The 52732-nt window shown below is 42.1% G+C and overlaps 9 protein-coding genes, 1 non-coding gene and 1 pseudogene across 15 annotated transcripts; 5 read left to right on the top strand and 6 right to left on the bottom strand.

Moving 5' to 3' along the window:
• Positions 1 to 3686: 3686 nt before the first annotated feature.
• LOC103972452 (diacylglycerol kinase 1) lies at positions 3687 to 12719 on the bottom strand. Of its 4 annotated transcripts, none has more exons than XM_065091279.1 (14): positions 12564 to 12706; positions 12014 to 12126; positions 11471 to 11673; positions 11240 to 11362; positions 10970 to 11098; positions 10421 to 10506; positions 8011 to 8134; positions 7761 to 7809; positions 7122 to 7204; positions 6489 to 6556; positions 5534 to 5608; positions 4746 to 4833; positions 4515 to 4631; positions 3687 to 4320 (listed from the first exon to the last, which is right to left on the bottom strand). In XM_065091279.1, the coding sequence occupies exons 3-14, from the start codon at positions 11648 to 11650 to the stop codon at positions 3994 to 3996; spliced, it is 1449 nt and encodes a 482-aa protein (XP_064947351.1). In that variant the 5' UTR covers positions 11651 to 11673; positions 12014 to 12126; positions 12564 to 12706; the 3' UTR covers positions 3687 to 3993. The 4 variants fall into 4 exon arrangements, with proteins under 4 accessions (XP_064947351.1, XP_064947350.1, XP_009385070.2 ...); XM_065091278.1 differs by having other exon boundaries at positions 12014 to 12132; positions 12564 to 12701; XM_009386795.3 differs by lacking the exon at positions 12014 to 12126 and having other exon boundaries at positions 11471 to 11685; positions 12564 to 12719.
• Positions 12675 to 17719, top strand: LOC135596508 (universal stress protein PHOS32-like; annotated as a pseudogene).
• TRNAS-AGA (transfer RNA serine (anticodon AGA)) lies at positions 13313 to 13394 on the bottom strand. The gene has a single exon. It is a non-coding gene; the product is annotated as a tRNA-Ser (tRNA).
• A 692-nt stretch (positions 17720 to 18411) lies between the features above and the next one.
• Positions 18412 to 20096, bottom strand: LOC103972451 (zinc finger protein CONSTANS). Its single transcript, XM_009386794.3, has 3 exons — positions 19296 to 20096; positions 18712 to 18970; positions 18412 to 18585 (listed from the first exon to the last, which is right to left on the bottom strand). Exons 1-3 carry the CDS (start codon positions 19830 to 19832, stop codon positions 18560 to 18562), a joined length of 822 nt encoding a protein of 273 aa, XP_009385069.2. The 5' UTR covers positions 19833 to 20096; the 3' UTR covers positions 18412 to 18559.
• Positions 20097 to 26340: 6244 nt separating this feature from the next.
• On the top strand, positions 26341 to 29657 carry LOC135597798 (G-type lectin S-receptor-like serine/threonine-protein kinase B120). Of its 2 annotated transcripts, none has more exons than XM_065091275.1 (7): positions 26341 to 27916; positions 27992 to 28111; positions 28187 to 28407; positions 28497 to 28707; positions 28798 to 29035; positions 29135 to 29285; positions 29352 to 29657. In XM_065091275.1, exons 1-7 carry the CDS (start codon positions 26635 to 26637, stop codon positions 29655 to 29657), a joined length of 2529 nt encoding a protein of 842 aa, XP_064947347.1. In that variant the 5' UTR covers positions 26341 to 26634. The 2 variants fall into 2 exon arrangements, with proteins under 2 accessions (XP_064947347.1, XP_064947348.1); XM_065091276.1 differs by having other exon boundaries at positions 26342 to 27916; positions 27992 to 28096.
• Positions 29658 to 29940: 283 nt separating this feature from the next.
• On the bottom strand, positions 29941 to 30601 carry LOC135597799 (calcium-binding protein PBP1-like). The gene has a single exon (XM_065091277.1). The coding sequence runs from the start codon at positions 30475 to 30477 to the stop codon at positions 30127 to 30129; it is 351 nt and encodes a 116-aa protein (XP_064947349.1). The 5' UTR covers positions 30478 to 30601; the 3' UTR covers positions 29941 to 30126.
• An 882-nt stretch (positions 30602 to 31483) lies between these two features.
• LOC135597797 (cyclin-U1-1-like) lies at positions 31484 to 35770 on the top strand. 2 transcript variants are annotated; one of them, XM_065091274.1, is made up of 6 exons: positions 31484 to 31655; positions 31850 to 31931; positions 33536 to 33609; positions 33832 to 34150; positions 34370 to 34848; positions 35354 to 35770. In XM_065091274.1, the coding sequence occupies exons 5-6, from the start codon at positions 34421 to 34423 to the stop codon at positions 35637 to 35639; spliced, it is 714 nt and encodes a 237-aa protein (XP_064947346.1). In that variant the 5' UTR covers positions 31484 to 31655; positions 31850 to 31931; positions 33536 to 33609; positions 33832 to 34150; positions 34370 to 34420; the 3' UTR covers positions 35640 to 35770. The 2 variants fall into 2 exon arrangements, with proteins under 2 accessions (XP_064947346.1, XP_064947345.1); XM_065091273.1 differs by having other exon boundaries at positions 33531 to 33609.
• A 701-nt stretch (positions 35771 to 36471) lies between these two features.
• On the top strand, positions 36472 to 37583 carry LOC103972447 (protein VASCULATURE COMPLEXITY AND CONNECTIVITY). The gene is made up of 3 exons (XM_009386789.3): positions 36472 to 36827; positions 36912 to 37117; positions 37203 to 37583. Exons 1-3 carry the CDS (start codon positions 36606 to 36608, stop codon positions 37453 to 37455), a joined length of 681 nt encoding a protein of 226 aa, XP_009385064.3. The 5' UTR covers positions 36472 to 36605; the 3' UTR covers positions 37456 to 37583.
• Positions 37584 to 38650: 1067 nt separating this feature from the next.
• Positions 38651 to 41033, top strand: LOC103972445 (organic cation/carnitine transporter 4). The gene is made up of 2 exons (XM_009386788.3): positions 38651 to 39092; positions 39636 to 41033. Exons 1-2 carry the CDS (start codon positions 38723 to 38725, stop codon positions 40832 to 40834), a joined length of 1569 nt encoding a protein of 522 aa, XP_009385063.2. The 5' UTR covers positions 38651 to 38722; the 3' UTR covers positions 40835 to 41033.
• Positions 41034 to 41198: 165 nt separating this feature from the next.
• Positions 41199 to 42033, bottom strand: LOC135596507 (laccase-4-like). The gene is made up of 2 exons (XM_065088555.1): positions 41878 to 42033; positions 41199 to 41621 (listed from the first exon to the last, which is right to left on the bottom strand). Exons 1-2 carry the CDS (start codon positions 42031 to 42033, stop codon positions 41199 to 41201), a joined length of 579 nt encoding a protein of 192 aa, XP_064944627.1.
• A 944-nt stretch (positions 42034 to 42977) lies between these two features.
• LOC103972444 (uncharacterized) lies at positions 42978 to 46183 on the bottom strand. The gene is made up of 4 exons (XM_009386787.3): positions 45754 to 46183; positions 44288 to 44432; positions 43484 to 43577; positions 42978 to 43400 (listed from the first exon to the last, which is right to left on the bottom strand). The coding sequence occupies exons 1-4, from the start codon at positions 46119 to 46121 to the stop codon at positions 43114 to 43116; spliced, it is 894 nt and encodes a 297-aa protein (XP_009385062.2). The 5' UTR covers positions 46122 to 46183; the 3' UTR covers positions 42978 to 43113.
• Between the last annotated feature and the right edge of the window lie 6549 nt (positions 46184 to 52732).

Genomic DNA, 52732 nt, shown 5'->3' with positions numbered 1-52732 from the left:
ACCTATGGTTGCTTGGGACAAAAACTTCAGCTGGAGCTTCATTCAACCCCCTTGCATTCTTTTTTTTTTCTTTGAAGTGGAATTTCTGTTTTCCCAATGACATGGTCAAAGAAGGATACAAAACACCCACTCAAAAAAAAAATAAAAAAGGGTAAGGATTTCACAGGGTGTAGATGTCCAAATCTGATTCCTTGAAGTGATGCGAGATATATACCTCCAAATAGAAATGAAATGATCAATGCTATCTTTTATGTGTGTGTCTCATGTATGAATGAATGTCTTGAAAGAATAGTCGGGTCTTGTTTCTCTATACACAAGTAACTCTTGTGTGGAATGAATGAACTCTGGTTACTGTCATGCATATGCTACAAGAGGTCCTACGATTACATGTATTGGGTAGGGAATAAAGAGGTGAACTCTTTGTTGAGAATCTATCTGCTATATATATATTTTTTATTTGGTGGCATGACTTTGTTGACATTAGTTAACCTTTTTATATGTGTTAGTTACGTTTCCAACACTCAATCTTCGGATATATTTTATTTCAGTTCTCGTAGTTCAGCATTTCGTGAGCTTTCAACTCTGCTGCGGCACCGATGGAGTCGCACTCGGGGAACTGACGCAAGTAACGATGATATCTGCTTCGTAGTTCCGCATTTCGTGAGCTTTCAACTCTGCTGCGACACCGAAGGAGTCGCACTCGGGCAACTGACGCGAGCAACGATGATATCTGCTTCGAGGCTCAGCTCTATCATATATTATCGTGCTTCGTGTTCCCAAAACATCATCCGACGTGATGTCTTGGTTGCGACTTCATCTACAGACGCTGACGCTGTGTTCCCTGCACCTTACTTCATCACTCCGATGCCATTTTTCGGTAAAAATCCCTTGAATTGATGAATGAGTCGAGCGGTTCTGAAATTCGTGGTGGGAGTTCAAACTTCTCAGCCAATTTCAAGTATGCATCTAGGGATTTTTTTTTTTTTTTTTTTTATCATCATGTTGGAGCGATTGTTGAGTTGAGATAGTAGTTAATGTTAAAAACGATTATGTGAGCATGAAATAAGTGATAGGATTCTGACGTCGATCGAAGTTGATGCGAGGGACAAAGACCAAGTCATTGACGATGGATAGTCGCTAGGCGCAATGGTCCCTAGGCGATCGATCGAACAAACCAACACCCCTCTTTGGTCTGACTCTTGTGGACAACAGGCCGTAAGGAGCTACTCGGACCGATTACGTCAACTGCTAGGGTTGATAAGCGACTCCCCTTTTTGTCAGCCTTTACGGACAACAAGCCACAATGGGTCGTATAGACCAATCATTCGAATAAATGAACAATAGAAGAAGGACGTTCGGATGGGGATGGGCGGACCCCCGGTTGCTTAGGTATAAGAATCGATTCCTGATACTTGCATAGGGACTGAACCCCCCACACTCTGAACCCTCTTGTTTCCATTACTTCATGACTAGTTAATTTAACTATCGGAGAGATTGGGTCAAGAAATCCCCCCCTCCCCCGATGTCAACCTTTGTACAAGATCTCTAAGGAGATTGGAATCCACACTAGACGCATGAATATCACCTCGTTCCCTATAACAATCCCCTCACTTGATCGCCACAAGAATCACCTGGACAACTTTAAGCCTTCGGGATAAGATCAAATCGTCTCGATGATCTCTGATGGATAACATCGAGGTAATAATAATAAGATCACATGTTTATTAATTTTGATTGAATAGATAGTCATATCAACGTCGATCAAATAATTATGACGTGTCGAATGTCAATTTATAAAAATATTTTGGATCTCAAGAGGGTGCACAAAATGTACCAATACATGCTCAGGGCACATTTCTTGAAGATAAATAGGTAGATAGACACATTGTACAAATATGTAAGTACGTAAAGATGTGTGCATTCAAGTTTTGCATCGTCTGCTTGGTCCCTTCCCGAAGGCTTAAGCTCATCTTGGAAGTCCATATGGTGCTCTTGGATGTTGGTTGTAGTGGAAAAAATTAGTCGGCACGATCTCGATATACTACTTATTCGCTCGAGGTGGATTCCATGCTTGGTCAAGGTGGTTGGACTTCCTTGAGATTATGGAGTTGAATCGAGGAGCACCTTGGCTTCACTGAGATTCCTGCACATATGGTCAGCATTGGGGGAGTTCTCGACTCGACTCCTCCGATAGTAAAATCAATGGTGGAATAGGAATAATAGAAATTTCTGGGTGATCGATACCGGGAGGCTAATAGCTTCTCTCCTCAATTCGTCATCATTTAAGGGCTCATTTATATCAACGATTGATTGATACGTTTTACCGTGTCAGGACATTAGTGAAGGATGATCACAAGGGCATCGTTCGTTTGGGCCGGAGCCTACCGGATAAATAGACAATGGTTGCTTGTGCTGAGCGATCGGGAAAATGAGAAATGGGCCTCGAAGCTCCCTACGGGCATGCAATCGGAAAAGTGGGATATGGGCTCCGTCGTCAAGGGTTAATGCTCACCATGATCTTCCGTGCGACCTTTCTCGAAATCGCAGTTGGCAGGGGATGAAAAGTTACTTCCCTACCGCTTGCCAAAGGGAGGGGGAGGCACATGAACTCCTCAGTCCTCGTCACTACTTACGTGGTAGCGGGTAGCTGAGTGGGTCGGCAAGTCAAAGCGAACATCACCTTATTCCCTATCACAATCAATTCTGACTACATACAAACAAAACAAAAGTTGATCATCTTATTCCCTATCACCTTATTTCCTGAAATTGAGATCGGCAGGTGGGTGACAAGTCGCTTCGCTACTGCTTATTGTGGTGAGGGTGAGGGGGGAGGCACATGGGCTCCTACGTCCTCGTCACTACTTAGGTGGCAGCGGGTTATTGGGTGGGTCAGCAAGTCAAAGTTGATGTCACCTTATTCCCTATCACAATCAATTCCAACTATGTACGGACAAAAGTTGATCATAATATTGTGATAATTCATGAAATAGATATGTACGCATGATGCAGTTCACTATCAAACAATATTTCAAATTATAAAGAATGAGTGTGGAAAAAATAATATTATCGATACCTCATTCTCATGTGATAAACATATCGACGTGATCAATAGTTCGATACCATTAACCCGAATCAATACAATACGATTACATCAACGAAGACAACATTAAGGCACGTCTTCGAGACACATAAAAGCTTGGTATTCTATCGATACCTTACGATCAAGACTAACTTAAACAAGGACAGACTTTGTCAGATACAATATCACGGGATACCTTATGATCAAGACTAACTTAAACAAGGACAGGCTTTGTCGGATACAATATCGCGGATGAACATGACAGTTCCCAATACCAAGCTGAGACAAGTGTAAAACAGGAGCTCGATTTGTATTCTAATCGGACGATCAAAATATATTATAATAAAAATAAAATTATTAAGCAAGCAATTTTTAATCCAAATAAAAGCGGATGAAGAAATGTATCATGAGGAGTTGAGATGATGAAGAAAGGCCAACGATGCGTAGGATCTCAGAAAAAAAATTAGGAACTCCCAAAGGTACAACCGCAATCAATATTTGGATTTATGAGCCAATAGATGAGATCTCAAGCAACTCATGCATATCACTCGTAAGATCAAGTACCATCATTTCAGTGATTTATAAAGGTCAAACCTATCAGCTCCCATCGACAACCTTTTCCATGTATAAGCTCATTAAAATAAATCAACCAATTCACCAACAAAGATTGGTCCAATTTACACATATGGCTCAAATATTACGAACAAGGTTTTAAGTATCGGTAGGGCTGATACCGAAACATATAATTCAGTACCGGTACACATTATTTATTATTATTATTTATTTATTTATTTAGTGACACCAAATAATATAGCTGCGGAATATCACCAAATACTACGCTTGACAGGATACTGAAACTAATATGGCACCGGTGTTGGAGACCTTGGTTGCAAAGCAGCAGGCACAGATAAATCTTAACTAAGATGAGCAATATCTATGTCCTCCGGAAGCTTGAATGTCTCTGCTGCACCAAACTTTTTCCTCCCTCCTTCCCACTCATCCTCAGAATCCCCACTATCCTCATCCCCATGATGGCTCGCTGCTGAAGGTGTCGAAGGGTCATTGATACTTTTGGAAATGCAGTCTCTGGTTGCTAGCATGTTGACCTGCCCGAGATGAGAGATTTCAACCACAACTGTGTCATCATCCACAGGTAAAGGCTGCTTCCATGGCTCCCCATCAATTCTCATGAATGTATGATCCGCTGCACCCTTGTGGAACTCAAAGCGAATTCTGTGTGCCTGGAACATGAAAATATTAGCATTTGGGTTATCTATGACCAGATTAATCTAGGCAAGATTGGAGCTTAGCAACATGACTTTGGGTAATTATCCCAACATATAATGATGGTGAAGTTGCCCAGATGTCCATGAAATATTAAATGAGAGGAAATCAACTGGCAACTTGAAGATGTAAGATAGATAGGCTAGTCTACCTGTGCAAGACGGGTACCATGCCCGTTCGGAGCAAGCAAGACGAGGCCATGCCATGCATCCCGGAAACCCACAACCTCAAGAAGCCCATCATCAACATATGGTCGAGTAAGATCCCTCTACAAGACATCAGAATCTTGGTTAGTTTTTCCCATGAATAGAAGGAATCTTATGCATATTTTATAATGGTTTAACTGTGAAAGAGAGACATAAAATATCACAGAGCAGCTTACTTCTGTCGCTTTCTTCTGATTTGGAGTCCCCCATGGATTAAGTCCCCCAGAAAAGCTAGGTAAGTTGAGACAAACAATTGATCTAATACTGTAAACGACAAGCGGTTGATGAGATGACGGCCTCTATATTTTGATATCACTGGTAGACAATCTAAATCTAAAAATAATAATTGAAATAAGATGTACAGGTATACATTCAAAAGGATAAATTAAAAATTATGGTCTTCTATTTGATCTTAATTTGTAAATTATCTTATGCGAAAACAACAGAACTTCAATCAAGAAAAAGCTAAAGATGTTCAGTCAATTTCCAAAGCTTAAAAAAATCAGCAATATTCACCAAAGAGATCTTTTTTTCTCTCCCAAAATCTCATGAACCACAACATATGGTAATAAAACCATTCTTTAAACAATCAACTATAGTTATAAATTGAACTTGATTAAAAGGACAACCATATGAATATTACAAAAAAATCCTCCCATAAATTTTAATACAAAGATATATAAAATTGATACAAGCAAGCAAAACTGATAAAAGAAATTATGAAACTTTGATTTGATCAGCACAAACTTAGTACTTGATTGTTCACTTTTCCAGTCAAAATATCACAGACGACAAAAAATCAACTGTCAGTAGTTGTCCTTCTAAATTCCAATGAATGAATAAGGATGTAATGATCAAGTAGGTTATTCTATCATTCCACATATTTGGTTGGCATATAATATATGCGAGGAAGGGAGTAATTTCATCTGCCAATTGGAACCGGAGATACTTAAACCATATTTACCTGTGAGGAATATGGAGATTTTCCCAGTGGCCTGGTCTTTTCATGATCTTCACATTTGCAAGCTGTGCTATATTCCTGCGTTATAGCACTATAGAATTATCACAGGGAATTGTTTTAAAAATAATAAATTATTTTAGGAAGGTTTAAATTGATGTCAAACATGTGGATCAACACAAGAATCATCATTTCTCAAACATCATGGTGGGTGATTTGTTTGTCCTATTTGACTCTATCACCACAGATGCTTATTGAAGATTTTCATGGCAAGTTCACGTACTACCCATCACAAATTTAATTTCTTCCATTGAAATTCCACAGTATTAGTTAACTGAGAAATTTTGGCAAGCAGTTCTCATGAAGAGCACCCAGGATTTCTCATGGGACAATGGAATGAATTATCATCAGCCCTCTAAATATTCTCACTATCTTGCTTGACCGATCTTTTAAGAATCACTACGGCTTCTTGTCGTTAAGGCACATCATCTACCATGGAACAGAATCCATTTTCATCTTATGTATCTGACGTTACATGTTATGTGACTGAAATTTGATATATCCTCATCAACAACATAACACTTACACAAGCCTTTCACTCTCTATTTGAGATCAGTTAAGTTCTAGTAGGATCTTCTTAAAAGAAGCTATACCAGAGTGTTAAGAATTTAATTTTACATTGAACTTCATTACCAGGTTAATGGGATGAAAAAATATTATCTGTGATATACTAATTATTAGTTCGTTAATCTCCTTTTCCTGATTGATGCGATAACATTGGCCACGATTGCCCTTTCCCTTTCATGCTGGTCAAATCCTTAAGATAATTGATTAACAAAATTTAAATTACTGATTTGCAACCGTGAGTGTTGCTAACTTGCATAAACTAAGGTAACAGAACATTGAATGAAGATTATATTTCAGTTATCCAAACTGTATAGACCATTGACTCAGACATTACCTTGAAGAAGGATGAAAAAGAGAAGCAAGAAACCACCCTTGCGTAGCCCCAAGTCTAGCATAGGTAGTCTGCGAGCAAATATAAGCGCAAAAAACATTAGTTATAGTGGAAGAGATTTACATGGGATAAGGTACATAAGCAACTAAAACATCAAAGCTATAGAAGATTAAATTAAGAAGTCATAAAACGCATAAGATTATTATACTGTGGTGCATCCCGATGGAGACATAACCATCATGTTGTAGCATTGACCTGTTTCTTTCCCAATAATCTATATTTAGGGATTGAGTTTGGCTCACCATTAAGGCCATGTAGCAGATTTGTCAAATGGTACTTTAAGTCTAATGGTAGAACCATATCTTCTCTTGTTTTTTCCCCTCTAGATCTATGAATCTCAAAGAGATAATGAATGAAGAATGCATGAAATGGGGATATATGCACATGGATCATAAATGGCTATGTTCTTGTAATGAGCATTCATATAGTTTGGATGGAAACTATGATTTGCACACATGATAATACTAATGAAGAAAAACTGCAAGTATTATCTATGATCTCTTGATATTTACAATTTGGAACAAGCATGTAATAAGGATAGAAGACTGTAATGTTAATGTAACAGGAAAATGAAACCTGATTGATTATCTGGTTCTTGAACTTTTCTGGATGCAGCTTCCGCTCGGAATGAAACGCATATGATATTTGGGCATCCATTCCTAAAAATTAATATGATATAACTTTTGTCAGTATGTGCATCAATGTAATCTTTATGTTCAGATAAGATCAAATATCAACTTATAGATTATCAAGAAAATAATAAATTGCAATAAAATAATACAGCATACCTTTTGTCACATGGTGTACTAGAAAATTCTCAATGGTCAATAAGACTATTTCTACTTAAAAGGTCGTGTGAGAAAAAAAACTCAAAAATAAATTAGTCTTCTTTTTGTGAATAAAAAGAATCATGATTTCAGTTGGACAGCAGTCTTCTGATTTGAATTATAAGGTATGTATATAGGTGAACAGAACAACAAAGACAGAGTGATCAGAAAGAAATCAAATAGCAATACAGTCCTGACCCAAGTGAGAATCATAACAACATATAGAAGGTAGAACAATTGCATTCACATCTAGAACACTATCTGAGACAAACAACAGTTGGACAATTGTAACTCCATTACTTGAATGGATCAACCAATTTCTCAACTACCATGTCCATGAAGTTTCTAAAACTTATAAGTAGCTGAATTTGCATAGGTAAGTTCTTACCCATACTGAAGTAGTTCCAGAAACCACCACGAAATGTGTGATAACCTTCCTGAGATAAAATAATCAACAACCCATTATCTAAATTTACATTATAATAAGAAATGTGGTCAATTCTTTGGTAAAAGATAAAACTTATTTATGTGATAAACAATGTAAAAAATACAGAAAGTTCGAATGAGTAAAGGGAAACAAACTACACTCGGTGTCTGAACACTTTAAAGTACTTTTCAACCAAAAATTATTGCCTTACCACATTAAGTGAGTCTAAACTTGATACACGTTGAAATGCATGTAGAGAATGAGGTAACTCGAGTGGAGCAATTGGATCACAGGTACCTTCCTTGGGAGTCCTCATCCTCATGACAATATGCCAGCTAAAGTAGAACATAGAAGCAATAATTCAAAAAACAATATCCACTCCAAAGTCCAAATGTTTACAAGCATGAAGAAATACACCTCCAGAATTTGCAAAGATCATCACTAGGTTTCCAAATCATAACTGATAAAATGAAGGGATGGAAATTGCAACAAAATAATGGGATTTAACATCTATAACAAGAACAACTATCCTATAACTCTAGCTTTCCATGAACCATGCATTTGCATGCCTAACGCACTAGAATGTCATTGCAAATATGTATAAGAACATGGATTGCACATGGTATTGATGCTGTCACCCATTAACCATGATGGAGTTATCAATTATCTGCACTAGATGCCATGCCATGTTAAGCTCATGCCACTGTCCATGATACAAGTTAGATCGATGTCAAAAGAATACGTATGATAAGCATGCTCACATACCATCACTAAGGGAACGAGGAAAGAAAAGGATAACTACATTTATTTTATTCACCAACTGGAGGTCAATGACATTCAAGTAAACCAGTTCAATTAGTGATAAAACTGAGGAAAGAGATCTACATCCTTAAGTTCTACATACTAGTTGAAAGGAAATACTGTAGTAAGAAAAGATCTATGCTTGACATTTCTTGAAATACATATTTTAAGTTGTGGACTGGATATCAAAGTCGAATTTGCAATTTTCTCATAGCAGGCTAGGATGAAACTATTCTGCTGAAAATTGATGTAAAACAAAAGGCTATAATTTGTAAGTTGGAAATCTACTGGGGCGTATGCTTCATCCTAGACTGAGACACTTCAGTTTTCAACTTTTAGTAAACGGGCACAGGTAAATATGTGCAACAACTGTCATGCTGATTGGCACATGTCAGCAACTCAAAACTAACCCAATGCTTAAATTATTAAATCATAGCTAAAACCATATATGCAGTCCTTAAGTTTCCTTAGAGCATAATCACTATAAAATAAGTCCAACACAAAATGAGTGCACCAAGCAAGCAAAACATCAATATAACAATGACACTAGAATAGATCAATGCTTAATTTAAGGTCATGAGCCATAACCATATAGGTGGCCACAAGTCTTTACCAAGAATAATCACTATCACATATCTCTAATACGAATGATCAAACATTAGTATGTTCAGCATCACACAGGTTAAATACTAAATATCACATGCTACCAATAGTAGCATTAAATGCTAGCTAAAGAAACATTTCCATTTGTATAATTCAAAACCCATGTTGGACGCATATACACACAAGAATTGGTGAGAATCAAGTCTAGGATTCACAACAATGAAAGTAAGAGGTCGGAAATATTTGTGTCCAAAGATTTCTAAAGGACATCAAATGATAATGGCTTAAAGTTTGGGCTATGACTAAGGATACTATTGTTACTATATCAATGGGAAAGTGCTCAACCTTTGAGTGTGACTTGAACTACTGATCTTGATGATTGCAAGTAACCAATTAGGTTTATTGTGTAACTTAGAAACCAATCATTAATTGAGTCTGAGATCCTTGACAGGCAATCATCGGCTCTCTTGATAGACTCTGATTGCCTTAAGTAAACATGTTAATGATGGAGCACATTTTATTCCAAATCTCAACACCCTGCTGATCATGTTATTTCACTGATAGCTATGATATATATTTATTTGTAATCAGACCAATGCATGAATGATAAACTAATTGACATGCATCTGATTCTCAGTTTCATTGGCTATGGAAGTTCAGATGACCACACCGGTATCTTCCATGCCAAGTAATCCAATAGTCATCATTATTGTTTGAAAAATGAGCTACATTTGTAAGTGTATTCAAGAGTCCAGTGTTGAAAGAGATACATAAATACATGCACGTGAAAAAGGACAAAGATAACTTAAAACATTATGCATGATACTTATGTTTCAATTTCATGAGAATGCAAAACATTAAAAGACGGATCTGCCACATGTATCCTAGGCCAAATAATCCACTTCTGTTACTTGAAGCTATATATACTGTAATGATAAATGATCAACTCAAATTTGTCAAATAGACCATAGACATATCCTATTGGTTGGCACATTGTATGCACAGTTATGTGGTTGAAGGTTTGAGGTAGTAGTGCTGCAAGTATCTAGTGCTATGGTTAAATAATACTTATATATGGAAGGAGAAACTTAGAAAATATATATGTACAAAATAGGGGAAAATATCAGAGGCAACTCTTAGGTAGAACTTAAGGATTCAGGTCTCAGTAGACGTAAAAACAATGCCTTACTAAACTAAAACTATTGACACTACAATACCTATCAATTTTCATCTCTTTTGCTTTCTTCACTTCATCAAGGAAAAACTTCACTGACTGATGATCAGTACCAGGATTCTTCTTCCCCTGCAATGCAGTTAAATTAATGGAATTATGACACTATTATCATCTAAATCAATTAAAATCCATTGGATGCAATATCTCAAATGAGGTATACCAGATGATTTTGCAGTCGATTAGAAATACTGAAACAAAATGACATAAATAAATGCTTGCAGTGTAGATCTTCACAAAATTAAATATGTATTTGTAGTCTGAAACATGGTGTCATGTCGCAACTATTTTTCTGGCAATATCTTTGGCAACAATCTAACAATGTAGAAATGATGTGTACAATCATGTTACTGAAAGATGCGCCATCCAGATAGAAGCATGGACAGAAATTTAAATGCTAGTCACTCGCATTCAAGGGGCAAGAAGACAAGAAGGACAAAACCTGTTATAAAATCCCATAGCTGCCAATCTCCATGTGCATGGGGATTTTGTTAAATGGATTAGAAATGGGAAATAGTCTTAGCACTTGACGTACCCAACCAAATGAAAAGGGAAGGTTGTTTCCTGTTCCCAAAGGCACAGTAGCAATTGGAGGTGGCTGAGCAAGTTTAAGATCACAAACCACACCAAGAAGCCAACCAGCTGTACCATCACCACCTGCAACCTAACATACAACTTGTATGTCAAAAAATGGACAAAAACAGGGGGGTTTGAATAACGAGTTGAAAAATCTAAAGAAAAAAAAGTAAAAACCATGTAAATGGAGGTATTTGATATCAGTGTTCTTTTGAAGTGTTTCACTCACTATTACTCTCAATGTCCTCTCAATATGCTCAGCAAGTTTATCACCCTCAGCCTTGAGCTTTTCAAAGTTAGCATAAAGTCTTTGAAGCACCTTTTCAGGAACCTCCTCTCCCAGATCAAAAACCTGAAGAAGAATTAATTGCCCAAATCGATATCCAAAACTTGTAATGATTATAGTTCTTTAAATAGATGACTTTTTATTGCAACTAACTACTCTAAGCAATTGAAGTACCTGAACTCTATTGAGAAGCTCACGGTATGTTTTAATTAGATCACCTCCAAGCTGGCCACCACTTCTCGAATTGACAAAAACAATCACAGGGCAAGTGGGCTCTTCTGAGACATCCTCTTTTTTTGAGTCCGGTACCAGTATGTAATCTGGGATATAGAAATCTCTCAATGGAAGAGACATTCTGGAACTACTGACCTCCGTTCCTGAAAGAAATACTGCAATTATGTTGAACCGTTAACAAGATATCATACTTGCTACATTATTTTAGAGCCAATGTTGACAAGTCTACAAGCAACACAAATATAGATATGATTAGAAAATTTATTCGAGAATAAATAGAAAAGGCATATTTCAGCAATTTTATATGGTATGCCACAAAATCTTGGGTATAATGAACAGATAATATAAGGTTAATAACTTGTGGTTTCACCAATCTAACCAAATTAAAAGCAGTGATCTTATCAAAATGCATTATTTTCCTTACAAAATATTATACTGAATTCTGAAGAACCAGTGAACTCCTCAACAAAGAAATTATTTTACCATATTAACTGATAACAGGTGAAGGGCATTCAGAACTAGTTTCCTTCGTCCTTCTCTTCTCAAAATCATTATAACACAAAGGGATTAACATCAAGATCTTGCTCTCCTGAAACCTAAATCTTCAGAAAAATAAATAAATAAGCAAAAATATAGATGCAAGGCAGAGTTCTTGATAATCCAAGAAAGGTTCAACATCAATCGTGTGCGATTAATACATCCAGCGGACCCCTGCGATGCCATTTTCAAATGACCAAATAGCGAAGCACCAGATACAGCTTGACTCTTATTCCAGATGCAGAATCACAGCTTCCAAGTTATCTAACAGATACATGACGATCTAAGGCCACATAATGATTTCACAAGATTCCAATATGTGTCTCGGTTACGACGAACAGATCCGAGTTCTCTAAGAATATACGCTCAACAGTAGCCAAATATGCCTCCACCTAAAACCACGAAGAGCTGGAATGGAGACAAAAGATCCATCCCGACGAACAGATCGGGAGCCATACAGCATCGAGTCCCATAAAATTGGATCGAGGAAGCTCACCAGGGAAAGGATCTCGTGGGAGGGATCACAGAGATCTCGAGATGAGACGGAGCGCCTCTGCGCGATTCTTCCTGCACTCCGGTTTGAATCCGAGGGGAGGCTTTGAGGGCGATGCAAGCAGAGATACGATCCACAACCTTTGACCGATCCGGGATTCAAGCCATCGTCCGTGAGGTGGCACGAGATGGTTGGGCCCACGGTGGGACACTGGCGGGTCACTGGACGTGTCCAGTTATCGATGCAACCGTCGTTTCCCAGGATTGCTCGAATCGAGTAGCAACATTTTACTCGGGCGTTGCACTCGTTTTACACATGCGCGAGCAAGCCATTGGATAACTGACAGCGGGACCGCTGCTGGGTCCCACTAGAAAACAGCACCCAGCAGGACGAGAGGATTCTCCGGTGGGGCGACAGCACACGTGGGGTCCACGTATTTGGTGGTGGACGTCAGGATACAGCATCGCGCGATCGTTCGTGTCAAAGTTTTTTCTAGCTACACATTCGAGTTTTCAATTCAGGATTCAGGCATATGTACTCCACACCGAGGGCGTAGCTGAGCCTAGCTAGGCCCCACTGCGCCTTGGTCACTATGGGTTCGAGAGGCGGGTACAGGAAAATCCAGTACAAAAAAAAGTAACCTAGAGAGAGAGAGAGAGATATATATATATATATATATATATATATATATACAACATAAATAAATAATTAGGATAATAAAAATTAAAATAATTAAAAAAAAACAACATTAGCGTGGACGGCAGGATTCGAACCTGCGCGGGCAGAGCCCACATGATTTCTAGTCATGCCCGATAACCACTCCGGCACGTCCACGAGATGTGGATTGTAGTCTTTTAACATTTTATTTAATAATTATATAATATATTCTCATATTTTGTGTCCGAGTGTGACGTCTTCTCGTGACCTGCTTCCACAACGTCGCGTTCCACCTTTATTCCAGTCGACGCCGATCGCGTCGCGAACCCAGTCGCAGACGAGCTGCTTCCAACCCTAGCTTTGATCCTCCTCGCCATGGACACGCAATAGGCTCTGCCGGATACCGATCGCCAGGCGGCTCCGCCTCTGAGGACCCAGCCCTCTCCCCCCCGCTTCATCACCTCCGCTTCCGCGGGCTCCCACCGCCGGATCGCTATCGCCGTCGACCTCAGCGACGAGAGCGCCTACGCCGTGAGGTGGGCTGTCCAGAACTACCTCCGCCCCGGCGACGCCGTCATCCTCCTCCACGTCCGCCCCACCAGCGTCCTCTACGGCGCTGACTGGGGAGCCGTCGATCTCACCGTCTCCGTCGCCGCCGACGATGACGACGATGACGACGCCGCGAAAGGGCGTCCCGACTCGCACGAGTCGCAGCGGAAGATGGAGGAGGACTTCGACGCCTTCACCACGACCAAGGCGCAGGACCTGGCGCAGCCCCTCGTGGAGGCGCAGATCCCCTTCAAGATACACATCGTCAAGGACCACGACATGAAGGAGCGACTGTGTCTGGAGGTGGAGAGGCTCGGCCCTAGCGCGGTTATCATGGGTAGCAGGGGATTTGGAGCCGCCAGGAGCATCAGCAAGAGCCGGCTCGGGAGCGTCAGCGATTATTGCGTGCATCACTGCGTTTGCCCTTTGTGGTGGTTCGTTACCCCGATGATGGGGTGGCTGCAGGACCTGCAACTGATAATGGAGAGGGCCCAAAGTCAGAGGAGGTGGTGGAGAAACACGTGGTGCCGGAGGACGAACAAGAGTTCCACGATGCTGCTGAGGAACATAAAGGTGAGAATTTATCTTAATACCTACGTTATTTGATAAACCATGTATAAGAAATTAATCCTAGATCTTTTGTTCGGGGAATTCTTGTAAAGGTTGTAGAGCAGACTGGTCTTCCCGATTTGTAGAAGTCAAATTCTTTCATCTCTCATGCAGAAACTAGATTTTAATCACTCACAATTACCTAGATACTGGGGCTTCTACTCCATAAAATGGTAGGTCTGATCTGCAGACTTAGTATAGAAATCCTATAAGATATTTTGGTTGCATCACCTGCTTACAGTTGATTCTTGTACTCTATCGTGCCAAGCCACCAATCTGGGAAGACTTACAATATTAGAAAAAGGAGATATATGTTTTTGCTGTCTCCATATGGTCTAATACTCCTTTTCGTGAAATTGTTTGCTACTGGTAACAGTTTGAAGAATTAAATGGAGATCATGTGGGTGGCAGCCTATTGGTTCACTTGCAGAAAACTCAAATTGGAGCAAACTAATGAGACCTAAGATACTTATAGTTGGTTTTCAAACTCAGTATCTTCTGGTTTAGCATGATGACTACATTGGCTGCTGTAGGTTATTAACTAATATCAGTGGAAAACTTAAAAGGATTTGGATAATAGGAGAGACACATCGTTTTAGAGATGTGGCAGCCAAAGTTTTGAAATAGTTGCCAAGTTATAGTAAGAGAATCTTCAGTTGCACCTTGGCATGGTTTGTGAGTATTTGGAAGGAAATTGTGGTTATACTATACTCTGTTTGCCACATTATGCTTGATGCACCATGGGTGTTGCAACAGTGCATCAGGACACCAAGATACATATAGTTAGCTTGTGCTTGCACTGTGAATCTTTTGTCGAATATTCCAAAGCCAGTAAGAATATTTTGCAATATATGCACATTAGGCTGGCATGATGGTTTAATAAATTTTTTTGTTTGGAAACTTCAAGAAATAATTTAGTCCTCAGTCGGTGATCTATAGTACTTATTTTTCAATTTGGTCAAGGTAGGGGTTATGTTAATCGATATTTTGTTAGGTTTCTACTTATGCAAATTTGGAGACATATAGTGGGCAAGAGAGGCCATGGCCCCCATAAAGGCAAAGATAACTATGTTTGGCAGCTTTTTCTGTGTACCTTTATATAAATCATAATAGACAACCAACATATAATTTAGATGCAGATGATTTTGGCAAATTGATGGCAGTAGCAACACTAATATGTCCCATATATTTGGGATCGGCTACATGCATTTTTTCCCTACTATTTAGCTCTATGTAGGAGAATATCCATAATGCAAGAGCAGCCATTTTTATTGCTTCTAGTAAACTTTGTGTCTCCTTTTTCTCCTCGTACTATTAATCCTGGTCAACTCACTTTATCAAACATGAGCAAGACATTGTTTCTTAAGATGGTAGCTATGTCTGCCCTTGTAGTTAATTTTTATGGTTCTTAATTATGTGTCTGGGCATTTCATGATTGTGTTCTAATATATTATTTGGACTTGATTGATCTTCGTCTCTTTGCATTGAGCCCCTGGAGTAATATGTTGCCTTCTATATGGTTGTTTAAGAAGCATGCTATGGCTGAATTGAAAACCCTCAATGTGCAACATGATCTGAAGGGGCATAACAATTTTTTGATTGCCTACCCATCACAATAAAAAGCTGGCTTTAGTTATATTTGCCACTACGTTTTGTATAAATTTCTGTTAATTGATGGTGATTCTTTTGCAGATGTCTGAGAAATGCATAGTAATGGCATATCCATCCTGTGATTTAGGTAATCTATTATGACCTTTTGTTGAAATATCCTTGTGCAATTATTTTGTGGGTTTTACTTGTTATAAGATGGACCTGTGATTTCATCCTTGGCATGTTTTAAAATGCAATCAATCATCCTGCTGATGTTTTGTTCTGGTGATGATTATCTAGCATATTATAGGAGAGTAGACTGTATTATGCTTCTGTTTCTGTACTCCTCTCTCATTAGCACCTTTGTTGAGCCAACAACAAACTTAAAAGATTGTTGTTAACTTGATGATACCTTGCATTCTGTGACAGATGTATGAAAAAAGGCTATATAAGAGGGTGAGTCTCACTTGTGAAAAACTTCAAGGTTGATGTCCCCATTTATGTGAAATGTGGCTTAATCCATAAAAGTTTTCATTGTGATTCACCACTTCTAACAGCATGGTTCTTTTTTATTTGAATAGGAATGTGTTGCTTAAAGATTTGACTAGCCTTATTGATTCTGCTACTGTTTGCCTTATTGATTCTGCCTCAGCTTGACACTATAAGTTTGTCATGATCAAATTATTAAATACTGATCAAATTTATATGAGATATAATTTTAGTAATACTAGGAATAGATATGAGAATATAGTTAAGTTAGCTAGATACCAGGTTTCTTTACGTAAAACCTTTAGGTATCCTGGATCAATTATTCAATAAGATAGATAGATCGATGAAGATATTATTCATAGAGTAAAAACGGGATGGTTAAAATAATGAGAGGCATCAAGAGTCGTGTGTGATCATTGGATACTTTTGAGATTTAAAAAAAAATATATAAGATAGTTGTGAGACTAACAATGTTTTTGAATTTGAGTATGGGATAATTAAGAAGCATCATATACAAAAATATAATAATATTAAAATTAATGTGTGAAGTTATTAGAAAAGATAGAAAAAAAATATTTTTATTTGTGAATAATTAAGTATCGTTTCAATAGCGTATAAGATAGGAGAGAATTGTCTAAGATGATATGGACATATGCTTAGGAGATCTACTGATACGGTAGTTTAATAGAAACCATAAATAAATATTTAATTATTCTAAACTTAACTAAATATAAGATTTTTTACAGAAACCATAAATAAATATTTAATTATTCTAAACTTAACTAAATATAAGATTTTTTACGTGTCTCGTGGCAAAAGATCCATGTAGTCGACCCAAAATAGTTGGAACTTTTACAGTTTTATTATTGTTGTTATTATTGTTGATTAAATTTGTTCTAGAGATCAATGCAGTATGATAACAGCCTCTCTTTTTATAGGGATAAGATTGCATAAGTTGGGCTTAGTGTCAGCGTACAATCCTCCTCCCCATATCCCGTGTTGGCGGCATGGGCTATAATTATACATTAGTGATTTCTCTTTTTGGTTAATGGTTTAATTTGTTTTAGGCTAAATGAGAGATATTAGATGTGTGTGCTTACATAATAATACTTTAGAGATGCAGCTCGATCTTATAAGTGTTTGTCTAGTTCCTCAATTTGGCGATTGTAATTATTTGTTAAGACTGATCACATCGCTACTTTTTCATTTTTAACACATTACAGTGAGCATCCTCATTTTGAATTATATCTCACAATTCTGTATCATATCATCTTGTATATTCTCAAATGATGATATTTTTATTTGTGTCGTAACAGTGGGCTTTCCAACCTCAACTAGAGAGAATCCTTGCCTATATTTTCTCAAGATAAATCATCATCCTATTTTAGCTGATATTTTGTAGTTTTGGCTTGAGAAGTCACTTCTGGACACAGACCTTATGCTAACCTTTGTTTCATGGATTCCTGTCTGTTTATGGATGGACACGAGTATGGACTTTGTTATTCTCTGTAAAAGATTGTAACTCGCCGTATGGCTTTTAATGCTCATATTATATGTTTGGTTTTATTTTCAGGGAGTGATAAGGAACACAAGCCATGGCGGAAAGCCAACTCATGTGTTTCTTCTGTTGCAGTGGTTGCTTCTGTTATATAGGTAAATGGCCATTTCTTTGCTCTCTCGTCTGCCTCCTCAAAAACTGGTTGATTAGATTATGTACATGCTCTATATAGTATCATCCTTCTTGTGCTTGTATGATTCAGAATTCCAGCGCGGTGGATGGACTCGTGATTGCCGGCAAATCAAATCCTACATATGCTGCCACGCTCGGCGGCCAGAAGTCAAGTATGGCTATCGTTTATCTCATGAATAATAATAATAATAATAATAATAATAGTTTGATGTCCCCAATCCATAGGAGCACGGACCCTTCAATTACCACATCATTATCTCAGAAACATGAACATGAAAGAGGCAGAAACGTTGAAGCAATCGAAGAGAATTCAGCAATGCATACACAATGGCAAACTAAATAGAAGAGATCACAGCCGTAAGGATGTCTTTCGAGTTAGCTCGTGAAATCGCTCTCTATAGTTAGCAGCAGCCCTTCAACCTTCGAGATTCTTGTATCGATCTGCATCCACCCCCAAATCCAAAAAACACAAAATGCAATTTGGGAACAGTAAGTGATTTACTGAATGCAGTACATGCGGGGCACATGATGTTAAGCTTGATCGCTACAACAGGGAAAAGAACTCACTTGGGTCGGAGGAAGACAGCAGCCGAGTCATGAGATCGACGCGGCCGTGGACGCGGACATCGAGCATGGCGCTGGCGGTGTCGGTGGCCGGCTCCGGGCGAAGGGCGGGCCTCTTGCGATCCTTGGAGGAACGGAAGGCCGAGGCGCAGGAGCTGGCCTCGTCCTTCGCCGCTGCCGCCATCGTGGCGCTCGCCGCTGGAGATGGTGCCGGAGACGGCGGGAGGTAGCTCGGGAGAGACGACGAGCAGGCCAGGTCGTCCTGTGATCGTTTCTTGGCCGTCAGATACAAAAAGGGTACTTTATTCTTCTTCTTCTCATTTGGCGAAATTTTCTTCTTTTTTTTTCTTTTTCAATTCAACTATACACAAGGAAGAAGAAAACCACTCGATTCCACATTGTTTTCGGTTCATGACATCATATGATTATATCCTTATATATATCTGATGCGATCACACGATGCAGATCGGAGGTTGTGAAGTTTGGGGACAAGACAGCAATGAAGCGGTTCAGAATCATTTGTCCAAATCGTCGACGACGAGGTGATATAAAGGACAGAGTGGAAAGAAGAACAGCAACGGATTTACCTGCGAGACGGAGAGGTCGGCATTTCCCCGCATCCGTTTCAGGAAGCCGCCGCCATTCGCTATCCGGCCTGGCTCCTCCTCGCCCTCGCTGCTGCTCGACGAGCTCGCAGCCGGAGGCGGTGTCAGAGACCATGGCACCACCTGGTTCTCCCCTTCGTCGTCGTCCTCCTCCTCTTCCTCTTCGTCCTCCTCACGATCCCTTCTTCCGCCTTCTCCCTCTCCCTCCTCCTCGTCGCCGGCGCCACACCCCTCGCCACCGCCGCTGCCCTCGGCCGAGGACGAGGTGGTGGCGGCGCACCGCTCGCAGACTGAGAAGGTGGGGCGCAGCCTGGCGCCCTCCGCGCGCCACGGCGTGGGCGACTGGCAGCTCCGGCAGAGCAGGCACCTGGAGTGGCGCGCCACCAGGAAGTTGGCGCCGTGCACCTTGGCGTCGCACTCCCAGCATAGGCTCGCCTCATCCGACTCACAGTGGATCCTCGCCGGCCGAACGCACAGCTCGCATTGCTTCACCCTTATTCCTCCTCCTCTCGGTCGCATCTTTCGCCCTTCCGAGTTCCTCCTCTCTTCTTCCCCTTCTCCTCTTTCTTGTCTTTTTCTCCTCTCTTCGCGTCGTAGCAATAACAGTGTCAAACGGTACGGTTTTTTTACTTTTTCTAAAGATGGATTGTCGCTTTACCCTTCACTTTCTGTGATCCGCCCACTCCGGTACGCTTACCTTCTTCCTTGTGGGTAACGTCACAATCGGGTGACTGTCGGTGTCTGTGCGTAGAAATCGCGTGGAAACCTACTGTCGTTGAGAATAGAAGACGTATAATTTAAAGCCCAAACTTACTCTCCCTTCACATACTAATATCTATAGGATAAACTCCGACCATTTACTTCCACCTCAAGTCATGAAAAGGACTCTATGTTTGGGCGGAGGCAATAGAAAGGGACAATAGAAATTTATCATTGTAATACGAGATTGGGCGGAGACTAACTTACGCATTCAGCGGTAACTCGACCGCGAGAGCATTCTAGTAGGAGTCGGGAGGCGAACAGGAGTGATATTGTCATTTCGGACCACCCCACTAATTCTGCGGCTCCCGTGCCCCTGCCTCTGCCAGCACGAATCGCGGAGCCATGACGTGGCGTCCAGGCGGTGGGCGAGATTCCCCCCCCCTCCTCTCTACGTGGCACCGTGTCGGCCACCCGCAGCACGTAGCCTCACGTGACGTCAGCCTTCGCTGGTGTCCTGCACCATTTCCAATTAGATTTCTGCTAATTAAGAAGACGATTAATTAATCACGAATTCCTCGTGATGCGGAAGCCAACGACGGAAGGGTGACGTGCGAGGCGCCACGTGAATTACCTACGTGGGCTTGCTGGGTGGCGCCACATGGGACCCGGGTGGGGTCGGACCCTCTGCGTGATCCTCAGGTGTGCTCACCGCCGAGGAAACCGCGGGCATCTTCGTACGCCCACGGAATCGCCGCCCGTGGGTTGGCGGTGCGCTTTCCTCCTCTCTTTCCTGTGTCCGAGCGGCGGGCCAGGGGAGACGGACGGTGGGCGTTCGTTCGGGGGCGGAGAGCCATCGCCAGCCACGAGTTTGGGGGGAATTGAGATCCACATCCTCCGAGATCTCATCCTGTCACACGTGTCGCGTCGAGACCGCCGGTGGAATGTGGGTGACGGGGCGAAAAGATGTGGCCTGGGGAAGAGCGCGGAAGAGATGAGGATGGGCTTCTGCTGCCGCCGCCGCCGCTGCTGCTGCTACGGACTGTGGGGGAGGAATGGATGGGATGGGCAGAGGCACGCTTGGCCTCAAAGGGAAGGGTGACGTCGTGTGTATCCAGCTTTATAATGATATCTCCGATTCACCTATCTTATCAACATTATTTTATAATTTATAATTTATTTTTAAAAAAAATTTGATGAGAGAAAAGATTTACTTTAAATGTTAATAAGGTTTAATGATAAGAGAAAATGTAATAAAAATATGTTTTTAACAAATTATTTAAAAAAAATATGCTTAAATTAAGATTTGATTTCGTATGATAAAAAAATTTAATTTTATCATGCATATAAGAAGATAGTATTAAATTATATTTTTTCTTATATTAATTTTTTTGATATATTTTTTATTGTTAAAAATATTGATATTTTTATTGATTTTAAATATCTTCTCTCCCCGATTGATACCCTTATTAATTAAGGTTGAAATAAATTTTGACTCTACTACTAATTAGATATTATCTCTATAATTAATTATATTTAGTATCTCGATTCTTATATTTTTAAAAATTATATTAAAATATATATATTTACGAAATAAACCTTGTGATATTTTCGTTAGTAGAGTTGACGACACGAAGTGAAATAAGATTAAATGTTTTACTTTCATAAATATAAAAATCCCAATATAACTTTTGAAAATATATAGACCACGATACTAAAGATAACTAATTAAAAAGAATAACTTATAATTAGTTTTTATTAAAAATTAAAATTTTTAATTTTATTAATAATTTTAAATCAATCTAGTATTACTAATCATAGTAAGAACTTTAAGCTTTGGACCATAATTTTTTCATATTTGTGGTAATGAATAAAATAACCAACCATACCATTCATTCCTTACAATATAATTATTTGTCTCCGTTTACTCCTATTATTTTATAATTATATATTTTAATCATGAATAGATAAAAAATTTTAAGATTAACAAATTATATAAAATTTTCTAGCAAGTTTTGGTGCTTACTAAGTTATTGTTAAAGAAGAATTAATTGTGAGAGAAGATTTAGAGCCAACTTTGGTTCGAGCCCAAGCTTGCCACAAACTTGATGTTGAGAGATGAGTAGGTTCAATAAGGGATTTTATATAAAAAAAATTATGCCACGGGTAAACTGGATCAAGACTCTCTAATGTTTAAATTAATAAGGGATTCAAATGATTTAAACAAGTGTTGAATGCCAAAGGTGTAATTCACCAAAGCAAGGAACCACGTTCAGATCATACATGGGGTCTCTTATTATGTAATCTTTCACCATTGGATTGAGATCATCGTTAATACTTGTAACAATTATGTGCTTCTTTCAAAACCATTGAATTTGGAGAATATAAGGTAACAATTAGTTGAGTCGGTCACCATATTACCCATAGGGTGATGAAGCTTATCTTTCTAATATTAAGATATCAATCATATAGTATTAAGGTGACAGTCATATTAATTAGATGTTGACTTTGCCTTGACTACATGATGATGAATGGACATTCTTATGCCATTATTCCCATATCACTTGCCCCACTTATTATGCCTCGATGGAAGTAAGGGAATAATAAGATTTTAACTTAACTATTGATCTCAAATAAATTATTTAGTAATCTTATCATTGTAAGAAGTACTTTTAGCTAATTCACCATCCTTAAAATGAGCTCTTCGGGTCATTTCAATTATATTGTCATCAAAATGAATACTTTAGGTAGTTCGATCGCATCGTCATCGAATAGAGTGTTTTGATTTATTTTGACTGTGATGTCATCAAAAGGAACTCTTCAGGTGGTTTCAAAGGATTTATTTTGACTGTGATGTCATCGTCATCAATCATGTGATTTTCAAAGGATATTTTATGGTCAAATTCAATTACATTGTTATATAATGAAATTTTATGTCTAGGTCCGATCATATCATTATAGAATGATGTTTTTTAGAATATTCAATCATCATTGTGGATGGACGATTCATGATTGACTTTGGTCACATCAGTGTTGCTTCTTTAAACAGTTTGATCATGTTAATGTTGGAAGCTACATCTTTTAACGGTTCGACCATATTAGTGTTGAGAGTCATATGTTCAAGTTATTAGATCATATTGTATTGGGAGCTAGCTCTTCCAATAGTTCAACTATATTGGTATCAAGAACATCCCTTCTGAGGGTTCAAGAACTATCTCTTTGGGTTTCGGTCATATTGGTGTTTGAAGCCACCTCAACCATATTATTATCGAGAACTACCTCATTAGGAGTTTCAACCATGTTGATTTTAGAACCACTTATTTGGAGGGGTGTGATCATGTTAGTGTTGGAAACTATCTCTTTTAGCGGTTCGACCATGTGGGTATTGAGAGCCATCTCTTTGAAGGGTACCGCCATATTGGTGTTGGAAACTTTGAGGGTTCAATCATATTAGTGTTGGGAATCATCTCTTTAAATAATTTGACTATGTTGGTGTTGAAAATTACCTCCTTGAATGGTTTTGATCATGTTAGTATTGGGAGTCACCTCTTTGAGGTTTGACCATTGTAGCCCTCCATATTATTACTCATCCCGAATGATAGTTCTTATGTTCAAATAATTTATGATATTCTTTTGTGTTGTCCTCAATTATATTAAATTAGAATTTGATTATTTGACATAAAATTAGGGTTAGAGGAAATATTGGTTTAAGCTTTTGTTTGTCACAAAATTGATGTCGGGAGATTATGGGTTCAAAGGATTTGATCAAGTGCTAAACATGAAGGGTGTAATTTACCGGAGAGGGAGAAGCCCCCTTGAGAATATACATAGGGACCTTTTATAGTGTGATATTAGATCATTAGGTTTAGGGCATAGTTAATGCCTAAAATGATTACTCAATTCTTAGACCACATATGCAATCATGTAGCATCAAATATGTAGAACATGGGATAACGATCCGATGAGTGAGATCTCATGTACCAATTTTTATATGTTCGTTCATAAAGGGTCAATCTACTAGTAACCTCATAAGGTCCCCTAAGGACCTATAAAAGAGATAACAATTTAATAAAAATATTATAACTTAGGATTTCACATATAAACATTTTAGCAAACACTTGATAAACAATATAAAAGATAAACTTCACAAGCTCTAAACAAAGGACTCAAGGCAATCCACTATGTCCAAACTCCGCACATGTGTCTATTTGACACTATTGCAAAACTAAGTGATGAATTAATCTAAGACACTACCCAAAAACCCATCCAACCATAAGTCACCTAGGTAACTCCAAGGTACTAAGATAGACGATATTTTTGGCTACTTTATGTATAAGAAAATTAATCAAAATTGTTGGCTAGGCCCTATTTTTGAATAGTTTTGTCTTTGCATGATAACCACATACAACCTACATTTATAAGTCTAAAATAATCATAAAACTCAACTGAAAATGAGTTGTTAAGTCTATTATAAGCTCTTTATATGTTGCTTAAGGCATAAACAAAATCGAAAAGTACGAATAGAACTAGATATTGCATCTAACACCTCCCCTACAACTTGTTTATGACAACGTGGTGGTGAGGTGTCAACCACCTGGCAATAAGGTATTAGCCTTATGGTATTAGTCATATGGTGGTTAAGTGTCATCCATATGACGCTAAGGTATCGGTCGTCCTTCTTATGTTATTATTCTCATATTATTTGCCCTCCAATCATCATGTTTTGTTGTGTGCGATAGTGTTAGGGCACGATGATGTTTTTATTTGGCTCCGGACTATAAGGAGGACAATTTGTGTATCTTATTATTGAAAAAAAGTTTTGGGTTGATTTAATCATGCTGTCATCAAAAGAGTACTTTAGGCAAATTCGTTGTGCTATTATTTAAAGGAGCGTATTAGGCCCATTCGATTGTAATATTATTGAAAGCAATGCATTGGTTCGATTCGATTGGTCGATTGTCGAAACGAGCAATTTGGGCTGATTTGGGTCGATTTGAATATGCGATCATTAAAATAAGTATCATTAAAATAAGTACTTTGGGTCGATTTGGTAACGTTATCATTGTAAATAATATTTTCAGTTGATTCAGCCATACTATTATTGTAACGAGTGCTTTTTATTGATTCAGTCATGTTGATATCATAAGGAGTGCTTTGAGTATATTCAATTATATTATTGTCGAAAGAAGCATTTTAGGTCGGTTCTATCGTGCTATCGTCGCAAGGAGTAATTTGGAATGATTCGATCATATTGATGTTGTAAAAAACATTTTGGATTGATTCGAATGCATCATTATTGAAAGGATCTCTTTAGACTAATTTGATCATGACTTCCTCGTGACGAGCGTTTTAAATCTATTTGATTGTATTATCATTGAAATAAATATTTTAGATCGATTTAACGTAAAGAGTATTGTTGGTCAATTTAAATATGTTATTATTAAAGGAGTTAACTTTAGATCGATTTAATTGTATTATTATTATATAATACATTTATTATATACTTTAGAAAAAAAAGGATGTGTTATCCATATTACTTATGGATCATTGTTCAGAAAACTGATTAAGTTGTACTTATTAACTACATGGATTCCGATTTTTTAAAGTTTTTTTTAACATGTTTACAAGTCTAGTAAGTTTGACGACCGTCCCCGATTTCCATTGGACTCAGTTGCGTCATGGACTCTCTCTTTCGGAACTCGATTTCCTCCTCCTCCTCTTTGTAGTATTCTACAACAAAGAACAAAGAAAGACAAGTGTTCTTGGCATTTCAACATATGAGCTTCTGTTTGTCGTGACGCAGGAAGAACGAAGAACACGAGGATTCAGAATCTGTCAACCTCGCGTCCATCTGCACTCGACTTTTGTTAGAATTAAAATTGTCCGAGAAACAAATCGGTAACTCACGTCCCCTCCTCTTTGTAGTATTCTTCAACAAAGAACAAAGAAAGATGTGTGTTCTTGGTATTTCAACGTATGAGCTTCTGGTTGTCGTGACGCAGGAAGAACGAAGAACACGAGGAAGGCCGTCGTACCAACGTCAGAATCTGTCAACCTCGCGTCCATCTGCCTTGGACTTTTGTTAGAATTAGAATTGTCAGAGAAGCATATCGGTAACTCACGTCTCCTAAATCCACGTCAACGGGGAGAATATGTGAAAGGTGGGTTTCTCGAAGGTCACTGTGACCTTCGTGAAGCCTTGACCCGCTTCGGTCTCTCTTCTCACACGTGTGTTGGAAGAACCCGTCGTTGTTTTGACCTAAGACACTGATCTTTGCCACGAGAAGTAAGGCACCGAGTTGACTTTCCAGTCGCCCATCGATGTTGGTCGACGGGATTGCAACTCCACTGGCCTTGGCCGCCTGTTCTTCTGCTGCCTGAATGCTTCGGGTAATCTGAGCGCCTTCAAACCCGACGGCTGCCGTGCCCAATCGCACCACCTGTTTGACCGCCTGCACCTTCTTCCCTCACAAGTAAACAAAGGAAGGCGGCAGTTGGTCCAACTGCAAATGTGAGACTTTTGACGTGCCGCTCCGGGCGATCGAACGCGTCGACCTGTTATTATTTTGGAGGCTCCTTCTTCGGCCGGATTAATCGATCGATTCATGTTCAGTTCCTCAGGATGGGATCTCAGTGCATGGGTTTCGCAGTCCTGCTGCTCTCGCTTCTGCTCGTCTCACCGGCTTCTCTCTCGTATGCCAAGGACACCCTCGAACTAGACGGGTACATCGAAGACGGCGAGACGCTGATCTCCGCCGGCGAGATCTTCGAGCTTGGCTTCTTCAGCCCCGGCAGCTCCAAGTACCGGTACATCGGGATTTGGTACTACAACTTCTCCACCGACACCGTCCTCTGGGTGGCCAACCGCGAGGCGCCCGTTCACGACACCTCAGGCCGCCTTGCCGTCGGCGGCGACGGCAACCTCGTGGTCCTGAACGGCAGCCGGAGCGTCCTGTGGTCCTCGAACGTGTCCTTGTCGTCGAACGCGTCGACGGTGCAGCTGCTGGACGATGGCAACCTCGTGCTCAACGACACCGGCCGCGTCGCATGGCAGAGCTTCGAGAACCCCACCGACACGTACCTGCCCGGCATGAAGGTCGGCCTCGACCTCACCACCAACGTGAACCAGTACATCACGTCGTGGAAGAGCAGCGACGACCCGGCGCCGGGGAACTACTCCATGGGCGTCGACCCCAACCGGTCGACTCAGATCTTCGTGTGGGAGGGGACGAAGCCGCGGTGGAGGTCCGGGCGGTGGAACGGGCAGGTCTTCATCGGGATCCAGAACATGGTGCCCACCTACATCTACGGGTTCAAGCTGAGCAACTTCGAGCTGGAGAAGAAGATGTACTTCTACTACAACGCGTTCAACAGCTCGCACCGCTACGTGCTCACATGGGAGGGGATCGAAAAGCATTTGACATGGAAGGACGACACCAAGTTCTGGTCTACGTTCTGGGCGCAACCCATCACGGACTGCGAGCTCTACAACAAATGCGGCAACTACGGGAGCTGCACCGACGAGAACACCCCGATATGCTCTTGCTTAAAGGGATACGTGCCGGCGGTGGAGGCGGAGTGGAGCAGCGGGAACTGGACCAGTGGGTGCGTGAGGAGAACGCCATTGCAGTGCGAGAGGAACAGCAGCGGCGGAGCTGGGAGCGTACAGACCGACGGGTTCTGGAAGATGGAAGGGGTGAAGCTGCCGGACTTGTCGGACTGGGCCTCGGGCGTCGTCGACGAAGACGGATGCGGAGCCGCCTGCTTGGGTAATTGCTCTTGCCAAGCCTACGCGTACGTGACCGGGATCGGATGCCTGGTGTGGGGTGTGGATTTGGTTGACATACACATCTTTTCCAGCGGCGGCAATGACATGTACCTCCGCCTTGCTGCGTCGGAGATCCGTGAGTGCATCTTCTCTTCTTCTTTTCATTAGCATTTGCCCATTAGATGTCCTAATCGGCTCAAGTTCCATGCAGAGACCAAGAAGAAGAAGAGCTTCGTGATACTCATAGTTGTTTTAGCAGTGGTCTTATCACTGGGATGCATCTACCTGTTCTTCAAGTGCAAGAAAAGAATCAGAGGTACAGCTCGTGATGGTATGCGGCAGCAGACACTGGCGCTTTTCCATTTGCTAATTCTCTGCTAAACCCCCCCTGGAAAAAACTCTGCAGCGTTCTATCGACGGAGAGGAGGCGGAGGAATCGTGTCGGTCGATCCCAACAGAGATAGAGATCGAGCAGAAGGTGGAGTGTCGTTTCGCATTCCAGATGAATCGAAGGACCAAAAATGCCAAGAGCTGCCTCTGTTTAGTTTCGATTCGATCGTTGCTTCCACATCCAACTTTGCACTCGCCAATCTGCTCGGTGAAGGTGGATTCGGTCCTGTTTACAAGGTATGCTCAGATCATCACCATTAGTCACTAAGAAGCAAGGTTAGAGAAGGTGGAACACAGTGCCAATTTGATTCCTCTGTTTGCTACAGGGTACGCTACCTGGAGGCCAAGAAGTAGCTCTAAAGAGACTGTCAAGGAGCTCGGGACAAGGCGAGACCGAATTCAAGAATGAGGTCATCCTAATGGCAAAGCTACAGCACAGGAACCTCGTGAGGCTCTTGGGTTGTTGCATTCATGGAGAAGAGAGGATACTCGTCTACGAATACATGCCCAATAGAAGCTTGAATGCCTTCCTTTTTGGTAACGCTACTTCCTGCTTTCCTCTGTCGCCTTTGTGATCCGTTCGTTCGTCCTCCAAGTTAACCTTGATCTTACGCATAATTCGGACAGATCCGAGAAAGAAGGGATTGCTGGAGTGGAAGACGAGGTACGACATCATCGAAGGGATCGCCCGAGGCCTCCTCTACCTTCACAGGGACTCGAGACTACGGATCATACACCGGGATCTGAAGGCCAGCAACATATTGCTGGACAAGGACATGAATCCCAAGATCTCAGATTTCGGCATGGCGAGGATCTTCGGCAGTGACGACAACGAAACAAACACGAAAAGGGTGGTGGGAACATAGTAAGTACTGCATTAATTAACACCAAAAAGCTCTGCAGCTGTTGCAGAGATCCGACGCTTTTGACACCTTTCATCTGTGTTTTGGTGGCGGAAACACAGTGGTTATATGTCTCCGGAGTACGCAATGCAAGGAGTCTTCTCTGTGAAATCCGACGTTTATAGCTTCGGTGTGCTGCTTCTAGAGATTGTGAGCGGACGAAAGAACAGCAGTTTCGCGCATCAAGACTCGTCACTTAACCTCCTAGGCAGCGTGAGTAAAGCTATCGTTGATCTTTCATCTCGTCTTGCTCTGCTCACATAAGGAATCCTTCTGCAGGCATGGAAGCTGTGGAACGAGGACAACGTGATGGAGTTTGTGGATCCGGCGATAAGGGATTCATGCTCACCGAGGCAGGCATCGAGGTGCGTCAACGTGGGGCTCTTGTGCGTGCAGGACCGGCCAAATGATCGACCAACGATGTCGTCGGTAGTAATAATGTTGGAGGGTGGGACTGCTGCTTATCCACAGCCGAAACAGCCCACGTTTTCAGCAGAAAGGAGCCCCAGCGATACGGAGTCATCCACGTTTGGTCTCAGAGTTGCTTCCGCCAGTAACTCCATCACTTTGCTCACTGCAAGATAGAATTTTATCCGCTTCGTTGGAGTAATTCCATCATCACTTCGATTACAGGATGATAGAATTTTAACCCTATCATTCGAATCAGAAAATTTATGTCTAGATACATTCGACAGCAGAGTGTTTTTGGAACTTTCGATTTGTTCTAATATTTCAGTGAAGTAGGAGGCTTGAATCAGATTGATCAGTTCTGACTGACTTCGATTCAGCTCATTCTGTAGACAATTTTGGCATATATCGAGCTTGCATATCAACAATTCACCAAACAAGGTGTGCTAAAGATCAGATCTGTAGCAGTAAGCAGAGCAATTTGCTTTGAAATTATTATATGAACATCATAATCCGATCGATCCAAAGCAGCCCACTCATGGTGGTCGATCCCATCACTACCCAATCCACCGTGATTTATTGGATAGGAAGACTACAGAATCTAGAAGTGAGAATGGCGAAGAAGTCGGAGGAGGTGGAATCGGAGTTAGCTCATGAATGCGGAGGGCTGGTCCATCCGCTGGCTGGGTGCCTCCATCAGCTGGGGGCTGAGGCGGACCATGAGGACGCAGAACTCCCACTGGCTGAGCGCGCCGTCGCCGTCGGCGTCGCCCTCCCGGATCATGGCCCGGAGCTCATCGTCGCGGAGGCCGTCGAGGCCTAGCAGGGCAGCGTTGCGCTTGAGGCTGTCGAAGGTGATGAGCCGGTGACGGGGGTCCATCAGGAGGCGGAACCCATTGCAGAGTTCCTCCACGAGGCCGTCCCCCCCGAGCTTCTCCGCCATGACGGGGAGGAAGTCCTCGAACTCCATCGGCCGCCGCTGCTGCCCCCGCGCCATGAGTGGTTGTTTGTGATGGCAGATGGAGACGGAGGGGGAGGCTTAATAAAGCATGGGCACGGATGGGAACGGGCAGTTCCTTCGAGGAAACGGAGGCGATGAGGTCGGAAGGAAGGTGGTGAGCATATGACAGCTGCGTTCATGCACGGAACGTGCTTGAAACATAACACAGAGGAAAAAGAAGAGACGGACACACAGCAGGTTTCCTTGAAGGCGATGTTCTGTCTCGGATTAGAATATCTATCTTAATATATAATTAAAATTTCAATAATTAGAATAAATATATATTTAATTATTTCTAAAAAAATCTAATTACGCTATATTTAATTTTTTTTTTAGGGAAGAAAGTTAATTTATATGCATAAATTGATGGAGAGAGAAGAGATGAGCACGTGTCTGCTGGTACATAATTGGGGGACAAACCACACAATGCGCTTACTTTGTTGCTTAATAAGATAAGCCAAGCCAAGGGTTGTGGCTGCAGGTCATACCGCAGCGGGACCCCACCACTTAATAATTGGGGCCACAGGCAAATTCACAAACAGGTGTAACGCAAGATGGGCTGGAATCCCAATCTGTCGGCAATCAAATGCTACTCGCGTGGTCATGCGGCCTCGTTTGCAGGCAAAAGGAATCATGGAAGACTAAACAACCCCCGACCGAAGGGGTTGGGACCGAGTCGGCCGAGTTGTGGGATTGGGTCACTAATTGGGTTTATCGGGTCCCTCGTGGCGTCGATGATCCGTCCGAATCCTTGTCACGGAGAGGACAGCCTGCCATTGGATCGTTCGTGGGCCCAACAACGCTACCCAATAATGGGTCGTTGTGTCTCTTTTTTGCTCGTGTATGTATCCCTTCAAATATTTGAATATTTCTTGGATTTAATCTTCAATTATTCACAATCAACGGAAGTCGGTTCAATTATTCTTGAGAATTGGGCCGCGTCATGGTTTAAATTAGATCCGCCCGCACAAGAAGGGAGTTTTCTTGGCCTCCCTATTCCTCAGACCTAAAAGAGAGAAGACGGGGGCGGGGCGGCGAAGAGCGGGCTGGGGTGCGACCCGGTCGCTGACGGCGTCGAGGAAGAGCGAGGACAAGGTCTTCAATCGCGTGCACGAGGGAAGCACTTCCTCTACGTCGTCTTCAACTTCGTCTTCGCTACCTTCGCCGGCAATCGAGTCAGTTCCTTTTCGACCCCTTTCACCGGTCTCTACCCTACCTTTCATTCGACCGTGTTTGCCTCCTGCATCCTTCGCTCGTTTATTGTTCTATGTGGTTTGTACTAGAATGTGAATGTGATGAAGCTTGTCGTTTGATTGGTATTTGAAAGTTGGAAAAGCGGCAATGCTAAAGAATGCTTTCTCCTTGATAGGTGACTCTGTCTCGGTGGTTGCTTGAGGGCAGCGGAGGTGAGGGTTCCCATCATGGTCTCGCGAGCACACGTCGATGAAAATGTATGTTTCTCTTTGGTGGGTGAAAAAATTCGCATTGATTTCTTTTTAATTATCTGCTTAAATTTACAGAAATTAGCTTATGATTTTAGAGCAATACTGTTCGCTGCCGTACAAAAGGGTGCGACTCTTGGTTGATTAAGCTACCGAATTAGTAGTCTTCACTAAATGCAAGGAACCACTTGCAATCAAAGGCTTCACTAGCTCATAGTTGGATGTCAGAACTGGTTCATACTAAAGTAGCGAAGAATAAACCACAATGCAAGTATAGGCATAAAAGGGTCTTATCGGATATTTCTTTCCTTTTCTGTTTCTTGTAAGTCCTTGTTCAAGAAAATTTTCTAACGAAATGCTATGCTAGTTGAAACTAAATCCAAAATTTCGGTGACATTAAGAGCCCTGTCCTGAAAGTTGAGGTCTGGAATTATTGCAGAAATTATGATCTTTTTTAGGTTTTATTGGAAAATTTATGGTAATTATTCTTTGTCTGGTGGTGTCCCCTCTAGTCTTTACTGATGAAAGAAAGAACAAAAAACGAATTGTTAGTAGTACCCAAGGTAATTTTACATTGATTGCTCAACAGAAGGGTTGCATGAGACATAAAGCTCAGCTTATATCATTTGGTAGTGACCCAACAAATACGGTGGTGCTATGAGTTCAGTGAGCTATCAGATGTGGAAAACAAAGAATGTAGTGTCAAAGGATATTGCAGTGTGCAAATACATGGTACATCAGAATATTCCATCACCTCCAAACCTTTCTTAGCACATCATCGCAAGTTACTTGTCAGAAGAATGAAGTGGTAGATGTAGAAATCAGTTGAAATGAGAGGAACAAGTGAGAACATGATTGCAGCCAACTAGTTGGATGGTTTGTTTTGTGCCCCCAGGAGACTTGAGACTTGGTCTCCATCTAATCAGGGAACTGTAATTGATTTCCAATCCAATCCTAGAAACCGAAGGAATTTAAAGTTCCTGTAGAATATTCAAATGTACAGGTTGGTGGCAGTTCAAAATTTTTGCTACCATGAAATGATCATCCCAGTCCTTCAGTTTTCACCTAGACCTATTAAGATTATAGAAAGAGAGGGTGCTATTTTTTGCTGTAGCTATGTTCATTTTAAGGGCACTACTAAGGCCTAGAGAAAGATCTAAGGTTGTGCCACATGTATCATGTATATCTGTGTTATAAATGATATTTCTTGGCCATCTATATTGGCAATGAATATTTGGCTTTATACAATGTCCCCCTATTTGGGAGCTCCAGTCCGGCCCGCCCACCTGTTCTCATTGCAAGGTCACTAGATCTCAATTCCATGGGTGATATTATTTGTTTTCTTGTTGTTGCTATAAATTTATACTTGTAAATGGTAGCTGTTCCCATTTTGGCTCCTGATATAGGTAATCTCATGTTAAATGCATGTCTCCAGTAAGTCTGACAGTCATATTCTCCTACTTCAGGTGGTAAGCTTTAACTCACATTAGATTGTTATTTTTGCTAACATTCTCCGAAGAATCTCTTCAAGGAACCTCCTACAACTTCTGTAAGTTCTCGAATCTTTGCTCTTAATATACCGTTAAGACCATGTTCTTGTTTTCCCAGTGCAGCACCATACTTAGCTGTAGTGAGGATGACTCGATATGTTGCTGGGACAGTCTCACGAAGATGTGTTTGTTGTAAGGTATGCAGGGTTATATATTAGGTCTCTGTCCTTTGGAAACATCTTGTTGCACACAATATTTGGTATCTCTTCAAACTTGTGCATTTCACTAGTGTTGTCAACAGAATTCTGGACTTTGGGCTGATGCCTCTCCTTCAATTAGTTGAATACATCCATTATATTGTATTGTTCTTAAAACATTTTGGAGCCTCTGATATCCGTTGGCTCTTTCTCTGCTTTCAGGTTATGAAATCATGAAGACTCAGAACCTCCTATCAAGGATGCCATGATGCTGAATGGCGACCTTTTTGTCTACCGGTCTCCGTAGTCCAAACCTTTTGTCAGGATTCTCTCTGCAACTCGAGGTTGAGATTGCAAGGCTTGTTTGTGATGGCGACCGAGCACATGGCGTCTTTTGGAGAACTGTTCCTTGGCTCCCTATTGCATCGTCCTGCTCTAAATCCAAGCTCTAAATCCAACTTCTCGGTGCGTCGGCAAGCCGTCAACATCGACAAAGACGCTGATTGATGCAAATATATCAATTGTACTTGCTGCATGAAAGGTACGTGAGCTGCATTCCTCCGCCCCCCACTCCCCATCTTATCCATAACTCGCTGTAAAAAAAAGAAAGAAAGAAAGAAAATGAGAAATCTCGGCTGGGATTTAACTGATTCGATCCACTCGTTCGTCATCGCGCACTTATCTAGATGACGCTGACGATCTCTGCTCTCCCCTTCTTTTCTGTACCGTGCTTGGTGTTTGGACTTGTTTGGTTGTGAAGGTCCAGTAGAGGAGTCAGGATGTTGCCTTCTTGAGGTAACGAGAACAGGAGATGCCTTCTTCAACGATGGAGGACGTCGCAGGTGGCGACACGGGCGACGCGGAGGCGGCGGCACGGGTGCTGGACGGGATCGTGCACGCGCTGGAGCGGATGGTGGCGCGGAACGAGCGGGTGACACGGACAGACGCGGAGGAGGAGGAGGATGAGGAGGAGGGGGAGACGGCGGCGTTAGGAGCAGAGCGGATGCGGGGGAGGGGGCTGGCGGCGTTCCGGGGGACGCGGTCGCCGGGCATCAGCGTGGGGAAGTACCTGGAGCGGCTGTGGCGGTACACGGGGTGCAGCTCCTCGTGCTTCGTGGTGGGCTTTGTGTACATCGACCGGGTCGCCCACCGCCACCCGGCCTCCCCCGTCGTCTCCCTCAACGTCCACCGCCTCGTCCTCACCAGCCTCCTTATCGCCTCCAAGGTCCTCGACGACAAGTATGCCCCCTGATTTCTTCTCTCCGTCCTCTTGCTTGTTCGTTCTTGATTCGTGACCTCAATTATTTCTCTGATTCGTTTTAGCTATCGTAGCGCAATCAAACTACTAGTATTAGAATAAATATGGTGGGAATAGAAAAATAATACAATAGTAAAAAAAACACTTCACCTTTTTTTTTTTTTTAATTTTGCAATTATGACAATAGGATTAAAAAGGGTTTCAACATATTGTCAATTTCCTTCGTTTCCCTTCGAGTCACTAAATTCAACAAGGAGAGGGGTTGGGAGACCAATCTCTCTCTCTCTCTCTCTCTCTCTCATTGAATTTTTAATATGCATAGACATGAAAGGACTTGGGGGAACATGTTGTGAATACTACTTTGTGGGACTTCAGCCCTCTGCTACTTCATGGAAACAGCTGGCCGAGGTCCATGTCTCTATCCCTTGTTGTTTCAATGCTCTCTGTTCATGATGGTGGTGGTGGTGGTGGTTGTGGTGTGTGCAGGCACCACAACAACGCATTCTTCGCGAAGGTGGGCGGCGTGAGCAACGCAGAGCTGAACCGGATGGAGTTGGAGCTCCTCTTCCTGCTGGACTTTGGCCTGGTGGTGAGCTCTCGGGTGTTCGAGAGCTACCGCCGGCATCTTGAGAAGGAAAAAATGCTGGCCCGGGCCACTCAAGAGTTGGGCAGAGCCGTCGTCGATGCCTCTGCCAATGGTGGTGTCCATGGTCTCCGTAATGGCTCGTCGCGGCACTCTTTTTCGTCACCACGCTGCTCTATAGACTGGTGATGCACATCAATCATCCTCTTCACTCCATGTCGAGAAGAAGAAATTGGAAGATCATGTGAATTTGTACTAACTACTTAATTACTGTGGCTCCTGCACTACCAGTTCAAATCATGCAGCTGAACTTTTACCAAGATGGCACCGGAGCATATATATATATATATATATATATATATATATATATATATATATATATATATATATATATATATGCTGGCTGGGTTTGGTTCTTCTCTGCTGATTGTGCCACCACTGTCACTTGTCAACTGAATTAGGAGTATAATGCATAGAGATGACTGAATCATACATATCAAACAGCTCATCATACATGCACGAAAAATAGACTAGCCAACAACAGACAAGCATTTAAATGGCTACTGCGTAGCCATGTGAACTGTGTCCGGCAAATGTATCTTTAGCAGATCGGTGAAATTAATGTGCAGATCCTTTTGACTACTGCTAGACCTCATCAACATCAACCAAGCGGAATATATATATATATATATATATATATATATATATATATATATATATATATATATATATATATATATATATTAGTTCCTTTCTTCTGCAAGAGGAGAGGATTCTGTGTGCGAAGAGCGTCGTAAAGGTTGAGCCTCCTGCAGAAGGATTCCTGTTGAAGACTTGGGGCTTTAGCAAAGGCAACTCAGCTTTCAAAGTTGGGTGAAAGATGCGGACGACTTCTCAATCCATGTCAAGCTACTTCATCTCAGGCCAGCCTTTTAATTCAACCTCAGAACACGTACAACCCAAAAGCATGCATTCCCCTTTGTGTTATCTTTCCATCCCTGCCATGCTGGTTCTTGCTGCATCACCGATACCAAGCTTTCCTTGCTTCACATGAGAAGGAATCCAGTGACCAGAAAAAGTAAAGCCAGAGTGAGCTACAAGAATGACAGCATCTGCAACAGCTAAGATCAAGCATGTCGATGGTGTACGCCGTCGATGTTATTCTCTTGCTTTTGCAGCTATTATATTACCAACCCTCCATCCCTTGCTTGGAAACACCACACATCACCTCTTCTTCTTCTTCTTCTTCGATCTCATCGCTGGTCTCGAAAGGAAAAAATGGCGAGAATGAGAGGGATTCTTATCTGCATCCTGATAGTGATCATGGACATTGTTGCTGGTATTCTTGGGATAGAAGCTCAGGTTGCCCAAAACAAGGTGAGTCGAATGAATATGATTAGTCTTCTGTCTGCCGCATAGTGAAGAACCAAGGTTAATGCGAGAGTTTGTGAGCTTCAACAGGGCAAGCATTTGAGGGTGTTGATCTTCGAGTGCAAAGAGCCCGTCCATGAAGCCTACAGGTTGGGACTGGCTGCAGCCATACTACTGTTGCTGGCTCACGCAGTCACAAACCTGTTCGGTGGGTGCGTTTGCATCTGCACCACCGAGGAATTTAGTCGATCATCGGCAAACAAGCAAATGGCTGCAGCTACACTTGTGCTCTCATGGTAATCACCTCGAACAAAACAAGAACGCTAGTAATATAAATTCTACTGATAATAGATTCCGAAACCTGCTTTAATCCGTGGACAGGATAATTCTGGCGGTGGGATTCATCATGTTGCTCACCGGCGCGTTGGGCAATGCCAAGTCGAAAACCTCCTGCGGGCTTCCTCACCGTCACTTGTTGTCCATCGGTGGGATCCTGTGCTTCATCCACGCAGTGTTCAGCGTCGCCTACTACGCCGCCGCGACCGCCACATCAGCGGAAGCGGAAGGGAGGACGACGACCAGGGATGTCGGCGCTGCCCCAACGGCGCGAAGGCCCCAACAAATGCAAGCCTGATAAGCTTTCTTCGGCATCGATGTTGATGTACGGTTCGATGCGTGCTTCACTCTCGTGCTTTGGAGACCGACGGATTCTACCCATTCGAAGTTGCAATTTGGCACTTAATATTCTTCTTCTTCCTCTTCTTCTGGTTGCGTCGTCCGTATATGCATTCAATCGCGTTTCCAATGAGCTTAATAAGTCATTGGCAAACTCTCCGTGACAGATACTTAAAGCTTGTTGATTAGTATGGCAAAAGAAGGACTAGCGATCTGCCTACATTATCCAGTGGAATGGAATGTGATTTCGTAGGATAAGACAGAGGAAACGCGACGAGCGAAAGAAGACACAAAAATCCACCAAGGACACAACAAGCTTTAGAAATCGAGTCCGCCAAGTCGAACTCGAACTCTTCAGCAGTTTCGCTTTCTATCCACGACGCGCGCACTGCGAGTCCGGAAAGCGAAACGGAGAAGACGACCACGAGCAAGAAGCCGTGCGTTCCAAATGACGTCGCGCGCACTGCGAGTCCGGAAAGCGAAACGATAAAGACGACACGGAGGAAGAAGCCATGCGTAGTACTAAATGACATGGGCGCGCGCGTAAGGGCTCAGCGTCGCTTCAGCGTGCCGCCTCCGCTCGCGGCGCGGCAGGTGTGACCTTGGAGTGTTGTATTGGTTTACGTGGCGAGACGTGGTTCCTGTTCCACGTTGTTTCTGCCCGCTGCTCGTTGTGACGTGGCTCCACGGCTTCCGTGTTGCTTCCGCCCACTGGTCGCTGTTGACCGAGGATATGCTGTTATAAGATTCCCTGTGACGTGAGCCTCTTCGCACCTTATTCGATGCATCTCATGGGCACACATCGAGATCTAATATTAAATTCAAAATATTAATAGAAAACTAGTATATTTACACACACATAAAAATATAGTCAAACCTACTACGAGTGTTTATCCGATACGATTACAAGTTGGGAAATATTCATTCATTATTTTTATGCACGTTTACGACCAATAAATATGTAGTGAAAAGAATCAATTAAATCGAGCATCATTTATTTGGAGTTAGTTCCACGTTGAGTTTGTTGGAGTGGGGTTATGTGGTGGGTGATTCGGTTTGAAATCCACAGAACCGGAACATTTTAATTTAAACCAGACACCTGCCGAACACGGCACCGCCAGCCTCGCCCATATAAACTGCAACACTTGGTGGACGGATGGATATCCCAACTCCAGGGGAGGAACCCGATACCGTATCCTGCGGAAGCGATCCCTAACCCGAGCGGCATGGGCTCCATGGAAGGCGGCGGCGCCGCCGCCACCACCGATCTCCGCTCTCCCCTCCTCCCCACCTCCCCCGTCGAGGAGAGGGTGGGGATCGACGAGATGCTCCGGCGTTACGCGGGGGAGTTCGGCCGGTGGCAGCTACGGCACTTCGTGCTGGCGTCCGCCGCCTGGGCGCTCGAGGCCTTCCACACCATGGTCATGATCTTCGCCGATCGAGAGCCCGGCCGAGAGGCGGCGGCGTCGGACCCCTGCCGACCGGACTGGCCCGTCGGCGCGGCCGCCTCGACCGTCGCCGAGTGGGGCCTCGTCTGCGGCCAGCGCTACAAGGTCGGCCTCGCCCAATCCATCTTTTTCCTCGGCTGCATGATCGGTGAGCCCTCCTCTCCCTACCGTTTCAAATCTTGAGGTGATCTTACCACTGACGGTGCCCCGAAAAGTTCGGCGGGGTGGGGTGTCCGAACATACGACTCGATAGGCCCACACCATTATTACCTTTTTCTCCTTGAAAGAATGGGCTTTCATTCCATGGATGATTTGTCTCGTAATATTTGGATCTTATATCGTTACGGCATACCAACAATTGTGGTTGAGTTACAATTTTGACGATAATTTAGTTTTAGATTATTTCAATCTAATGAAAATAAAAAAGAATAAAAACAAAAAATTCAATTTTCTTTATTGACTACAGGTTTATTGGTTTTGTATGAACGATTGCTATGAGACAAAAAGGATTTAATGTGGGAGGGGGATGGGATGAATATATTTAATCGTATCAAACATGAGACTTTGACGTATCAAACATGAGACAAAAAGGATTTAATGTGGGAGGGCGATGAGACTTGACGTGCCGAAGTGACCGGTAGGCTTATGTTACTTTCCGATCTATTCACTGTCTTTTCACCGTTGGTTTCAGGATCCGGCGTCTTCGGCCACCTGTCCGATTCCTTCATGGGAAGGAAAGGATCGCTGACCATCGTCTGCGTCCTCAACGCAATCTTCGGCCTTCTCACCTCCTTGTCGCCCACCTACTGGGTCTACGTCGCTCTCCGCTTCCTCACCGGATTCAGCACCGGCGGCGTCGGCTTGTGCGCTTTTGTCCTCGCCACGGAACCCGTCGGCCCGACCAAGCGCGGCGCCGCCGGTATGTCCACCTTCTACTTCTTCTCCGTTGGCATCGCCATCCTTGCCGGCATTGCCTACCTCTTCCCGTCCTGGCGCGCGCTCTACGTCGTCACGTCCCTCCCCTCGCTGTTCTTCGTTCTCGCCGTCCTCCCCTTCGTCTCGGAGTCCCCCCGCTGGTACCTCGTCCGTTGCAGGATCGCAGACGCTATGGCCGTCATGCAGACCATCGCCGAGAAGAACGGGAAGACGATACCGCCGGGAGTCGTGCTCAAGCTCGACGAAGAAGACGAAGGCGATGATGGACGGGACGAAAAAGAAGCCGCCGCGGCCGTCAAGAAAGTGGACGCTCACGGTGTCGAGAAAGCCGTCGTATCGGGCTCCATCGTCGACGTCCTCCGCTCGCCCACAACGAGACTTCGCCTCTTCCTGACGGTGGTGATCAACTTCCTGTGCTCCGTAGTCTACTACGGCCTGAGCCTCAACGTCGTCAACCTCGATACTAACATCTACCTCAGCGTCGTCCTCAACTCTGTCGCCGAGATGCCGGCCTACATCCTCACCGCACTTCTCCTGGACCTCTTCGGCCGGAAGCCAATGGCAGTGAGCACGATGTGGATCAGCGGGGCGTTCTGCGCCGTCGGGAGCTTGGTGAGCGGCGCGGGGGCGATGAAGATCGTGAGGATGGTCTGCGGGGTCATCGGCATCTTCGGGATGGCGGCGACGTACAACCTGCTGTTTCTATACACGGCGGAACTGTTTCCGACGGTGGTGCGGAACGCAGCGCTGGGATGCGCGACGCAGGCATCGCAGATGGGGGCGATCCTGGCGCCGTTGGTGGTGGTTCTGGGGGGCAAGGTGCCGTTCGCTGTGTTCGGGGCCTGCGGGATCATCGGCGGGTGGCTCGCCTTCTTGCTGCCGGAGACGTTGAATCGGCCCTTGTACGACACGATGGCCGGGCTGGAGGAGGGCGAGCGCAGGGGGCACAAGTGAAAAAGCTTCCGTTTTCCTTTTTCTTTTGGTTTCGTATCCTTTCTTCGTAGGTATTCATTCTAAAGAGGCTAAGACGTAGTAGTAGTAGTAGTAGTATCTTCGAAAATAAGTTACAAGATTGCGTGGGCCATAGTTGAGTTTGTAGACAACATTTTTGGGATGGCATTAATAATTGCGGCGTAGGTCTAATTATAGATTAGATCCTTCAGTTAATAATGATTAGTATCCCGATCTTGTAGTATTAGGTAGGATCCTCATATAAATCTTCCTTAAGTCGGCCTAGAATCTCATGACCATCCAACCGTTGGTCGAAACTCCGATGGTGTTCCTCTCCGTTGGATCCACAAGGTTAAACTTGGCGGGTTCATTCATCGGATCGTAGTTGTCGAACCCTTGCCCGAAGACGAAGAAGTTGTAGCCATGGAGGTGAGCTCGTGTCCTGCATCACCAACTCGACGCCGGTGTTGAACGGAATCACCACCAGCTTGGTCCCCTTGCTCACCATCGTGTTGTTCGGCGGAGCTCCGATGTAGTTGAATGGCATCAGGGTGACGAGAGGGGAGTCCGGGGTGTAAACGTCTTTGGACCACCCAGTGAAGTGTGCCCGGAGGAGAGCCGTCGTGGGTGACACGAACGAGATGTTGTTGACGGCGGCCGCGAACTTGGTGCCGTTGGGCCTTTGGCACGTCTGGTTCTTCCGGCGCAGTCTCATCCCGAGCCCAACCGTGAAGAAGAAGCGTCGGCCACGGTTTGCACCACGTTCGCCAGACCACGTAACGTACCGGTGCTATTGGATGAGACAGATCAAATTTAGTAGATGTGTAGATTGTGCCTGACGCACATACTTTTAACAACGAATAATTTTATAATATATAAAAAGAATACAAATAAAATAAAGCAATATACATATATATATGTTGGCCTCCTTTTTATTTATTTATTCTCACAGAGTATTCATTATTTTCTAAAAAATAAGATTACCCTTAACTTTCACCCCGTCAGTCACGGCACGATGGTCGCTTTCACTCTTCATTATCGTGTACCGTCTCTACTCCGCTATAAGGTCTTGCCATCCTCGTCACGTTATCGTCGTTATCAATACCTTTGTGAGGTCTCTCGTTGTCGTCATTATTGCCTCCACCTCGTTTGTAGAGGCCTTTCATCGTCCTTACAAGCCTCGCAAGGTACCTTGTTACCATCACACCCTTTGGTCTCTCCTCTCCACTGCTTTCACTTCCACCACTCACTACTACTTCCATCATGCAAGAAACCCTTCCTTGCATGAGCCCTCGCCCTTTGTCCCTACCATAGTCCGCATTGCTATTGTTCTTTTCATCTTCGTGTGATGGGCAAAAAAGGTGGAGAGCGAGGAGTGAGAGGAGCAACAAGCGAAAGTGCGAGGGCACTCTCCTTCAACGTAGCGGGCATTTACAGTAGCGAATGAAGGTGACAACGTATTCGAGGATGATGAGGGCATTAGTGGTACCAATGACAAACTAAGACCAGGGCACTCCCGAGGGCGAGGAGCAGAAGTGGCAACTGAAAGCCAAAGATAATCTCTATTTTTAAAAAAATAAAATGCACTCTACTCTACGAACGATAGAAAAAGGCAAAAGTAAAAAATTGGCATCGTTCTTTTATTGTATGCTAAACACATTTCTCCACCGTATGCCACCCTTCCATTCAACACCATTTACCTGTCAATAACCACTTTTCTACTAAAAGTCACTCTTCCATTTGGCACCACTCTCTTGCCAAGCACCAATCTATCATCACGCAGCATAGATGCATGGTGTTTCTAGCCGCCGTAAAGAGCAAAAAGGATCCCTTCAACCGCACGATCACACAACCCACAATACAGAGGAAGCTCAAAGTCAACTAAGGCAACAACGCTTACCCATCTATTTTGCAGGTTCGACAACTCCAAGGTCAAGGTTTTATCTTCACCTGAATTCGACAACCCACAATACAGGACGTATCGTGCCGAATCTGACCTGCTCCATCGCAATTCAGGAACACCAAACAAAACCGATAAGTCTTTCTTCTTATTAGCAAGAAGGTAAGTCACACATAACCTAGACAAGATAAAGTAAAAGCATTGCGATGCATATTTCGACCAAGAAACAGTTCAAAAACCCAAATATAAACATGACTTGATATATTAATGAGTTTGTAGGCATTGACACAAGCAAGCAAGTTGACAGTTCTCCGAGCATCCTTACCCATAGTGGGCATTATTAACCGACTGCATCTCAATTTATTCCATTGTTTTCTGAGATTTATCCTCTCCTGAGCAAGACTACCAAGATGGTGGCAATTGCTAGAGCCATAAAAGATGAACCGATAGTGAAGTCGACAAATGGTTTATCAGTGTTTGTGCTGGTTGAGCTGGAACTCCTTCCTAAAGTCTGTAAAATTTCTTGAAAGAAGCTGGTGATGTTGCTAACCATGGCTACCACCTTCACCTTGACATTATGCACAAAGTCTGAAAAGACTGAGTTTGGGGTTGTTTCAGCGGTAGAAGATTCACAATCATCAGCAACATCTGATTCAGAATTGAGAGCAACTGCAGAGAGAGATAAAAAAGGAACTAGGGTAAATCACATTCCTTTCAACTTAATGTTTATACAAGTCAATGTCTATACTTACTTGACTGGTGAGTTATGTAAAATTCCATGACCTTTTCGTTCTTCATTACAGCATTCCAAACATTCTCATCAGAAGCAAGTGAAGCAACAACATCCTAAAATAGAACCATGACAATGAATGGCAATTTCTAGAAAATTAATGGATGTTTAAAATAATTGGTTTGGTAAAATTGATCAAAGTGGGAAAACGAAAAATTGAATGGGAACCACAATTTGTCGATTGATGTATAGGATTCCAACGAACCTTTCGGCTACTCTCATACTTAAACCTTATTTGAGTAACAAAGTCTCAACAACGGTGTTGCTTTAACTGCATAACAACATAAAAATCGACAAGCAAAATCCCAAGACATGCTACAGTTGCTAATGAAAAAAGCATAGATTTGAAGTTATTTGAGTCATCGTTAACTGAAAGGAACGAAAGTTGTTTTAAGTCATTTATTGGATGCCATCTGCAAATGGTGCACCAAAGAAACTAAGTATACCATCTAAAAAAATGTCGTGCACATTTAAATATGAAACCAGTTTGTACAGATAACATTTGAAATTTGAGAATATACCTAGTGGCAAGAAATAGATATATGTCCATAACAAACAAGATTTTATTTGAAAAAAAATACTTACCACAACAAAAAAATCCATCATGAATGTATGCCTCAAAAACTAAGTAAACTTTTTGCAACATTAATAATATATCCTATAGGATAATTCGACAAATAGTCAAAGATATTATCAAGGACAAAAAGACCAGACATTAATGCAGAAGTGCATACTGAAATCTATAGACTATTTTATTCATATAAACCTGAACTTCAGGGCTTCCTCGCAGCAGCGAAAAAGCCTGAACAACATGTCTTGGCGCTGATGGGACGATGGATGAAGCTTCACTGTGAGTAGACTCTTGAGGAGCTTGAACAGTAGACTCATTGGTGTCTGGGGTGGAATATACCCTGAAATAGAATTAAAATTAGTGAACGTGGTAAACATTAAAATCAAACTTTCCTTGAAACAAGGACCAAAGTGATTAAAGGTTTGAGATGCACTAAAGTTCTGAAGTGCTTTGGAACCTAGGCACAAGGCGAATGCCTTATTGGAGACACATTTTAAGTGACAATTGAGAAGAATACAATTTAAAAAGCTATTCAATTTTCTGTAAATTGTTAAAATGTTGATTTTGGCTTATTAGCTTAAAAGTTAAGTGCTTTGTTCATTGCAAAAAACATGAACATCGAGATGAGTTTAACATTTGAGAAAGAAAAAAGAGGCTTCTGCAGCAATGCAATGGAAAGAAAGGCAAAATTAATACAACAAAAATAGATTACAAACAAATAAAAATGTAAAAAGCAATATAGACAAGTAACATAGTGGCCAGAAACAAATTGAAGAAACGAAGAGGCTATAAAACCATGAGTGCAATGCAAAAGACAAAATAGAAGGTCCTCAAGATGAAGATGAGTCAGAATGGAATGTAAAACTCTTAGTTATATATATTTTCCATAATTTGACCCTGTGAGCCACCTGCAATTACATGCAGCGTGGCACCTACTTGGGGTACACGTCCTCTTCTTCTCTTCCTCTATCACTTCCTCTTCTTCCTTTCTCTTCCTCCGAACCTACTCTACTTTCTCCTCCATCCCCTCTTTGTCCTTCTCCTCCTCTCCCTTTTGTGCATGCCATTGTATCATATGTCAATAAACCATTACTAGTTAGTATGTACCGATTCGACCAAAGCCCACCATAGGGTCTAGTAAGAGAGCGCAAACCTTGCTTATTATATCTATTTACATGTCTATTGGCCAATACTTTTCCTGCGGTCAAAACATCCATATGGACTTATGATCCTATCAAGAGACTAGCCAAAGATAAATCTTGATATATCTAGGTCAGTTGATACATCTCCACAGTAAAAAACTCCTCTTTTGGATGGGGATCTGTTTGCTCGAGTCTTTGTCATAAAAGAGTGCATGGTTAAGAGAAAATGAGTGTAATCTTTTTTGAATAACTGACACAGCAACACACTCAAGCACACCTATGGGGACAAAATCAGGATTATCAATCAGTAGTTATCGAAAACTAAAGATTCAAATGCAGGATTATACCAACAGAACTTTCTTATATCGCATCCAGTAACGAAATAAATGGTATAGGTTAAGCAACTGGCTTTACTTAAACGTAAATCATAGACGACATTCTTTTGCTTATACACCGTAGAAATCGAGGGAACCGAATCCTATTATGGAGAAGGAAAGAGGGTTGAGAAACGAGGCTTACATGTCGAGGGCATCTTTGAGATCGGAAGTCGCTTCCTTGGCCTCCTCCAGCGAGGCCACGGGCCCGAACACGAGCCTCGGGGCCGGATGCAGCGAATCGAGCGTGACATCCTTCTCCTCCTCTTCCCAATCGGCGACCTCCCAGTCGTCGAACTCCCACGCGAGCCCCTGGATCTCAGGAGCCGCCTCCAGGAGGCCGTTATGAGAAGAGGCGACGGAGATCGACGGCCCTGCCTCGGTCGCCGGCGCCACGGCGGAGACAACCGCGGAGGACGGCCTGGAGGCCCTCGACGCCGCCGGATGGCCGACCGAACGGTAGCCGATGAGGGCCGCTGCTTTCGCGGCGGATCGCAGGATTCCTCCACCCATCTCTCTCTCTCTCACCAGCGGAAGATTGGGTGAGGTTTCGATAGCCTGTAAATTTATATTGATGTATATTTACATATATATATATATATAATCATTTTATTTTTATTTTTTGAAAAATAGGTGATCGTGTGATCGCATTCCATGAAATCCGATCTTATTTAACGGAACAAAAGATACGATTTAATTGGGATTTGAGATTAATATCTATACAAGTAGTAGTTTTAAACTTTGGTAAATCTGAATTCCGATTTCGCATACCCAATTGGTTTTTGTTCCCATATAATAATCGATCGAGTTTATAGGAGGATGCCATCCATCTAAGCTAAATTACAATACCCAAATATGAAAAGAGTACATTAATTTTGGGGACGAGTTGGATACCTAATTAATTGGTTGGTTCGATCATCCTTACAAATGATGAAGTGAGAAGAAAATTATGTACATTAATTTTGTTTTTGATTTTTTTAATCTAAATGTAGAGAATATGTTTTGAGATAGTATAGTAAATAGAGGATGTAGGCAAGTAGGAAGAACTTTAAGGAAATTTTGGTTCTTACCTTTTTTTTTTTTTTTTTTTTTTTTTTTGTCCTTCTCGTTCTTCTTGGAAAAAGGTAAGCCTTTGGATCGGAGTTAAATCAATCAGATGGGGAAAAGAAAAGTTACGATGGTTTAGGAACATTGATCATAGAAAATTATCCTTCGTTAAGCCAAGGATCTAATGGATCATGAGATTGTTTTGACGGACAAACTCAAATTGATTGCACTAATGTCATGCTATTACATGTGGGGACATCGATGTGATAAGAAATGATAAATTTTGTTACATAGAGAAAATATTTGTCCACTCGTAAGCAGTTATGAAATTTTAAATATAAATAACTATATATATATATATATATATATATATATAAATAAAATCCTTTCATCGTACTCTTTGAATATTTAATTCAAACTTTCGTTAACTTAAACATTAATATATTACTTTAATTCAAGCCTCCACTAACTTAGATATTGATGGAGTGATTGATGGTGATATTTCAATCATTTTTGGCTACCTATGTGATAGTCCTCAGGTGAACGAGGTGATGACTTGAATGACCATTAAGGAGTCGACTTATACAAAGACGATAGAGTGCTTGACCAAGTCCTTTCAATGCTAAGTCAGGATTAAGATGGAAAGTGGTAAAAATTAAATACCTTATTGATAATAAATTAATAGCTTTATAATAGATAGATCCAAAAGAATATTATGCCGTATGGGTCGAATATTCTATTCAATATTTATTATTTAGGTGATTACTATATTGTTTATGGGTCTTGCCTAAGCAATCATGCTATGATTAAAGGGTAAAATTCCTCCTATCATTTACTTCCTACTGTGTGCATCTCGAGACCTTCTTTTAAGCGTCAACGTGTGCTCAGTATTAACTTGGCATGTGATAATCATGTTTCTAGGCGTTCGATAGCTCAGACGAGTCGTGTTTTCGAGTTCTCCACTCTCAAAGGGCATCTCAAGTGTAGTTTCATGCTTAGAGGGGAGGCAACTCGGATATATTTTCTTCATTTAGCTATCAACCTTTTCTCTAATCAATCCTTTGTTTAATAGGAAAGCTATTAAATATTGCATCAAGTGAGAACCCTATGCAAGAACCTTGGAATTGGAACTAGCGGGGGTATAGGATCTTCGTGCGATGATTAGGAGTAAAAAACTTATGAAACCGAAAACTAAGTAAGATTCATGAGACACTCTCACCTAAGGGATATCATATATCTCTAAAATTGTAGATCTAAGTCTGTAAATGAAGGAGCTCTCACAAGCTCCTCTCTAGTGGTGATCCACATGATGAATGAAGCAATGACGCATCTCCTAACGTAAGGTATTCTTTCCTTACTTTTGCACACCACCATGCAAATAGGGGCACCAACAAAGGGGCAGCTCTCTTACTATCCTCTCACATTAGATAGGGGGCAGATTTCTGGAGGAAGAATGGGGAAGGTTCAAGAGGTGGCGACTAAAGGGGTTCAGCCTTATAACCTTTTTAGTCTCATATCCCTTTTATAGAGAGACTTCTTTATTTACCCTAATGGATCCTGTCATATTAGGCATTGGATCCTCTTCCAATTATCCCTAACTTAATAAAAAATGGTTCTCTATTTAATTATCCACTCTAAACTCTTATTGAGTCTTACCCAATAAATCTAATAAAACAGAGGTTTATTAGATATCACATATCCAATCTTCTATTCATTGCATCATTCACCATATATGTATAACCCTCTAGGCCCAATACTAAGCTGGTCGTGAGTTGCACTTGTCAGAACTCTTTCTGATTCAGTGAATTATCATCTCATAATAATTCACTCAACTCATCGACTATGGACGTATTAGACCATTATGTCATAACCCCCAGATAGTATAGGGGGGATATATTGGACTTGTCTACTCTTAATTATCGTGTATCTATAATCCCTCATCCATTTAATATCCTAGAGACCATATACCAGACATGATATTGTTAGGCCCATATGACATCTACACGAGCCTCGCTTTAATCAGATTCTCCCAAAGAACTCATTCTCTCTAAATTTGAATGACTCTAGTTATGGATTTTCCTGAGCGAGAATACATGGGATATTTCTCTCATGATACCGAGAGCGAATGATCCTCTATTGATACTCAATTGCCCTCATAAGATTGGCTATCACTCTCGATGACCGACTATGCTAGATCTAGAACTAAGGGCTGCTATCTTATTAGTTAGTTGTTGAACCTCCTTAATTGATCAAGGAGAGCACATCTTCATTATGGCTTGGACCTTCTCAGGATTAGCATATATCCCTCGTTAGTGTGTAATGAACTCAAGAAACTTCCTACGTTGATCACAAAGACACATTTGATGGAGTTGAGAAACATATTAAATCGCTTTAGTGTTAGGAACATCTCGGCCAGTTCAACTAAGTGTGTATCAGACATTTTGCTTTTGAAGGTCATGTCATCCTTATAGGCCTCAATGTTTCTCCCCGTTTGATCCTTAAATATCTTATTTGATCACCCTCTACTATGTAGCGCTTGTATTCTTGAGCCCGAAATGTATGACCCATTAGCATTATCTCCCTCGATCAGTAATAAATGTGTGTTCCTGATACTTAGGTGTCATCCATATTTAGTTGTACCTAATGTGTTGAATCTCATATTTTGATGATGAAACCAATTGATAATTGTGTTTATGTTTTAATCTGCGTTTTGAGTAATGCAGGATGCTTCGATCAGGATGAGACAATTAAAGTAGAAAAAATCATGTTGTGTCGGAGGAACATGTCAGAAGATTGGACGTCGGGCCGATGGATCGGTCGACGTATCGACAAAAGGCTTCGGGTCGTGGACTTGGGCATCGAGCCAAGAAGAGCGGGTATTGCGCCAAAGATATCGGAGTTGCAGAGTCAACTGACCTATTGGGCAATAGGCCGTAGGAGAGGACGATGCACCGAAGAATCGGACGAAGCGTCGAGGGACCAATGACATGCCGGACAACTTAGTTAATTACTTAGGATTAATTATCTCGATCGAAGTTTTGTTTTAAGTATGCAGGATTAACTATGATGAAAGAAAGACATGCAGCAGGAGTTGCGCCGGAGTCAATACTATGATCACGTTGGGAGTTCGAGAGCTCGACGGAAGTCACGGACGGTCGTCAGAGGTTTTGCGGGAACAAATCAGAGAAGTCCAGGAGCTTGCCAAAAGAAGATCGTCGGAACTCGCCAAGTGGATCATCGCAAGTCCAGGAGTTTGTTGGAAGTCCGCAGGAGCATCACCGATGGTTCATCGGATGATCGACGGAAGTTCGCCGGAAGAAGCGATTGACGCACCGGAGCAAATTGCAGTAAATGTTTTAAGAAATTCGTAGTTAGCATGATGATTAAGTTAGAAATGAGAGATGATCCCATTAACTTAATCTTGGGGCAATTGGGCCCTTGAAAGACCCAAATTGGACCGAATGGATCAGCCCATTTGGACCCAGATTATTTGGCCAGAGGTGGCACCGCTTGGGTCGACGGTGGCACCGCCCAGGGCTCAGTCTCCGAGCTCTGGCTGGGCGGTGCAACCGCCCCAATTAGGCGGTGCAACCACCAGACCCCGGAATTCCGGGAGATGATAGTTTTGAGCTCCAAATTCAAACTGGTTTGGAGCCTATAAATACCCCTCCAATCCCCAGGTAAAACACACAAGCACATAGAGCAAAAAAGGAAAAAAAAAGCTATAGAAATCAGTTGAGAAATCCCTCCTCTAGCTTAAGTGTTAGAATTCTGTTTAAGAGAGGAGAGTGAGTGCTTGTAAGGGTTGTCTCCTAAACCCGGTAAAAAGAGAAGAGGGGTGTAAGAAAGAGATTGATCTTCGCCTAGTAAAGAAAGATCGTTAGTGGATGTAGGTCACGATTGACCGAACCACTATAAACTCTCGTCTTTTATGGTTTACATTTACTTTGAGCATATTATCTTTACTGCAAATCTCCTCAATAGCTTACTGTCTTCTGCGCATTTACAATCGTGTTTCAAAGTTTAGTATTTTTCGAATCGGCGTTTAGACGTAAATCAATTTTATCGTACAAACATCATATTTCAGTTTATGTTTACATTCTAATTTTCATCATAACTGCAAACTGCTTTCATAGACTTGCTTTAACTGTATCTTGCTTGATCACAAGTTAAAGTGATTTATGAACCGACTTTTCTACCAAAATCGCTCTTATCGTACGAACACAGTTTTAATCGTCGAAAGTTTTCTACTGCACTAATTCACAACTCCCCCCCCCCCCCCCCCCCTCTTAGTGCTCTTGATCCTAACATAATGAAGGTGTCTATGAATGTCAATAGCTCATGACCTAAGGTAGCATATATTAGCTGATCGATCTAAGGGAAGGGATAATTATCCTTCGGATAAGCTTTGTTTAAGTCGATGTAATCAATGCACATTCATCGACTTCTATTTACTTTTTTAACAAGTACAACATTAGCAAATCACTAAGGGTATTATACTTCGAAAATGAAGCTAACACCTAATAGTTTATCAACGTTGGTGCTAATGGCTTGTTGGCGATCAGGTACAAACTTGTTTGGCCTCTACTTGACCAATCAAGCCTCTAAGGAGATATTTATATGGTGTTACACCACACTAGGGTCAATTATAGGCATATCTCTCATAGATCATGTAAAGACTTCAACATTTGCTCGGAGGAAGTTAGTAAGCTCAACTCGATTGGACTCAAGGAGCATTAATCTGATCTTCACAGTTTGATTTAGTATAACTTGGTCCAATAACACCTCAAGAAGCAACTCAATCGGCTCGAGGTGAGAGGTCAACTTCGTACCATCTCAAGGGTCTATTAATGACATCTTGGGTCATGACTTCTATGAGAGGGACACCATTATCGAGTAGAAGTCAAGGCTAGTTCACCCACAATCATGTCGATCTGCCTCTTAACTGATCCTCTAGTTTTAGAAAGAGCTTTCATCCTTTTCGAATGAAATAGCCAAGATGACCCAATATGATCAATTCTTGAATTTCCTCGTTGAGGTCAAGATAATCTTATATATCATGATTATGTTATTAGTGAAATCGATAGCAAATGAACTTGTCTCTTCTCCGGAGAGCGAACCACATGGGGTGAGGATCTCGTAACATCCCCTTCTCTTGAGTCTACAAGAAGGCCTCAGTGCAAGACATGATGAGAGGAGGGAGGACAACTCTTAGTCAAGAGAGTCTCATCTAATCAAAGAATGCATTATAGGTACCTCGGTGATGGGGTAGGGGGTGCATGCTTTTGCTTCAAGTACTTTTGTGACTCTTCACACCTCCCAACTACCATTGCTTCTCAGGTATGTTGACCAACTATCTCTCTATTAATAGCCAACCCCATCATAAATGCTTGTATGAGGACAAAGGGATAGAAATTTGTGAACCCTCGAGTCTCGTTAGTAAATCAGGAGACGAAAGCTACTAGCAGCTAGCCCTCTGCTTATCGGATGCTAAGAAGGGTAGCAGTTAAATGTCATGGGTGCACATTCCCCACAAAATACTTCTCAAGTTCCCTCATGAGTTGGGTAAAGTTGTTCACCAAGAGGGGTTTCAAGTGGGTGTACCACTTTCGGGCAATATCTCTTAAAGTTATGGTGAAGGCTCGACACATCATACTATCTTAAGTGCCATATAATTTCATATAGTACAGAAAGTCATCACATACTCCATCAAATTTGCTTCCCCATTACATAGTTCTAGATTTGGGAGTCGAAAACTTAAGGGGACTAATTTCTCCTGTATCTATCATGTGAAGGGGATTTGATTAAGACGAGGTTAGATAAATTCCCTGCCTTCACCATTTGGGAACTCATGGTGCATGTTCTCTAAACATTGGTCCATTTATTGAAGCTAGGCTCATAAGGTGTATTATGAGTTTATCGATTCGACCTCAAATACGGACTTCATTAATTATGTGTAGCGAGACCCATTGAACTCAATGGCGGGGGACCTCGGGACCCCCTTGACATGGAACTTCTACCGTAGATTTCTTGAGAGATTAAGCACATTGGCATTTTAGCTCTACCTTAATGCTTTG

This window comes from Musa acuminata, chromosome BXJ1-11 (genome assembly GCF_036884655.1).
Source record: "Musa acuminata AAA Group cultivar baxijiao chromosome BXJ1-11, Cavendish_Baxijiao_AAA, whole genome shotgun sequence".
In the NCBI taxonomy this organism is placed as follows: Eukaryota; Viridiplantae; Streptophyta; class Magnoliopsida; order Zingiberales; family Musaceae; genus Musa; species Musa acuminata.
The sequence above is the reverse complement of the archived record's forward strand: the minus strand, read 5'-3'. Positions and strand labels throughout refer to the sequence as shown.

Excerpts from the sequence above, each read along its gene's own strand:
- LOC135597799 (XM_065091277.1), bottom strand. The coding sequence starts at position 30,477 with ATGGCGCGGGGGCAGCAGCGGCGGCCGATGGAGTTCGAGGACTTCCTC.
- LOC135597797 (XM_065091274.1), top strand. The coding sequence starts at position 34,421 with ATGCCTTCTTCAACGATGGAGGACGTCGCAGGTGGCGACACGGGCGAC. Across the intron at positions 34,849-35,353 it reads TCCAAGGTCCTCGACGACAA|GCACCACAACAACGCATTCT; the intron begins GTATGCCCCCTG and ends TGGTGTGTGCAG.
- LOC135597798 (XM_065091275.1), top strand. The coding sequence starts at position 26,635 with ATGGGATCTCAGTGCATGGGTTTCGCAGTCCTGCTGCTCTCGCTTCTG. Across the intron at positions 27,917-27,991 it reads CCTTGCTGCGTCGGAGATCC|AGACCAAGAAGAAGAAGAGC; the intron begins GTGAGTGCATCT and ends AGTTCCATGCAG. Across the intron at positions 28,708-28,797 it reads CTTGAATGCCTTCCTTTTTG|ATCCGAGAAAGAAGGGATTG; the intron begins GTAACGCTACTT and ends TAATTCGGACAG.
- LOC103972444 (XM_009386787.3), bottom strand. The coding sequence starts at position 46,121 with ATGGGTGGAGGAATCCTGCGATCCGCCGCGAAAGCAGCGGCCCTCATC. Across the intron at positions 44,433-45,753 it reads CTCAAAGATGCCCTCGACAT|GGTATATTCCACCCCAGACA; the intron begins GTAAGCCTCGTT and ends ATTCTATTTCAG. Across the intron at positions 43,578-44,287 it reads GAGGAAGCCCTGAAGTTCAG|GATGTTGTTGCTTCACTTGC; the intron begins GTTTATATGAAT and ends GTTCTATTTTAG.
- LOC103972447 (XM_009386789.3), top strand. The coding sequence starts at position 36,606 with ATGTTATTCTCTTGCTTTTGCAGCTATTATATTACCAACCCTCCATCC. Across the intron at positions 36,828-36,911 it reads CTCAGGTTGCCCAAAACAAG|GGCAAGCATTTGAGGGTGTT; the intron begins GTGAGTCGAATG and ends GAGCTTCAACAG. Across the intron at positions 37,118-37,202 it reads GCTACACTTGTGCTCTCATG|GATAATTCTGGCGGTGGGAT; the intron begins GTAATCACCTCG and ends ATCCGTGGACAG.
- LOC135596507 (XM_065088555.1), bottom strand. The coding sequence starts at position 42,033 with ATGGTAACAAGGTACCTTGCGAGGCTTGTAAGGACGATGAAAGGCCTC. Across the intron at positions 41,622-41,877 it reads CTTATAGCGGAGTAGAGACG|CACCGGTACGTTACGTGGTC; the intron begins GTACACGATAAT and ends CTCATCCAATAG.
- LOC103972451 (XM_009386794.3), bottom strand. The coding sequence starts at position 19,832 with ATGCGACCGAGAGGAGGAGGAATAAGGGTGAAGCAATGCGAGCTGTGC. Across the intron at positions 18,971-19,295 it reads CCGACCTCTCCGTCTCGCAG|GACGACCTGGCCTGCTCGTC; the intron begins GTAAATCCGTTG and ends AAACGATCACAG. Across the intron at positions 18,586-18,711 it reads GCTGTCTTCCTCCGACCCAA|ATCGATACAAGAATCTCGAA; the intron begins GTGAGTTCTTTT and ends GGGTGGATGCAG.
- LOC103972452 (XM_009386795.3), bottom strand. The coding sequence starts at position 11,650 with ATGTCTCTTCCATTGAGAGATTTCTATATCCCAGATTACATACTGGTA. Across the intron at positions 7,205-7,760 it reads CTGGAACTACTTCAGTATGG|GAATGGATGCCCAAATATCA; the intron begins GTAAGAACTTAC and ends ATTAATTTTTAG. Across the intron at positions 5,609-6,488 it reads CTTTTTCATCCTTCTTCAAG|GAATATAGCACAGCTTGCAA; the intron begins GTAATGTCTGAG and ends GCTATAACGCAG.
- LOC103972445 (XM_009386788.3), top strand. The coding sequence starts at position 38,723 with ATGGGCTCCATGGAAGGCGGCGGCGCCGCCGCCACCACCGATCTCCGC. Across the intron at positions 39,093-39,635 it reads TTTCCTCGGCTGCATGATCG|GATCCGGCGTCTTCGGCCAC; the intron begins GTGAGCCCTCCT and ends CGTTGGTTTCAG.